The sequence below is a fragment of the Trachypithecus francoisi genome, unplaced genomic scaffold, assembly GCF_009764315.1.
Source record: "Trachypithecus francoisi isolate TF-2019V2 unplaced genomic scaffold, Tfra_2.0 Lachesis_group10, whole genome shotgun sequence".
NCBI lineage: Eukaryota > Metazoa > Chordata > Mammalia > Primates > Cercopithecidae > Trachypithecus > Trachypithecus francoisi.
The window spans coordinates 11,114,119-11,185,681 of NW_022681455.1; the positions used below are offsets into that span (position 1 = coordinate 11,114,119).

The 71,563-nt window shown below is 43.2% G+C and overlaps 2 protein-coding genes and 1 non-coding gene across 3 annotated transcripts; 2 read left to right on the forward strand and 1 right to left on the reverse strand.

Moving 5' to 3' along the window:
* Positions 1–1,992: 1,992 nt before the first annotated feature.
* LOC117088910 lies at positions 1,993–2,096 on the forward strand. The gene has a single exon (XR_004439422.1). It is a non-coding gene; the product is annotated as a small nucleolar RNA U13 (small nucleolar RNA).
* A 13,088-nt stretch (positions 2,097–15,184) lies between these two features.
* SMIM13 (small integral membrane protein 13) lies at positions 15,185–58,206 on the forward strand. Its single transcript, XM_033216218.1, has 2 exons — positions 15,185–16,165; positions 53,915–58,206. The coding sequence occupies exons 1-2, from the start codon at positions 16,090–16,092 to the stop codon at positions 54,112–54,114; spliced, it is 276 nt and encodes a 91-aa protein (XP_033072109.1). The 5' UTR covers positions 15,185–16,089; the 3' UTR covers positions 54,115–58,206.
* ERVFRD-1 (endogenous retrovirus group FRD member 1, envelope) lies at positions 22,943–30,746 on the reverse strand. Its single transcript, XM_033216214.1, has 2 exons — positions 30,697–30,746; positions 22,943–26,089 (listed from the first exon to the last, which is right to left on the reverse strand). Exon 2 carries the CDS (start codon positions 25,767–25,769, stop codon positions 24,156–24,158), a length of 1,614 nt encoding a protein of 537 aa, XP_033072105.1. The 5' UTR covers positions 25,770–26,089; positions 30,697–30,746; the 3' UTR covers positions 22,943–24,155.
* Positions 58,207–71,563: the final 13,357 nt, after the last annotated feature.

Sequence of the window (71,563 nt, forward strand, 5' to 3'; positions counted from 1 at the left end):
TTTATGTTAAAAGATAAGAAATTAAGCTTTCTTAATATTTGCTATAAAGATAGACACTGGGTCCTCAATTTGTCTCTTATGCTTGATGATCACGTGTCAAATAGAAGACTGGGAAGGACCCTGAGGGCATGGTAGGAGTCCCGCTGCCAGTGTATCACTCTGTATGGCTGTTTCCTTGCGATGAGTTGTTTTCAATGGGCCTGATTTTGTAAAAGCAAGATTTTAAAATAACAGGCCATGGCCTGGCGCAGTGGCTCACACCTGTAATCCCAGCACTTTGGAAGTCCGAGGCGGGTGGATCACGAGGTCAGGAGATTGAGACCATCCTGGCTAACACGGTGAAACCCCGTCTCTACTAAAAATAAATAAATAAATAAATAAATAAATAGCCGGGCATGGTGGCGGGTGCCTGTAGTCCCAGCTACTCCAGAGGCTGAGGCAGGAGAATGGCATGAACCCAGGAGGCGGAGCTTGCAGTGAGTCAAGATTCCGCCACTGCGCTCCAGCCTGGGCGACAGCGGGAGACTCCATCTCAAAAAATAATAATAATAAAATAATAAATAAATAAATAAAATAAATTAACAGGCCATCACTAAAATGGCCAGGCAAACCTTTTCTTACCACCAGGAGTTTTCTGACTTTTTTCTTGGCAAAGTACTTAAAGATAAGTTACACATATTTTTTATTTCTTTTAGATGAAAGTGTCATAAGTTAGATTCCTGGGAAGAAAATTCTGAGACACATTCTGCAGAAGGATTATTAGGGCTCATCCTTGGTTTCAACACCCATAGAAGGAAGGGGGAAGAAGGAATCGAACAGAGGAGAGACAGAAGTCGAGATGTATTTCAGGCCAGGACTCTTGACTGAACCCACAGGAGCTTTGGAGCTAGAATGGCCGTTCAGAGTAGTCCTGAGTTGGGCTGAGATGGCCAGTTCTTTATATTCTTGCGTGGGATAGTCACTGGATGTCCACCCCAGGAAGCAGTGTGGCCAAGACAGTCCCTGAAATGCCTGCCAGCACTCCCTATACCTGGAGCAACAAGACCAACATCACAGGGGGATATACTGGGTGATGGATCACAGCATTCATCCCAGAAGATGAGGATACAGAATTGGCTGACTGCTACATTCTAAATGTCAGTGTTCCCCACAATTCATATGTTGAAACTTAATTCCCCAATGTGATGGCATTAGGAAAGGGGGCCTTTGGGAGGGGCTATAGGTCATGAGTGGGATTAGTGTCCAGAGAGCTGCCTTGCCCTTCCACCATGTGAGGACATAGTGAGAAGGTACCATCTGTGAACGAGGAAGTGGGCAGACACCCACTCTTCTGGCAACTTAATCTTGAATTTCCCAGCATCCAGAACTCTGCGAAATCAGTTTCTGTTGATTATAAGCTACGCAGTCTATAGCATTTTGTTAAAGCAGCTGAAACTAAACTAAGACAGTGACGTTTTCTGCAACAAAAAGATAGAGTGAGTCTCTATAGCATACCATGTAACAAATGTTTTTGGAAAAATAACCCCATTTCATATGTTTCCTCAAGCTAAAAAGAATATCATCACAACAAATGAGAAAATAGTTGGTTTAGAAATATTGCACCCTATGGAGAGAGTATTTTGGATTTGGTTTTTTGTTTTGTTTTTAACTTTTGTTTTAGGTTTGGGGGCACATATGCAGGCCGGTTATATAGGTAAACTCATGTCACAGGGATTTGTTGTACAGATAATTTCATCACCCAGGTACTAAGCCTAGTACCCAATAGTTGCTCTTTTTCCTCCTCTCCCTCCTCCCACCCTCCACCCTCCAATAGGCCCCAGTTTGTGTTGTTCCCTTCATTATGTTCATGAAGTTGAGAGAGTGTTTTGAAAAAGAATGTTGGAAAGCATTTCCACTGTTAGATGATTTTAAGTCAAAAAGTTATATAACAGTGTCACCTATCTGCACACAAGCATGGGCACAGAATTGTTTCATATGTTTAAAACTTTTCTGATCCTTTTGTGGTTCATAAGCTTGATGATTGAGTTTTCACGTCCACATGTGAGATGTGCCTCCCTTGAGCCTTGTTACAACATTGGCACATTCCCTGCCTGATGTGAACAATAGAAATAAAAAATAAAAACTTGCTAAACAGAGTTTCTGTGGATTTCTAACTTATTTATAAAAACAATAAAAATGTAACATATTCCATTTAGTGTTCAAGAACAACTAAGTAACAGTAAAGATGGAAATTTGCTAGCTGAATTTCTTTTTTTTTTTTTTTTTTTTTTGAGACGGAGTCTTGCTCTGCCACCCGGGCTGGAGTGCAGTGGCCGGATCTCAGCTCACTGCAAGCTCCGCCTCCTGGGTTTACGCCATTCTCCTGCCTCAGCCTCCCGAGTAGCTGGGACTACAGGCGCCCGCCTCGTCGCCCGGCTAGTTTTTTGTATTTTTAAGTAGAGACAGGGTTTCACCGTATTAGCCAGGATGGTCTCGATCTCCTGACCTCGTGATCCGCCCGTCTCGGCCTCCCAAAGTGCTGGGATTACAGGCTTGAGCCACCGCGCCCGGCCCGCTAGCTGAATTTCAAGAAAAATATTTGTATAGTAAGTAGATGAAATAGAAAAAAATGTGTGTCATAATTCAAAAGTCAGTCAGAAGCCTGGGTAACATAGTGAGACTCTGTCTCCACAAAAATTAAAAATTAAAAAAATTAGCCAGGACTACAGACGTGGGAGGTTGAGGCGGGAGGATCGCCTGAGTCCAGGAGTTTGGGGCCACAGTGAGCCATGATCACACCACTGCACTCCAGTCTGGGCAACAGAGTGAGACTCTGTCTAAAAAAAGAAAAAAACAAAAGTCAGTCAGAGGGGCAGTGTTTTCATTTGGAATTCTTCATTTTTTTGAGGTATTAAAGAAAAATGATTTCTTACCACACTGCTGACACAAATGTGGGCGTGTGTGTCACAAGAACCAATTCTCTAACCCTCTATACAACAACTGAGTGTCCTACAATTCATTTCCTTTTGTTTTTTTTTTTCCTTTTGAGATGGAGTCTCAATCTGTGGCCCAGGCTGGAGTGCAGTGGCACGATCTCAGTTCACTGCAACCTCTGCCTCCCAGGTTCAGGTGATTCCCCTGCCTCAGCCTCCCGAGTAGCTGGGATTACAGGCGCCCACCATCATGCCCACCATGCCCAGTTAATTTTGTGTTTTTAGTAGAGACAGGGTTTTTCTACGTTGGCCAGGCTGGTCTCGAATTCCTGACCTCAGGTGATTCTCCTGCCTTGGCCTCCCAAAGTGCTGGGATTACAGGTGTGAGCCACCGCGCCCAGCCCTGCGATTCATTTCTGACACTAACCACCCAGAGTTAGTGCAGCCCCCACGGGTTGTGGGTCCATTCCACACGACTGCCCCACTTTGGATTCCAGGGCCAGATCTGGGCCTACTGTATGTGTGAGCAATCAGCTATAAATCTGTACATCTGGGCTGTCCACCATCCTCTCCTCACACTCCATATGTTGTTAGAACTGCTCACAGAACTCAGGGAAACATGTTACCTTCATTGACTGGTTTATTATAAAGAATATGATGGAGGGTACAAATGAACAGCCAGATGAAGAGGTCCATAGAGCGAGGTCCCCAGCACAGGAGCTTCTGTCCCCATAAAGTTGAGATCTGCCAACCTCCCAGCACGTGGTTGTACTCACCAACCCAGAAGCTTTCTGAACCTAGTAGTTTAGGGATTTAGTGGAGGCTTCTTCATGGAAGCATGACTGATGATTAACTCAGTCGCTAGTCCCTCCCTCTTCCCCAGAGGATGCCGGGTGGAGCTGAACGTTCCAAGCTTCTAATCATGGCTTGGTCTTTCTGGTGACCAGCTCCATTCAGAAGCCCACCAAGAGTTGCCTGGCTAGGACAAAATACATTCCCATCACCTTTTGGACATCCCAATAATTTCCAAAGGATGTGGGATCTCTGTCTCAGGAACCAGAGCATATTAGTCCATTCTCACATTGCTATAAAGAAATACCTGAGACTGGGTAATTTAGAAAGGAGGTTTAGTTGGCTCACAGTTCTGCAGGCTGTACAGGAAGTATAGAGGCTTCTGCTCTTGGGGAGGCCTCAGGAAGCTTCCAATTATTGTGGAAGACAAAGGGGTAGTAAGACATCTGCATGCCTGGAGCAGAAGCAAGAGAGTGGGGAGATGCCACACACTTTTAAACAACCAGATCTTGAGAAGACTTACTATTGTGAGAACAGGACTAAGAGGATGGTGCTAAACCATTCATGAGAAACCTACCCCCATGATCCAGTCACCTCCCACCAGGCCCCACCCCAAACACTAGGGATTACAATTCCCCATGAGATTTGGGTGGGGACACATCCAAACCATATCACAGAGTTGAAGACCAAATATTAAAATAAAAGATGCTCCTAGTACTCCTATTGCTTGGGAAACTACAAGAGTTTCAGGGGCTCTGTGTCAAGAACTAGAGACAGAGACCAAATATATATTTCTTATTATGTCATAGATTTTTTAAAATCATGACAAATATCAAAATTAAGTATTATAAAGTGAATATAGGTCATTGAACTGCTAAACCTCAAAGTATTAATCATTTTCAAAAGATTTTTTTAAGTAATGAAGACTATTTGATGATTGTTACTGATTGAATTATGTCTCACAAAAAGTTAAGTTGAAATCCTTATCCTCAGTTCCTATTTGGAAATAGGGTCATTGCAGATATAATTAGTTAAATTAAGATGAAGTCATAAGGGTTTTTTTTTTTTTTTTTTCTTTTTTGAGACAGTTTTGCTCCTGTTTCCCAGGGTGGAGTGCAATGGCGTGATCTCAGCTCACTCTCACCCTCCGCCTCCCCGATTCAAGCAATACTCCTGCCTCAGCCTCCCAAGTAGCAGGAATTACAAGCAGCCACCAACACGCCCGGCTAATTTTTGTATTTTTGGCAGAGACGGCGTTTCACCACGTTGGCCAGGCTGGTCTTGAACTCCTGACCTCAGGTGATCCATTCCCCTCGGCCTCCCAAAGTGCTGGGACTACAGGTGTGAGCTACTGTGCCCGGCTGGTAGGCCCTTATATGGCTGGTGTCCCTACAACAAGAGGAGAGAGCAGTTACACATAGAGGAGAGGACCAGGTAAGGAGGAGCCAAAGACTACATTTATGTTGCCACTAGCCAGGGAACACGTGGGGCTATCCAGTGTTGGTGGAGGCAAGGAAGGATCCTCTCCTAGAGCCTTCAGAGGGTCCATGGCCCTCCTAGAAGCTTGATTTTGGACTTCTAGCCTCCACAAGAGTGACAGAAAAACTCCTGTTGTTTTAAGCTACCCAGTTTGTGGTTCTTTGTACTTTGTGGTTCCAGCAAACTAACACAGTGATATTAAAAATTTTCTCTACTATTAAAAATAAAGTTTTAGGTGGGGGAGATATCTCCTTCACCAAATGCAGCGCATTTTTGTGTTTTTAACGTTCAGAGAATTCTACCTTTTGAGGTTCTTGAGATGACTTGCAAATTAACTAAAGTTTTAAAGTAAACTGTTTTTTCCATTGTAAATATTTCTAAAAATACTACCCATTGGAAATTAGAAAAGTAGAGTACTTTTCTGAATCCAGTCCTACTTTTATTTTACACAGTATTTCACAGCTGTGATCTCTGGAGCAAAAGCCAACAGGAAAAAATAGTTTGTACGAGTATCATGAAGTATGTCTTTGGGCTTTCGTAAATAATTTTAACTCAAAACTGCTTCTTGCAATACAAAAATAAAATTTGAAAAACTTAAATATTTTATTCATATTCATCTCATCCTCTAGCATTTCTTTTTCTGTACATTCCATAATATAAAGTAACAAATGTGATAATTTGTAAACAAATGTGTATTAAACGTGTGTGCTCAAAATTTTTGTTTTAACTTAAGAATGGCATACAATAAAAAAATACTTGAGTATGTGCTGGAAATTGTGATTGAAAAGGTGTTTGCAGAAATCATTTGAGGTCTAGGACGATGAGCTTCTTTCTTTGTTTCTGCCAGGTCTTAAGGCTATACTAATCCAGGATTCCCCTAATCCAATTTCAGAAATTGAACTTTTCTGGGTCAGCCCGATCAGTCAAAGCCAACCAGGCTTCAGGTTTATTTTCAGTCGCCCCTTTATTCCTGTGGTGAGGCCCTCTGGGGTCTGAGCCCTCTGTGCCTGGGATTCTCTAGAGCCCCAGTCCCACAACTCCAGCTGTGCCCTTGTCAACCCAGAGTTGTGGAAAGCGCTGCTCAGCCTTCTCTTAGGACCTTTGAATGCCCTCCCTGGGTAAAAGAACCTCCAAATGCCTGGTTCTTGTTAAAGATTTTCTATTTCTATCTTCTCCCCAACCTTGGCCCACTTATTTCTCATTGTCTCATTAGCTATTTGATTTTTTTTTTTTTTTTTTTTTTTTTTTTTTTTTTGAGATGGAGTTTCACTCTTGTTGCCCAGGCTGGAGTGCAATGGTACGATCTCGCCTCACTACAAATTCCGCCTCCCGCGTTCAAGCAATTCTCCAGCCTCAGCCTCCCGAGTAGCTGGGATTACAGACACCTGCCACCACGCCTGGCTAATTTTTTGTATTTTTAGTAGAGATGGGGTTTCTCCATGTTTGCTAGGCTGGTCTGAAACTCCCGGCCTCAGGTGATCCACCTGCATCAGCCTCCCAAAATGCTGGGATTACAGGCGTAAGCCACCACGCCCAGCCGATGTTTGTAAAAAGATTTTTGTTTTAATTCCGACTTTTTAGTTAGATTCAGCTAGAGGATTGGCCCAATTTATTTAGTCTATGATTACCAAAAGCATAATCAAAAACACTTAGAGACCACTGTCTTAGACTATGTCAGCAATCTCTTAATGAATCTGCAATCTTTTCTTACCCCTGATCTCTCCTCCACTTTGCTGCCAGATCAGTATTTTTAAAACAATGTTCCCATCAAGTCTTTTTGACTTGACAGTCATCAGTGACTCTCACTGTGTAGTGACCATGTATTATAACAATTTGGTGAAACTGGAATTTCCCAGTATTTACTTTCCTTTATGTTTCTGGATCAGCGTTGGCCAATAAAGACATATTGGATGATATTTGAGAGGTTGAAATGAAGCAGCTGCCATTTTTTTTAATGCTGTAGTGACTGGTGAAGGGCAGGCATATTGTCACTGCTCTGCAGCTAGCTCACCTCATAGGCATGAGAAGGCACCCCAAACCACAGTTCCCCTATGTACTGTGTTGAGCAGTGTTGTCCTGTCAAAATTCACATTGACCAGTAATGTCAGAATGTGACCTTATTTGGTAACAGGGTCTTTGCAACTGCAATTAGTTTTATTAAGATTAGGTCCTATTGGATTACGGTAGGCCCTAAATCCCATGACTAGTGTCCTTATAAGAAGGCCATGTGAAGACACAGCAACACAGACACGCAGGGAAGAATGCTGTGTGATGGTAGAGGCAGAGATTGGAGTGATGCAGCTTGGCCAAGGAAGGCCAAGGATTGCCACAGCCAAGAGAAGCTGGAAAGGACTCTCCCTTAGAGCCCTCAGAGGGAGCATGGCCCGGCCAATACCTTGCTTTTGGAGTCCCAGCCTTATGAACTGTGAGAGACTAACTTTCTGTGGTCGAAGCCACCGCATCTCTCTGGTACTTTGCTATGGCAGCCCTAGGAAACGAATAGACTCCAGCTCCTGCCAGACCTCTCCCATCAGTTTCTTCAACTCCTGGACTGAGTGCGTGCTCAGTTCCATAGTGAAGGGCACAAGCTTCTTCTACACATTATCTACGGCATCAAGGTTGGAAGTGGGGAGAGGAGGGTGTTGGTTCCAGTTAGTCTTTGCAGGGTCTGATTGTCTTCGCTGGTCCTAGTTTGCCCTTGCAGTTTCCAGTTCACCCTTGCCCTTGTTGACATCCAACTTTCCTTCCCAACTGCTGTTTTAGCAACTGTAGGCTCAACGGTAGACATGGAAACAACAGCCTGTTTGGGCTGTCCTGTCAGCTCCCACAAATGCCTGAGACTTAACTCCTACAATAAATCCTGTATTCCATGCCCCTTTCAGTGGTTCTGGCTTTCTGATCAATTCTGACAGACTCTTTTCCAAATCAAGTAAAAATGAATTTAATGAAACCAGTCCTGCTACCCAGTTCCTTCCCTTATATTAAAATAAATTAGGGCCCGGTGTGGTGATTCACACCTGTAATCCCAGCACTTTGGGAAGCTGAGGCGGACGGGTCACTTGAGGTCAGAAGTTCGAGATCAGCCTAACTAGCATGGTGAAACCACATCTCTATGAAAACATACAAAAATTAGCTGGGTGTGATGGTGTGCACCTGTAGTCCCAGTTACCTGGCAGTCTGAGGCAGGAGAATCTTGAACCTGGGAGGCAGAGGTTGCAGTGAGCCAAGATCGCACCACTATACTCCAGCCTAGGTGACAGAGCGAGACTCTGTCTCAAAAAAATAGTAAAAATATATAAATTAGGTTATTAAGCTATTAATGGCATTTATTGATGGCATCCTAAGTGCAGGGTGGCACTGTGCTAGGTAAGCTCTTTCTATGTAGTATCTCATTACATTCTCAAAATGATTCCATGGAGACGGCACTACAGTTCCCCCTTGAACAACGCAGGGTGGGGGTAGGGATGCTAAACCCCCCCAGGCAGTCAAAAACGTGTATATAACTTTTGACTTCCCAAAAACTTAACTACTAATATTGTCTATGAATGACTAGAAGCCTTACAAATAACATATACAGTCAATTAACATGTATTTTGTATGTTATTTGTATTATATGCTATTATGTTATTTACACAAAAAAGTAAGCTAGAGAAAAGAAAATGTTACTAAGAAAATCATGCTGGGCGCGGTGGCTCTCGCCTGTAATCCCAGCACTTTGGGAGGCTGAGGCAGATAGATCATGAGGTCAGGAGACCGAGACCATCCTGGCCAACATGGTGAAACCCCGTCTCTACTAAAAATACAAAAATTAGTTAGGTGTGGTGGTGCGTGCCTGTAATCCCAGCTACTTGGGAGACTGAGGCAGGAGAATCACTTGAACTTGGGAGTTGGAGGTTGCAGTGAGCCGGCCGAGATCGTACCACTGCACTCCAGCCTGGGTGACAGAGTGAGACTCTGTCTCAAAAAAAAATAAAAATAAAAATAATCAAATCATAAGGACTAGAAAATATATTTACTATTCATTAAGTGGAAGTGGATCATCATAAAGGTCTTCATCCTTGCAGTCCATACATTGAACAGGCTGAGGAGGAGGAAGAGGAGGGGTTGGTTCTGCTGTCTTAGCAATGATAGAGGTAGAAGAAAACCCTTATGTAAGTGAAATTGTGCAGTTCAAACCTATGTTGTTTGAAGGTCAACTGTATTATTATTAGTAATAATAAATTTATTGTTACTGTATTAAACATTAGTAAGAGGCTTAGACAGATGAAGTGATTCAAGTAAGTTAGTTAGAATTCAAAGCCAGAGCTGAATTGCAGAGCAGGAGCTTAACCACCATAGTCTCCCTCTACTCCAAATTTTTCAGAACTGAAAGGAACTGTTATCTTTTCCACGGAATCTTAGGCATCCTAACCATCCTGCTCACAAATGCACTCATGACCTCAAGAATCTGCTCATGGTTTTTCCCTCAGTCTTTCCTTTTCCCCAGATCTTTTCCTGTCTGTGGTACAATGGAAACAAAATTTTAAGTCATACTGACCTGGGTTTGGCTGTCAGTTCAATTCATTACCTACTACAAATTTTTTTAGAGTTACTAAGCCTCAATCACATCTGAAAAATCCTGTATTATACATGTAAAGTAATATTTAAAATAGTTGGCCAGGCATGGTGGCTCACACCTGAAATCCCAGCTCTTTGGGAGGCCGAGGCAGGTGGATCACCTGAGGTCAGGAGTTCAAGACCAGCCTGGCTAACATAGCGAAACCCCGTCTCTACTAAAAATACAAAAATTAGCTGGGCTTGGTGGCACACGCCTATAGTCCCAGCTACTTGGGAGGCTGAGGCAGGAGAATCGCTTGAACCTGGGAGGCAGAGGTTGCAGTGAGCCGAGATCGTGCCACTGTACTCCAGCCTGGGTGACAGAGTGAGACTCCATCTAAAAAAAAAAAAAGAAAAAAAAAAGTCATATATATACATGTCTGGTTCCCTCTTACTAGACTGGATTTTTCATCTTTTTATAAACTATAACCCATAGTAAGAATATATTTTGCATTGCAACTCAGTTCACACACACACTCCACTAATACACACACCCACATACATAAATAACTGAAATAAAAGTTCCATGAATAGTATTTGCACTTACTACTTGTGATATACATTTATGGCTTCTATTCTAGTCCTTAAAGTACTGGTCATGACGCTCACTGAATTAATTTCACGATACACAGATGGGTCAACATTGAAAAATAGTGAGCCTGGCTGGGCTATTTTATATCAGGGACCATATTTATTTTTGTACTGTTACTAGCAAACACAGTGCGTGGCACAAAGTAGGTGTAGGTGTTTGGTAAATACTTGGTGTAGGACTGGCTTTTCCATGAGAGCAGGAATCTTGTCTTACCTTGTATTCACCCCGCATTTAGCATATTCTTCCCACAATATTTACTGATCAAATGGCTAAAATTTGCGAGGCTTTAGAGATCAAACATTTGGATCAAAATCTGACAAGCACCTACTATGTGATAACACATAAATGCTGAGTCCATAGCTCCTCTCTCTCTGTTTTAATAACAATCTAATGAGACATGGCTCCTTCTCTTAATTATCTTAAAATAAGTATAGGATTGCTGAGAGAAAACAATACTGCTGCTCAACTGAGAAATTAAAACAAGAAGTAAGACATTTGGAGGCGAAAATATTACCTTTAGTAATAAGGTTACGTCAGAGAACAAAAAATAACATGCAAGCCAGTCAGACCTGTTGACTGGACCTAAGTTGAAACAACTAGTGTGGACCTCCCTTTGCTGCTGGCCTATGTGGATATAAGGCATAAGCAGCTCAGATTCAAGAGGAATGTGGGAGAAGTTGAGCTCTGCAAACCCAGTTTTTCCTAAAGGCACCAGTTAAGTAAATCACTCCTCCCCTGACCAGGGACAGAGGGGATAAAAGAGCACAGAGAGACCAGACATATTGTAATTACAACACCTAAGCTGCCTCCCTCATGGAAGGAAATAGCAGAGGAGGAGAGGTAAGTGTTCCCCCACGAAGAATCAGATATGGGAAAGAAGACATATGTACATATTTATATTTACATGTGTGTATTTATACTGCTATGGTTTGAATGTTGGTGTCCCCCCAAAATTCTTATGTTGGAACCCAATGCCTAATGTGATACTATTAAGAAGTTTTAATAACAATCTAATGAGACATGGCTCCTTCTCTTAATTATCTTAAAATAAGTATAGGATTGCTGAGAGAAAACAATACTGCTGCTCAACTGAGAAATTAAAACAAGAAGTAAGACATTTGGAGGCGAAAATATTACCTTTAGTAATAAGGTTACGTCAGAGAACAAAAAATAACATGCAAGCCAGTCAGACCTGTTGACTGGACCTAAGTTGAAACAACTAGTGTGGACCTCCCTTTGCTGCTGGCCTATGTGGATAGGATTGTGGGAAATGATTAGGTCATGAGGGCTCCACCCTCTTGAATGAGATTAGTGCCCTTGTAAAAGAAGCTCAAGGACTGGGTGTGGTGGCTCACACCTATAATCCTACGCTTCGGGAGGTTGACACCGGCGGATCACTTGAGCCTGGGAGTTTGAGGCCAGCCTAGGCAACATGGTGGAACCCCATCTCTACAAAAAATACAAAAAAATTAGCCAGGAGAGTGGTGGCACATGCCTATAGACCCAGCTACTCTAAAGGCTGAGGTGGGAGGATCAGCTGAGCCCAGGGATGTCGAGGCTGCAGTGAGCCATGATCGTGCCACTGCACTCTAGCCTGGGCGGCAGAGTGATACCTTGTCTCAGAAAAAAATGAAAACAAAAACAAAAAAGCAAACCCGAAAAGCTTGAGTGAACTCCCTTGCCTCTTCCACCTTGTAGGGACACAGCAAGAGGTGCCATCTATGAAGCAGCGAGCCCTCACCAGACATTGAATCTGCTGGCACTTTGATCTTGGACTTCTTAGCCTCCAAAACTGTACGCAATAAATTTCTGTTGTATATAAACTACCCAATCTAAGGTATTTTGTTATAGCAGCCTGAAGTAAGACATAGATAAACATATGTATATATATTTGAATTGCTAAATATGAAGCAATGCAAGAGCTATCACAAGGTGGGCACACAATTGCTAAATGTAATTTACACTGGTGTTTCTCAAGTCTGTTCATCAAAACATGGAGAACATTAAAAAAATGACAGCTCCTCTATACCTCCTTCCCTGCCTTCAGTATTCCTGGTATGAAACTTAGGAAATTTTTTTTTTTTTTTTTTTTTGAGACCGAGTCTCACTCTGTCTCCCAGGCTGGAGTGCCGTGGCATGATCTTGGCTCCCTGCAACCTCCATCTGCCGGGTTCCACAAATTCTCCCTCCTCAGCCTCCCAAATAGCTGGGATTACAGGCACATGCCACCACATCTGGCTGAATTTTTTTGCATTTTCAGTAGAGATGAGGTTTCACCTTGTGGTCCAGGCTGGTCTCAAACTCCTGACCTCAAGTGATCCTTCTGCCTTGGCCTCCCAAAGTGCTGGGATTACAGGCGTGAGCCACCGCGCCCGGCCCAAAACCTAGGAATATTTTTAAAGCTCCCTGGGTAATTCCAATGTATAAACAAGACTGATAACTAGGTGTGGTGGCTCATGCCTGTAATTCCATCAGTTTGGGAGGCCAACGTGGGCAGATTACTTGAGCACAGGAGTTCGTGACCAGCCTAGGTAATATGGCAAAAACCTATCTCTGCAAAACATAAAATTAGCAGGGCATAGTGATGCATGCCTGTGGTCCCAGCTACTCAGGAGGCTGAGGTGGGAGGATCACTTGAGCCCAGGAGGTGGAGGCTGCAGTAAGCCATTGGCTTAGAGGAGTTAGACAGACAAGTGAACAGGAGTCAGGAAGATCTTATTGAGGAGGAATGTGGACAGATATTGCAGAAATAGGAGTGAGGCTGTCAGAAAGGAGGGAGCAGAGCGTTTTTTATAGGGATGAGAATAGTAAACGGACTCTGGAAATAGCTGGGCCTATTTTTTTAATTTTATTTTTATTAAAACTGAGTCTCACTCTGTCACCCAGGCTGGAGTGCAGTGGTGTGATCTCAGCTCACTGCAACCTCTGCCTCCTGGGCTCAAGCGATTCTCCTGCCTCAGCCTCCTGAGTAGCTGGGATTACAGGCATCTGCCACCACACCCAGCTATTTTTTGTATTTTTAGTAGAGATGGGGTTTCACCATGTTGGTCAGGCTGGTCTTGAACTCCTGACCTCAAGTGATCTGCCCACCTCGGCCCCCCAAAGTGCTGGGATTACAGATGTGAGCCACCGCACCCAACCAGCTGTGGCAGACAGAGAGAGACTGTCTCAAAAACAAAAATAAAAAACAACCATGATTAGGCCCTACTCCCAGAGATTCTGTTCATTTGGTATGGGGATGAGGTCTAGCTATTCGTAATTTATAAATCTCCCTAGGTGATTTGAAATGTGCATCCAGAGTTGAGAAACATTGACAAGGCTTAGAGCAATGGCCAAGTTTATTTGCTTCTTGTGGCTTTTGCACTAGCTGTTCCCTTTACCTGGTGTGTTCTTCTCTAGGTCTTTCCATGAATCCTTCTTGTCATTCAGGACTCAAATTAAATGTTACTTCCTCAGGAAGACCTTCCCTGATCCCCCACAACAAGCTAAAATAACACACCTACATTTATCACACTGTCTTGCTTATTTTCATGACTGAATTATTAATAGCAGTCCCTGAGATTTCTCTATTTATGCTTATTGTCTGTTTTTCTCCAACCATCATATAAGCATCTTGAGTAAAGGCACTTTGTCTTATTCACTGCTGTATCCACAGCACTTAGAACAGTGCCTGGCCTCTATAGGTATTCCAATATATGTGAATCAATGATAAAAAGGTCCTTTAAAATAAATTGTTTTAGTTCTTCTGATGGCGTTTTTTTTTTTTTTTTTTTTGATACGGAGTCTCTCTGTCGCCCAAGCTGGAGTGCAGTGGCGCGATCTCGGTACACTGCAACCTCGGCCTCCGGAGTTCAAGCGATTCTCCTGCGTCAGCCTCCCGAGTAGATGAAATTACAGGCGCCCACCACTACCCCTGGCTAATTTTTGTATTTTTAGTAGAGACCAGGGTTTCACCAGTTGGCCAGGCTGGTCTCGATCTCCTGACCTCAGGTCATCTGCCCACCTCGGCCTCCCAAAGTGCTGGGATTACAGGCGTGAGCCACCTCGCCTAGCCCTGACGGCTATTTTCAACTGGTTTTTAATAAAATGTGCTTTACTTATGCAAAATAATTGAACCATCCATGAAAAAAGCACAAACTGATTTTTTGGTAAATATATCTTAATTTCACTGGGTCCATTCTCTTCACAGGAATCTATATTAAATCTGTTGCAAAGCAAGTAATTATCCTTTAATGTATTTTTACATATGGTATCTGTTCCTAATGTTGCTTCTTAGGGAATACAGTTCACATAGTAGGGCAGCTGGGTATGGCAGGATACATTTATTAAATCAAGAGATTGCTGCTTAGAACTTTCGTGTTTGTTTTTGGAGACAGAAGACAGGGAACTGTAATTTCTAGAAGAGTAGAAAGATATCTCAGGAAGCAAGAGAGTCACAGGAAAACGCGAAGACTCTGATTCCTTCTGAAAGAGGGACACATTTACCCTCTATTCTTCTCGGGGCACCTCTTTAACAAGTGAATGTAATCGGGCGGAAGTGGGGAGTTTTAATTTTAGGTGGAGACAGAATAGTTGAGATTATGAAAGTGTCTTGTTTCGTAGAGGTTGCTCCAAGCTGTGGGTCAGCTGTCGTTTGGTCTCAAGGAAGCAGCTGTCTAACTTACAACTCAGGCAGGCGATTTGAGGGCAGTGCTGCTGTCCTTAAGTCACCCGCGGGCCATTTCTGAAATGCTTTACCTACGAAAAGACAGAAGGTAACATCTGTTGCAAGGGAAAAATGAGGGACCTGAGTGTTTCCTCCAAGTCCCAAATATCCAACCTTCGCCCCCGGCAACAGGGCTAGGTGCACGAGCAACCAGTTTTTCAGGTAGCCGCCTCCTCTTTCCTCCCTCGGCGTACTTCATCGATCACCGCTAGAAACAAAACGACTTCGTATACCGAGTAATGGTTGAAATCTCACTGGCGCCTCAGCAGTGCAGGAAGGCAAATCCGCGGCTTCGGAGAAGGCCAGCCCACCTTCTTCCGACTGAGGCAACTTGAGCAAGACCAAAGGCAGAGCGGCCCCAGGATGGAAGCAGCGAAGCCAGATTGGGCGGTGCTTTCTGGGAGTTGTAGTCCCTGTGAGACAACGCCCTGCCGTCTCCACCAGGCTCTGCACTCCATCTCCCAGCCGCCCCCGCGCCGCGGAGGAGGCGAGCTCGGTGATGAGCTGCCGCAGCGGTAGGGGGCCTGGGGCGGAGAAGCCGCCGCAGCCGCGGCCGGGAGGCGCTGACATCTGGCTTCCCTGGGGTCTCAGAGACACTTGGGTGGACAGCGACGAAGGCTTTGTGGGCGCCGTGTGTCCCCGTGCTAACCCTCTGTCCTCCCCACAGGCGCGCGGTGTCCGCCATGGAAGCGCATCCGACCGCCGGGGTCTCTGGGTGCCGCGGCCTCGGCTTCCCGTGGCGATGAGGGACTAGAGGCGCCCTGCGGCCCGCCTGACTCCAGCGCTCTGGCCACCCGGGCGGGAAAGGGATCGGGCGGGCGGGCGGTCCCACAGTGCCCGCCTTTGCGCCGCCCCACCCCTTGAGGGCGCTGCCGAGGGGGCGCCAGCCGCCCATGCCGCCCCGGCGCCCAGCCGCGCCTGGCGCCCGCAGCTGAAGCGCAGGACGCGCGGCCGCCCTCGCTCACCGCCGTCCGCGCCCGCCGCCCCGAGCCGTCCGCCCTTCTGCCCCCAAGATGTGGCACAGCGTCGGGCTGACCCTGCTTGTGTTCGTGGCTACTCTGCTGATCGTCCTGCTGCTGATGGTGTGCGGTGAGTGGGGGCGGCAGCCGCGGGGCAGTTCCACACGCCGAGTCGCTGATCTGATGTTTTTTTGTTTTTGTTTTTGTTTGTTTGTTTATTTTAAAAAGGGCGTGGAGGACAAGTGTCTTAAAATCAACTGTTGTCCCTTAGCCTCTAGGGCTGAGCGCAGAGGTGGGCCCTTTACCCATGGCCGGCCCTCGGGCATCCTGGGGGAGGGAGAGGATAGGCTCCAGGGCTTCCTGACTCTGAGTGAAACTCTGTCTTGCTTCGCCGGCAGCGTCTGCTCTTGATTTCATTCTCACCACAGGCTGCTCAGATTGTAACCTTGGCCTGCATTCGAAGGTGAAGTGATTGGTTAGTCCTTTTTCATTTGCACAGATTCTTACCTTCATGATGAGAGGTGTCACCTTCGTTTCATCAGCGGGTGGGCTAGCGTTGGGTTTCCAGCACCCATTCAATTGTTTACTCAGAGTTCAGCCTTAAACTCAATTGCAAGCAGAGATGTCGAGACCAGGCAGAGCTTAAAAACACCGGCTATATTAAACTTCCAGGGTCAGGTAACCTAACTCTCAGTTCTATCATAATGGTGCTATTTTGAATGCTGTGCGTATTTTCCTTCTTGGAATGAGAGGACGTTCAGCTTTCTTCTTAAGATAATATTAGCCCAATTTTAGATCTTTTTGATTTCTTCGTACATATATAGTAGCTGATAACCACAGGTCTGTTAGCAAAGTGGCTGAGCAATTGTGAAAATCTAAAAAGTATATAGAACACATGTCAGTGAGTTTATACATATTTATGAAACTGAAGTATGGGTTCAGGTTGATGTAATAAGGGGTCAGAATTCATACAGATACTATAGGGCTTGTTCATTACACGATAAATGTCCAAATTATTAGTGACGCTATGGAAGACGTGTGCACTTGTGCATATGCGTATATATGTATTTATAAACTTGTAGGTTTATTTTATTTTATTTTTTGAGATGGAGTCTCGTTCTTGTCGCCCAGGCAGGAGTGCAATGGCCTGATCTTGGCCCACTGTAACCTCCGCCTCCTGGGTTTAAGTAATTTTGCTGCCTCAGCCTCTGGAGTAGCTGTAGCCGGGATTACAGGCGCCCACCACCATGACCAGCTAATTTTTGTATTTTTAGTAGAGATGGGGTTTAACCGCGTTGGCCAGGCTGGTCTTGAACTCTTGACCTCATGAGATCCACCCGCCTTGGCCTCCCAAAGTGCTGGGATTACAGGCATGAGCCACCGCGCCTGGCCTTTTATGTATGTTTAAAATTTGTTGTGCTTTACTATAACACCAGATTAAAGCTTCTAATTTACAGCTTTTCTTTTCTGATGAGATAAAGCAATTGAATAACTTTTCTTAATTTTTTGCTTGTGATGTCAACAAGCAGAAGAATATTAGAATATTGAACTAATTGTAGATGTTTAAGGTTCTTGAAGTAAGGAGAACAAAATCCTTGTGATATGTTTGGATGTGGGGAAGGAGGGAAAGCATTTATTACCCTTTCTAGTTTGAAAATGCAAGCTATCTGGACATGGGAATGTGACATGTAGACCCTACCATACCTTGGCTAGGATATTTGGCAAATTTACCTCTGTGACTTCAGAATTCCAAATTGTTCTCTCATCTCTAAACAGCTATTTGATGGTTTAATTATACAAATTTTTCTAAAACTGCTTTTAGTTTCAGAAACATTAAAGAATAAGAGAGATGAAGTGTGCTAGGACAGCAGTCCCCAACCTTTTTGGCACCAGGGACTCGTTTCGTGGAAAATAATTTTTCCACAGACGGAGCAGGGATGGTTTTGGGATAAAATCATTCTACCTCAGATCATCAGGCATTAGTTGGATTCTCATAAGCAGTGAGCAACCTAGATCCCTCCTATGCGCAGTTCACCATAGGTTCACAATAGGTGCTCCTATGAGAATCTAATGTGCCGCTGATCAGACAGGAGGCAGAGCTCAGATGGTACCGCTCGCCGCCTGTATGGGCCAGGGACCTGTGTGCTAGAGATGGGGACCCCTGTGCTAGGACACCTTAGTTGTTTGGAATGATCAAGAACTAAAAGCTCCATGATGAAGTAATCAATACTTTTTGTTGTTGTTGTTGGGAGAACTGATGATGGAGTAGCCTCATCTTTTGACTAGGATGGGGCGGGAACTTGGGGAGAAGAGGCAAGGATCAGACCAGACTTGAGAGAGAAACTAGAGTGTGATATTAGTTTGCCAGGGCTGCCATGACAAAATACCAGAGACTGGTGGGTGGCTTAAGCAACACATTTCTTTTCTTTCTTATCGTTTTTTTTTTTTTTTTTTTGAGATGGTGTTTCACTCTTGTTGCCCAGGCTAGAGTGCAATGGCGCGATCTCGGCCCACTGCAACCTCTGCCACCCGGGTTCAAGCAATTCTCCTACCTCAGCCTCCTGAGTAGCTGGGATCACAGGCCTGTGCCAGTATGCCTGGCTAATTTTCTATTTTTAATAGAGATGGGCTTTCTCCGTGTTGGCCAGGCTGGTCTTGATCTCCCGACCTCAGATGATCCACCTACCTCGGCCTCCCAAAGTGCTGGGATTACAGGCGTGAGCCACTGCGCCTGGCCCAATGTCTGGCTAGTTTTGTATTTTTAGTAGAGACGGGGTTTCTCCATGTTGGTCAGTCAGGCGGGGGTTGAGCTCAGGTGATCTGCCCACCTCGACCTCCCAAAGTGCTGGGATTACAGGTGTGAGCCACCCATGCCTGGCCGAACACATTTCTTTTCTTTTTTTTTTCTTTTATTTTTTTGATCTGGAGTCTCGCTCTGTTGCCCAGGCTGGAGTACAATGGCACAATCTCGGCTCACTGCAACCTCCGTCTCCCGAGTTCAAGCGATTCTCCTGCCTCAGCCTCCCAAGTAGCTGGGATTATAGGCGCCACCAGTACACCTGGCTAATTTTTGTATTTTTAGTAGAGATGGGCTTTCACCATGTTAGTCAGGGTGGTCTTGAACTCCTGACCTCAGGCGATCCGCCCGCCTGAACACATTTGTTTTCTTACATCTCTGGAAATGTCAGAGATCAGCAGGATTGATTTTCTCCTGAGGCTACTCCCCTTAGCTTGTAGATGGTGGTCTTCTCCTTGTGTCTTCACATAGTCTCTTCTTTGTGTGTTCTAATCTCTTTATAAGTCACTGGATTATGCTCCCTCACCCTATGACTTTATTTAACCTCAATTACCTCTTTAAAAACCTTATCTACAGGCCGGGCATGGCGGCTCACGCTTGTAATCCCAGCCCTTTGGAAGGCTGAGACAGGCAGATCACCTGAGGTCAGGAGTTCGAGACCAGTCTGGCCAACATGGCAAATCCTCATCTCTACTAAAAAAAAAAAAATACCAAAAATTTGCCGGGCATGATGGCACATGTCTGTAATCCCAGCTGCTCGGGAGGCTGAGGCAGGAGAACTGCTTGAACCCAGTAGGCGGAGGATGCAGTGAGCCGACATCGCACCATAGCACTCCAGCCTGGGTGACAAGAGTAAAACTCCGTCTTGAAAAAAAAAAATTCAGAAGTATATTGTCTTCTCCGTGCCCCCCACCACCTTGATCTTCAGCCTGCATTAGTCTCCTAACTAGTCTTTTTTCCAACCCATCTTAAATCACTTTTCACATACTAGCCACACTGTTTTATGAAGAATATTTTATCACCAGTCTAGTTTCAAAAGTCAATAGTACTTATGAAGAACTGGTTCCTTTCAACTCTGTTTCACTATTTTCCTGGTTATTTTCTTTCATATTTCTAAATAACATTCATTACTGTCTCTTGATTTTGCATTTTTAGACATTATTAACCATGGTAGATGCTCCATCCATTTCTTTCTCTCCTTGCCATTGAAATACATTTAGTTGACTTAATAGTGTGGATTTATATTTTGACTCTATAAACATTATTCTCTGCTGGTTAAATAGTGTAATATGACCACACTTTCATTCTTACATGATTCTTCATTTTTTTTTTTTTTTGAGACGGAGGCTGGCTCTGTCGCCCAGGCTGGGGTGCAGTGGCCAGATCTCAGCTCACTGCAAGCTCCACCTCCCGGGTTTACGCCATTCTCCTGCCTCAGCCTCCCTAGTAGCTGGAACTACAGGCGCCCGCCACCTCGTCCGACTAGTTTTTTTTGTATTTTTTAGTAGAGATGGGGTTTCACCGTGTTAGCCAGGATGGTCTCGATCTCCTGACCTCATGATCCACCCGTCTCGGCCTCCCAAAGTGCTGGGATTACAGGTTTGAGCCACCGCACCCGGCCGATTCTTCATTTTTTTGAAGTTAATACATAATTGCCTTTTTAGCTTACCTACTGTTGCTTTGGTACATTGTTGTTTTTTTTTTTTGTTTTGTTTTCTGAGAGGGAGTCTCACTCTGTTGCCCAGACTGGAGTCCAGTGGCGCGATCTCGGCTCACTGCAACCTTCACCTCCTGGGTTCGAGTGATTCTCCTGCCTCAGCCTTCTGAGTAGCTGGGACTACAGGTGCCCGCCACCATGCCCAGCTAATTTTTGGTATTTTTAGTGGAGGCGAGGTTTCACCACGTTAGCCAGGATGGTCTTGATCTCCTGACCTCGTGATCCACCCACCTCGGCCTTCCAAAGTACTGGGATTACAGGTGTGAGCCACCATGCCTGGCCTGCTTTGGTACATTGTTATGTGCCCCCTACCAGATGTTCCACAATCTCTTACACTCATCAGTAGTATTTCCCGCATGTTCAAATGGAATGCTTTTCCCCTCCTTCCCCCGCCCACTCCAGAACCTTCCTTCTTTCTCAACAGCTGTCATTCTGCAGAAAGTTGTACTTTCTCTGTCCTGTTCTGTACCCTGTTTTCTGGGTCTCATGTCATTATCTTTTTCAGTTTCCATTCTTTTTTTGTTGGAGCACATTTTCTAGTAGCTTTTTAGGAAAGAATGCATGAAAAATAATTTTTTGAGCTAATGCATACCTGGAAATGTCTCTATTTGTTTATATTCTACCTTTATACTTGATTGATAATTTGAATAGGTTTTGGGGTTGCAAATGATTTTCACCCAAAATTTGAGAATGGTTACCCCATTGATTTCTTGCTTCCAGGTCTGGTATTGAAAAATTTAATGCCTTCTGTTTCCTTGTCGTTATACATGACTTGGTTTCTCTTTCAAGATGCTTTTTGGATAGCCTTTTGGTCATTGTATACTGAAAAGTCATAATGATGTGCCTTTGTATGTGTCTCTTTCATTTTTCTAGGTCCCTTCACTTCAGATTTTTTCCTCGTTTCTGGGGAAATTTTCTACTAGATTTGTGATCGTTTTCTCCTCTCCATTTTCTTTTTTTTTTTTTTTCTTTTCTCTCTGAAACTTCTGGTAGTTGTATGCTGGACCTCTTGGATTGATTCTTTAATTTTATCTTTTTATCTCCTAATTCCCTCCTCCCCCTTTCTTCTGGAGGATGTTTGGGGCTTTATCTTCTGTCTCTTAAAATGAATTTTTAGTTGTAGCTGTCCAGTTTTTAATTTCAGAACTTTGTTGTTATATGATCAGCGTTGGACCTAGGCTGATCTGTGACTGTCTGATCAAGTCACACAGCTGGCATTGCCGCTTACTAGCTGTGTGGCTTGAGCAATGCACTCAACCTCTCTTATTTCAGCTGGTAGGTAAATTCACAAATAATTCAGGAATCCTGAGGTTCAACTGTGTTTCTGCTTATTTATCTTACATTGAGGTACTGTGACTGTAACAGAGCTGTTTCTTGCAATACCGGGTTGCAGTGAAGAGGTTTTATGGTAGGGCTTCTGAAGGAGGGGATGGAAGGAAACTCCAAATCCATCTTGGAGGGGTTTGGGGCTAGGGTTTAAGGGTTTGGAGTGGGCGGATTGATTGGTCAAAGGGCCCAGGGGTGAAGCTATGGGACAGGGAGATAAAGACACTGTTCTCGTGCTGATTTGATTCCTCTGTAGGGTGTCTTTAAACTGGTCGTAAACTGGTGACAGCTGTTTTACTCTAATTCCAGAACCTGAAAAATGTCTTAAGCAATTTTTTTTTTTTGAGACAGAGTCTCATCTGTGGCCCAGGCTGGAGTGGAGTGGCACAATCGCCGCTCACTGCAACCTCTGCCTCCTGGGTTCAAGTGATTCTCATGCCTCAACCTCCCAAGTAGCTGGATTACAGGCATGCACCTCCACGCCCGGCTAATTTTTTGTATTTTTAGTAGAGACAGGGTTTCACTATGTTGACCAGGCAGGCTGGTCTTGAACTCCTGATCTCGTGATCCGCCCGCCTCGGCCTCCCAAAGTGCTGGGATTACAGGCGTGAACCACTGCGCCTGGCCTCATCTTAAGCAATTCTTAAAAGCCTTATGATTCTAACTCAAAAATCTTATTTTTAGGCACCATGGAGATGCAAATGGACAGTATCTAGCGTATTGTGACTTTTGGTTACAAGAAAATGGGTCAAAGTGCAGCTTGATTAAACTACATTGCTGTCCAGAATTCTCATTAACCCTGTGAGGATGACTTTAGTACAGGTGAATATATATGAATTAATTGACTTTTGAAAAATCAATTTTTAAAGATTAAATTTGGTTTTTAGAAATTTAAACTATCCTTAGATTAATACAGTTTTACTTAGGATGATGTACATATTTCAAAGGTAGTAGACTGAGGTAAAACATGTTGATTACAGAAAAGTGTGAACAAATTTTGTAGGTTGTCTAGTTCGTTGGTTTTCGTACAATTTGCAAAGATGTGTTAAGAAATCAACTTAGGCACGTTAGCAGTTTAGAGAGTTTATTTGAGCAAAGGTAATTCATGAACAGGCAGTGCCAAACTGCAAGCAACTGGGTCTTTACTGCAGAGGTACAAGGGGAAAACTTTTATAAGGTACTCACAGAAGCAAGACAAAGAAAATACTTGGTTAAAGTAGAAAGGACCCAGTTAGAGGTTAGTTGGTGGTTTCTGATTGGTTAAGCTTAAGTTTTGTTTGGCTGTTTACACTGAGTTGAGTGTTAGTTTGCTTGGTGCTGGAACCTAAATTGTGGAACTGTTATCAGCAGCAAATCCAGTGGGTCTGCAGCAAACTCCATCCTTGCCCCCCGGAGGAGAGGAGGGAATTTGGCCGGGAGGCGTAAGGTAGCCTGACAGTCCCGGGCTCAAGTTTTAGAGCAGGAGTGAAAGTTGTAGAGCAAGAACAAAAGGAAGCAAAGTGCACTGGAAGAGAGCCAAGCGGGCTACTTGAGAGATCCAATTGCCCTGCTAGGCCCTTGACTTGGGGTTTTATACATTGGCGTGGTTCCAGGATTTCCATTTCTCCTCCTCTGGTTTTTTTTGGGGGTGGGCTGTCTGCATGCACAGTGCTCTGCCAGCACTTGGGAGGGGACGCATGTGCAGTGTGTTTACTGAAGTTGTGCACGTGTTCACTGGAGGGGTTTTTCCCTTGCCAGTCAAGCCTTCCTAAAGGAAGGTCGTATGCGACCTAAATGCCACTATTTTGCCTCTTAGGGTGCATGCTTGGGCCTATGCACCCAACTCCTGAGATTTTATCAGGAAGCTGCCGATGACCAGCTTCAGGTGTTTCCTATCTATTGGGAGCCCATCGTTCCCTGGCGCCAGCTGCCATTCATTATTATGTTAGCAACACAGCTTAACAACTGCTTGACCATCACCTGATGGTTGCTTGACATTCCTGGTGAGGGGGCCCTCCCGTGCCCTGCTCATGTCTGACTAGCTACCTGCTCCAACATTTCCCCCCGTCAAGAGTCCAAGACCCAATTATTTGGGAAAATGGACGAAGGTCAGTCTTCTTTAACTGCTTCCTGCTGACAGAGGGGCTGTTGTGGTTGTTCTTTGGGTCTTGGCCTCTTGCTAGCTGTCAGGGCAGGATGGCTCTGTGGATTGACAAAAGCCGTATCCAGCCAGATCCACAGGAGACGGGGCAGGATTTTGCCTCTGTCGTGTCCCACTAGTGAGCAGTCTAGGGGCCCTCTTTAGAAGGGTGACTCTTGAATATTGCGAGGACGGCATCTCGCACTGTTTGTCTGAAGCTTTATGGCCTGAAGGCGAGAGGAGACAAATTGAGTTATTAGATTTAGGAGACATGGACCAAAAAGGAGCAAAAGTAGGAGACTAACAAGTGGGCCTATAAAGGGAAGAACCCAAGAGAACCATTTCCAAGTTCCTTCCCAAATTAACCAACCCTGAGTGGCTCGTTCCCGTAAACTAGAGGCTTGATTTAAGAGTTGTCTGATGTTGTCTTGTACTTTTCCTGATTGATTTACCCAAAAGCAACATTTTTCATCTAAAGCCAAACAAATTCCTCCCTGTGCTGCCGTTAACATGTCTAGTCCTCGACGATTTTGGAGGACTACGGCTGCTAAAGAGTCGATTTGTTCTTGCAAAGTCGTTAAGGTTTTAGCCATGGTGTCAATGTTCTTGGCTATTTCCTTTGAGAGCTGGCTGTAGGTGAAGGAAGCTTTTGTGATTCCAGCAATTCCGGTTCCCGTACCGGCTAGAATGCCAAGTCCCGCGAGAAGGGGAATGAAATGGATTGCCCTCCTCACCCTGGGCAACTGGGAATTCCCATAGATTGGTATTGGAAGAGAGAGATTGCCAGGGGCTATGAAGATGTCCGGGGTTACATAGCCTATGGTACAAGTTCCAGTCCAGTTAGTGGGGAGGCACTGGTGAATCGACTGGCCACAAATATAAAAGGCTCCTTGAGTTTTAAGGCATGTAGAGATATGAAAATGAAATAAGGGGGTGAGGGAGGTTCCAAAAAATTCTGAGACTGCTGATATGCCCAGGTAGCTGGTGGCTATAGTCATGCCTGCTAAGACTTGGACGCAGGGTGTTTGGCTCTGGTTAGCTCCCTTGGTTTTATTTTCCCAAAAAAGAGAATTTCGAGTTTGGTCCAGTAGAACCCATTCTGCTGGAGAGCTGAGGTTGGGAATTTGCAGACATTGGTTGTAATCAGCAGGCCGAAACCAGAAATTTCGAGTTCTACATGAGCTTGGGCGTCCCTGGCAAAACTGGGTGGATTTATCTAGCAAAGTTCCCCGAGGAAAAGTAATATTTGGAGGTTTGGGGAATCTTGGTTGATGGCGGAATTGGTTGTGGGTGTATGTTTGATAAGTTTGTTGGTTAGGATCTACAGTGAAAGTAACATTACAGACTGTACTTGGAAGAGTGCCTACATTTGTTCCATTTTTCCTTTTGGCTGTAACACAAATAGGGGCTTTTCCCATTAAGTTGATATTTGTAAAGATGGGTCCGAAAATGGGAGGTTTCTGGCGGATATCAGGGAAATCTTGCTTTACCGTTGAAAGAAGGCTATTTGCAGGCGTCATCAATCCTTTCAGATTAGGGTCCCATTGATAGGAAATATGTAATTCCGCCTCTATGCTTGTCCATTCTCTGGGCGAGGCTGGATAAGCTGTCCCTGGCGTTTCAGTGGAAGAGCTAGTACATAACCAGCAACTGGTGGAGTAAGGGGATCCTGTACTTTGGAGCAGTTGCTGAGCTTTTTCCAATAACGGGAAATCAGGATGGCGGTAGGCTGCTAGTAAAGGCGTGAGAATGAGAACCAGCAGGAGCAGGCCCATGGTGACCTAAGAGAAACTGGTCACAAAACGAGCTGCCAATGGAACTCCTGGTAGTCTACAAGTTAGGGTTAAAATGGTGATAACAATCAGAGCAGTTGCCGATACAATTTCTAGTATTGGGATCACCTTACTTTGAGGCGAAAGGATGTTGGTGGGGCATTACTTATCTTTTTGTTTAAAGAGGAATTTTAGATCTTCCAGTGCCTCGCAAGTGTATTCTGGAGCTGAGGTTGCTGGTTCTGGCTCTGGTGTTTAAGGGCCTTTCCACGGCTTCACTTGAGTGTGATGGATCTAGCTGGCAGTCTCCAGTACTGTAATGGCTGTAGGGGTAGATAACAGAATGGTGAAGGGGCCCTTTCAGATAGGAGTTTGTTGGGAATTTGGGGTTCCATCCTTCCAGACATTAATGAGAAGTTGTGAGCCTACAGGATATAGAGGTGGGGATTTTTCCCCTTCAGATTTTGGGTTTGTTTGTAAACCATATTCCCAGAAAGCCTGCGAGAAGCCTGCTAAAGAAGAAACATAGTGGGTGACTTTGGCAGTTTCTTCAGCTAGTAATGTCAGAATATAGGAATGGCCTACCATATAAAGCCTTGAAGGGGCTTAATTGCAAGGGAGCCTTAGGGGCAACAAATCAGAAGGAAGGCTAAAGCTAAGAGGTCCACCCATGGCTGTGCTGTTTCCTCGCAGAGTTTGTTGGGGATATGTTTGAGGGTTTGGTTCTTTCTTTCCACTTTTCCTGAAGATTACTGTCTCCTGGCAGAGTGAAGCTTTATGTCCAGGGCACTACTAACCTGTTGAGTTAATTGGGAAATGAAGGATGGACCTTTGTCACTCTGCAATGACCTGGGTTGCCTGAACTGAGGAATGCGTTCTTTTAGGAGGAATTTAGCTACCTCCTGTGCCTTTTCAGTCCTCGTGAGGCAGGCTTCTACCCATCCTGTGAAGGTGTCTACACAGACCAAGAGGTACTTACACCTGCGGTGTGCAGGAAGCTGAGTGAAGTCCATCTGTCGGTCCTCTGCAGGGTATGTACCTCTCCTTTTACTGATGGAGAGGGCTTCCCCGTATGGGGATTATTTGTAGTGCACAAAGTGCAGGCTTGACAAACCTGTTGGATAGTTTTATTTACTCCTGAACACCCATTTACAAATTTGCCCTAGACTGTCTTTTCTAAAGTGGCAGGAGTCCTGTAAACTCTTGATGATTTCCATTGGGAGGTTTTAGGTAGATGGAGAAGTTCTCCCAAGCTATACCATCCATTGGTTTCTTTTCAGTACCCATGTTGGGTGGCCCAATCTGTTTCTTCCTTAGTGTATTGGAGAGAGGGCAGCTGCATTGGAGAGAGAGGAGCAAGGCCCCCATGAAGGTATCTTTAGAGATGCCTGTCTCTTTAGCTGTTTAGTCAGCTACCCTGTTTCCCCATGTCATTTCATCAGAGCCCCTTTGGTGTCCTTTACTGTGCACTGTTGCCAGTTCCTGGGGCAAATGAACAGCCTCCAATAGCTCTAAGATTTGAGGCCCATACTTAATTTGAGTATCTGGAGCTGTTAGGTACACCCTCTCCTTCCAGAGAGCCGTGTGGGTGTGAAGCACCAGAAATGTGTATTTGGAATCTGTATATACTCTTTTTCTTTCCCCTAGTTTAGGACTTTGGTCAGCGCAGTGAGTTTAGCTAGTTGCACAGAGATCCCCAGGGACAGAGCTTTAGTCTTCCTGGCTGGCATAAATTTGGTTAAGTATCTCACAACACAAATGTGGTGTCGTGGTCTCCTGGTAGTGGCAGTAAGGAAACTGGGTTAAGGGTGGAACACTGCTCAACCATTACCTATGGGTTTTCTAACACCAGGACTTGGTACTTTAGGAGTCTGTTTTCAGACACCGTGTATCCTCTGGCTGCAAGGATATTTAGTGTTTGGACTAGATGTTGGATTCCCAGCTCTCTTGTTGGGGAGCAGATTAACAGGTCGTCCATCTATTGTAGGAGACACTCTCTCCTCTCAAGACTTAGGTCCTGCAAATCTCTAGCCAGGGCTTGCCCAGACCAGTGGGGAATGTCTCTGAAACCTTGGGGAAGCACTGTCCAGGTGAGCTGTTGACTCCTTCCTTTTCATTCTCCCACTCAAATGCAAATAGAAATTAAGAGGGTGGGTCGAGGGGGAGATACAAAAGAATGAGTCTTTAAGGTCTAAGACTGGAAACCACTGAGCATCTGGAGGTTGGAGAAGAATTATGTAAGATTGGGAAGCATTGGGTGTAGTGGGACTATTTATGATTCGCAGGTCCTGGACTAGCCTGTATTCTTCATTGCTCTTTTTAACAGGTAAGATGGGGTGTTACAGGGTATTAATAATCCATGTTTTTGAAATTTTTCAGTGAGAAGCTGAAATCCCTCTTTGGCCTCCAGCTGAAGAGGAAACTGCCTTCTACAAGGATAGCTAGAAGGATTCTTGAGCTGAATTACTATAGGCATTGCTGTTATGGCCTTTCCTGTTATTCCTGAGGCCCAGACCTCTGGATGAATGGAAAGGTCTGTGAGCAGTTCATCCTTGTGTATGGTTTCCTTGAGGCATAAGATTGCATTTGAAAAAGGGGGTGTTGGCCCTGGAGGAAAGGTTAACGGAGCCCCTAGTCTGAACAAAATATCCCTACCCAAAAGGTGTGTAGGGTATTCTGGCATCACTAAAAATGAATGAGACAAGATGGTTTTCCCCCACGGGCAGCACAGAGGAGGAGTAAACCTCCAGGTTATGGGTACTTCCTATTCTCCCAGGAGGATAATTGCCTGGGAAAAGAGGTAAGCACTGAGCAGGCAGCCCTCATGTCCAAAAGAAAACTTACAGTCCATGAAGACCAGTACATAGGAGATTTCTGTCCATTTTCCCTGGTGGTAGCAAAACAAATCTAGTTGGTGGATCATATTTAAGTTCGTCTTCCGTTTTCTGGCCAAGATTCCTGGTCCTAGCGCTTTTATTCAAGCCAGGCTGTGTTACAGAAAAAAGCCTTTTCCTTTTTAGGGTTTGGGAGTCAAACTTTTCCCAGTTCTTGAAGATGTATCTGAGTAGTGTGTCCTGTGGTATGGAGACTCGATTACCCATCCACAAAGAGAGAATAGAGGAGAGAAGGGAAAAAGAATTTTCCCTCCAATTTCCCTACTGTCTTTTTCCTGAACTTACAGCATACCAGAGTGGGTAGGGCATTACCTCATTCATCCATTTTTCCTTTGCGTCTGGCAGTGTCCCCCATTCATCCTAGGGGTTCCAGAATGAACCGGTACTTACCAGGTACCCCTAACCTTGGTCCCATCTGGTTTTATGGAGGCACAATTACCCGTTTGCAAAGAAAGAGGCGAGAAGAGGGTGTCTCCCTTTGTTCTCTTAGTCCTGTGCCTATGGCAGATCACAGTGAACAGGGTGCCCCCCCGCAATTCATCCAAGGGGTTCTGGAATGAGCCAGTGTTAACTGGGTACCCCTACCCTGGTCCCATCCCATTTCTGGACCAGCCTTCATCTGTGTTGCAGTGGTAACCTGTTTTGTGTTTGTAGCCTGGAACTAGTCTTCATCTCTGTTCTATGGGTACTTTGGTCTCTTGCATCTGCCTCCTTGGGCCGTCCTATATCCATGTCTCCATGACCTTATAGTGACTCTTGTTCAGAGCATTCTAGCAACAAAATGATTGTCTCTTTTCTCAGATTCACATTTCCCATGTTCTTTAATTAGACGAGAAGCCTGTTTTTCTGCCAGTTGCTGCAAGGGGGCTGGCCTTCCCTCCCTTCAAATATAACTTTGAAGGTCCTGATACATACTGAGAAGGGCATGGAGGTGATTAGAGGATTGGAGGAAAATTTGTATTTGGGATTCTTCATCCTCCCAGGGTAACATGCAGAACAAATGCTTAAATAGATAGAACAATCCTTCTGCTACAGGAGGAAGCGGGAGGAAGCAAGAGGAATACTCATGGAAAGCATTCATATGCTCGCGGAAACAGCAGCCCTTGGATTTGAGAGCGCAATGTTTATTTGCCCTCTTGACGTAAAGGAGGAACCTCTGGAGGACTTGGTGTTTGGGATAAGGGCCTGCAAATGGCAGAGAAAGAATATTCCGTCCTCCCAAAGGGGTGCTAACTCAACAAAAAAGCAAGTGGGTGGGGTCCTTAAGGGCCACAGAGTGAGGTCCTATGCAAGCAAGCAAACCACTTCAAAAGCCAGTGAAAAACATGGCCCTGGAGCATCACAGGGGTGAAAAGCATATGGTAAGTCAAGGAGCTGGCAGAGCTGAGGTTCTGGTTGGTGTCTGTCCCAGCAGTGAGCCAACAGACAGGGAAAGGGTTGAAGGTCATCCGAACTGGTAGGGTAACAAGTATAAATATCAAGGGACATCCATAAGGGAGCCCATCTCTTGGCTAACACAGCAAGAGCTGCAGGTGTTTGAGTAAGAAACAGGGAGTGTGGGTTTAAGGCAGAGAAGAAAGTTGCAGGGCATGCAAAGTAAGAACGGAGAAAAGGCAGACTTACCCCCAAGGCAGTTGGTCCAATGGGTGTGCAAGGTCATTTTGGAATACATACAGAGAAAGGAGAATAGGTGGTGCTGGGTTTTTGGGAAAGAGCTGATTTTAGTTGAAAAAGCAGAGGAAACCCCAGATACTACATGGTGGTAGGTTTTAGCCCTACCACTCTCATCAGCCTCCTGTCCAGGGGGGTCATTAGTGTCTCAGGTCTACTCAGTGCAGACTCCAAGGTCCTTCCCACCCCTGCAAGCCATCCTTCAGGGTGAGCAGAGAGAGCAGCCGGGGGAGCAGAGCCACTGTGGCTGAGAGGAATCGTTCTAGGGGTTGGTTAGTAAGCAGGAGAGTGCAAGAGAAGAAGGAAACCACATATGAGGGTTGAACGCCTCCAGCCAAAGAAGGCAAGGCGTAGAGATGTCTTACCATTAGAGAGGGTATGCGAGTCACTGCACCACTTGAGAGATCCAACTGCCCTGTTCAGCCCTTGACTTGGGGTTTTATACATCAGCATGGTTCCGGGGTTTCCGTTTCTGCTCCTTGGATTTTTGTCTTGGGATGGGCTGTCTGCATGTGCAGTGGCCTGTCAACACTTGGGAGGAGCCACATGTGCATGTGTTTACTGAAGTTGTGTGCATGCTTTCTTGAGACATTTTTCCCTTATCAGTCAAGTGTTCCTAGAGGAAGGTCATATACTGGTTAAACTCTGACATTTTGCTTCTTAGTGCGCATGCTTGAGCCCACTTGCCCAGCTTCGGAGATCTTATCAGGAAGTTGCTGATCACCAGCTTCCGGTGTTTTCCTCTCTTTTTGGGAGACTGTCTTTCCCTTGTACTGGCCTCGACCCATTATTATTATTTTAGAGAAACAGCGTAACAACCGCCTGATCATCACCTGATGATCACCTGACATTCCTGAGGTGGGGGCCCTCTCTTGCCCTGCTCATGTCTGCTTGACTACCTACTCTAACAGAACCAGCTTAACCTAATGGCCTCCTGATTGAACTGCTTTCTTTTTTTTTTTTTTTTTTTTTTTGGAAACATTCTCACTCTGTCTCCCAGGCTGGAGTGCAGTGGTGCAATCTTGACTCACTGCAACCTCCACCTCCCGGGTTCAAGTGATTCTTGTGCCTCAGACCCCTGAATAGCTGGAATTATAGGTGTGCACCACCATGCCCAGCTAATTATTGTATTTTTAGTAGAGACCAGAGTTCACCATGGTGGCCAGGCTGATCTTGAACTCCTGACCTCAAGTGATCTGCTGTCCTTGGCCTCCCAAAATGCTGGGATTACAGGCATGAGCCACTGCACCTGGCCCAAACTGCTTTCCATAAACATAAATTTACCTTTCTAATGTAAATTGAATCATACAACATGCTTTTTATGTTTGACTTCTTTCTTACATGCTTTTTATGTTTGACTTCTTTCTTCCAGCATAATGCTTTTGAAATCTATTTGTGTTGTGTATATCAGTAATACATTCTTTTTTATTGCTGAAAGAGTATTCTGTTGTGTAGATATACCACAATTTGTTTATCCATTTACTCATTGATGGACATTAAAGTGGTTTCCAGTTTTTGGCTGTTATTATTATTATTGTTGTTGTTATTTTATTTATTTATTTATTTTGAGACGGAGTCTTGCTCTGTTGCCCAAGCTGGAGTGCAGTGGTATAATCTTGGCTCACTGCAACTTTTGCCTCCCGGATTCAAGCCATTCTCCTGCCTCAGCCTCCCAAGTAGCTGGTATTATAGGCGCCTGCCACCATGCCTATTTTTTTTTTTTTTTTCAGTAGAGACAGGGTTTCACCATGTTGGCCAGGCTGGTCTCGAACTCCTGACCTCAAGTAATCCACCCGCCTAGGCCTCCCAAAGTGCTGGGATTACAGGCATGAGCCTGTAGTAATATTAGTAGTAGTTAGTAGTATTATTAACATTCAATTGCAAATCTTGGTGTAGACATATGTTTTCATTTCTCTTGAGTAGCTTTATAAGAAACTGCCAAACATTTGCATTGCCAACAGTCGTGTGAGAATTCGTTACTCCGCATCCATCACCAATGTTTGATGCTATTGTCTGTTTTTAATTTAGCCATTCTAGAGGATGGGTATTATACTTTTGATTTTTGTTTCCTTAATGACTAATTATTTTGAGCATCTTTTATATGTTTTTTTTTTTTTTTTTTTTTTGAGACGGCGTCTCACTCTGTCGCCCAGGCTGGAGCGCAGTGGCCGGATCTCAGCTCACTGCAAGCTCCGCCTCCCGGGTTTACGCCATTCTCCTGCCTCAGCCTCCCGAGTAGCTGGGACTACAGGCGCCCGTCACCTCGCCCGGCTAGTTTTTTGTATTTTTTAGTAGAGACGGGGTTTCACCGTATTAGCCAGGATGGTCTCGATCTCCTGACCTCGTGATCCGCCCGTCTCGGCCTCCCAAAGTGCTGGGATTACAGGCTTGAGCCACCGCGCCCGGCCGGCATCTTTTATATGTTATTTGCCATTCTTTCTACCTTCTGTGTAAATCATCTGTACAAGTTTTTTCTACTCATTTAAAAAATTGTGTTACTTGTCTTTTATCAAGTTGTAAACAATTCTTTATTCTGGATACAAGTTTGTTTTGTTTGTTTTGTTTTTATTCTATCTGTCTTGCAAGTATTTTCTTTTATTCTGTAGCTTGTCTTTTTATTTTTATTTTTTTGAGACGGAGTCTTGCTTTGTTGCCCAGGCTGGAGTGCAGTGGCACAATCTTGGCTTACTGCACCCCCCACCTCCCAGGTTCAAACGATTGCCCTGTTTCAGTCTCCCCAGTAGCTGGGAATTACAGGCATGTGCCACTGTGCCTGGCTAATTTTTGTATTTTTAGTAGAGGCAGGGTTTCACCATGGTGGTCAGGCTGGTCCTTGAACTTCTGATCTCAGGTGGTCCACCCGCCTTGGCCTCCCAAAGTGCTGGGATTACAGGTGTGAGCCACTGCACCCGGCTGCCTTTTTATTTTTAAATGTCATTTGTTTTGTGTTGTTATTGTTTGGTAAGTGCTGCTTATCAAGTTTTTAAGGTATGACATATAAAGTTATTCTTTTTTCTTTTTTTTTTGAGACAGAGTCTCACTCTGTCGCCCAGGCTGGAGTGCAATGACGCGATCTTGGCTCACTGCAACCTCTGCCTCCTGGATTCAAGTGATTCTCCTGCCTCAGCCTCCCAAGTAGCTGGGATTACAGGTGCGCACCACCACGCCTGGCTAATTTTTGTATTTTTAGTAGAGATGGGATTTCACCATGTCAGCCAGGCTCATCTCCAACTCCTTATCTCAAGTGATCTACCTGCCTTAGCCTCCCAAAGTGTTGGGATTACAGGCAGTTGAAGGTAGTTTTACCTTTTCTTCCCAGTGTGTACATTTGTCTTTTAGCTTTTGCCTCATTGTGCTGGCTAGGGCCTTACAATGTTGCAAGAAAGGAGTGAGAGCAGACCTTACCCCTGATCTTTTGGAGTAAAACATTTAGCTTTTTACCATTAAATGAGTTATTAGCTGTAGGATTTTAATAGATATCTTTTTTTTTTTTTTTTTTTTTTTTTTTGAAGCGGAGTCTCGCTCTGTCGCCCGGACTGGAGTGCAGTGGCCGATCTCAGCTCACTGCAAGCTCCGCCTCCCGGGTTTACGCCATTCTCCTGCCTCAGCCTCCCGAGTAGCTGGGACTACAGGCGCCCGCCACCTCGCCCGGCTAGTTTTTGTATTTTTAGTAGAGACGGGGTTTCACTGTGTTAGCCAGGATGGTCTCAATCTCCTGACCTCGTGATCCGCCCGTCTCGGCCTCCCAAAGTGCTGGGATTACAGGCTTGAGCCACCGCGCCCGGCCAATAGATATTCTTTATCAAGTTTAGGAAGAAAACTTCCCCTCTGTTTCTACTTTGTGGAGATTTTTCTGTTTTTAAAAAATCAGGAGTGGATATTGGATTTTTTTTTTTTAATGATTTTTCTGTATTGAGATGGTCATGTACTTTTTCTCTTTTCCTTTTCTTTTGTGACGGAGTCTTGCTCTGTGGCCCAGGCTGGAATGCGGTGGTATGATCTCGGCTCACTGCAACCTCCTCCTCCCAGGCTCAAGTCATTCTCATGCCTTAGCCTCCTAAGTAGCTGGGATTACAGGCGTGTACCACCACACCCAGCTAATTTTTGTATTTTTAGTAGAGACGGAGTTTCACCGTGTTGATCAGGCTTGTCTTGAACTCCTGACCTCAAGCGATCTACCCACCTCGGCCTCCCAAAGTGTTGGCATTGCAGGCATGAGCTACCACGCCCGGCTGTATTTTTTCTCTTTTAAGTCTGTTAATATGATGGATTATGTTGCATTTCGAATGTGAAAGAACCCATTCCTCAGATAAACCTGCTTTGGTCATGACATGTTATCCGTTTTCTATACTGTAGGAATTAATTTAATAAGCATTTAAGATTTTTCTGTTTATATTCATGAGAAATACTTGTGGTTTTCTTAAACACCCTTGTCTGGTTTTGTCATAGTGTTAATGCAGACCTTATTACATGAGTTGGGCACTGTTCCTTTCTTTTTGGATTTTTGGAAGCATTTACATACAATTGGCATATTGGTTTTCTATTGCTACATAACAAATTCCCACAAATTTAGCAGCTTAAGACAACACAGTTATTAGGTATCAGTTTCTATGGATCAGGAGTCTCCACCTGGCTTAGCTGGGTCCTCTGCTCCTAAGGCTGCAGTCAGGGCCTGACTACGTTCCTTTCTGGAGCTTGGGTTCCTCCTTCAAGCTTATGTGGTTGTTGGCAGGATTTGGTTCCTTGTGACTGAGGACTCAAGTTGGCTTACCTCTTCATGCCAGTTGAATCTCTGACTCCAGGGAGGGTCCCAATCCCTCTTTAAGGTTTTTACCTAATTGAGTCAGGCCCACCCAAGGTAATTTCACTTTTGAATAACTAAAAAATCAACTGATTGAGACCTTAATTGTAGTTTCAGAATCCCTTTGTCTTTACCAAATAACATAACCTAATAAAGGGAGTAACTATCCCATTACCTTTGCCATGTTCTGTCTTGTCTTGTCTTTTCTTTTTTTTTTGACAGAATTTCACTTTTGTTGCCCAGGCTGGAGTGCAATGGCTCGATCTTGGCTCACTGCAACCTCCGCCTCCTGGGTTCAAGCGATTCTCCTGCCTCAGCCTCCTGAGTAGCTGGGATTACAAGCATGGGCCACCATGCCTGGCTAATTTTCTCGTATTTTTAGTGGAGATGGGGTTTCTCCATGTTGGTCAGGCTGGTCTCAAACTCCCGACCTCAGGTGATCTGCCTGCCTCGGCCTCCTAAAGTGCTGAGATTACAGGCGTGAGCCACCATGGCCAGCCTCCCTCCCTCCCTCCCTTCCTTCCCTTTTTTCTTTTTTTGGACAGAGTATCACTCTGTCACCCGGGCTGGAGTACAGTGGTGTGATCTCTGCCCACTGCAACCTCTGCCTCCCAGGTTCAAGCGATTCTCGTGTCTCAGCCTCCCAAGTAGCTGCTACAGGCATGCACTACCACGCCCAGCTAATTTTTTATTTTATTTTATTTTATTTTGCTAGAGATGGGGTTTCGTCATGTTGGCCAGGCTGGTCTCAAACTCTGGGCCTCAGGTGATCCGCCCGCGTCAGCTTCTCAAAGTACTGGGATTATAGGCATGAGCCACTGCTCCTGGCCAGCTTTGCCATGTTCTGTTGGTTAGAAGCGGATCAGTTTCTACCCACTCTGAAGAGGAGGAATCATATAAAGATTACACAAAGGATTGACTCATTGGGATTACTAGAGTGTGTCTGTCACATTTGACATAATTACTTTTGTAAATGTTTGGTAGAATTCATCTGGGCTGGGACTTTTCTTTTTGGAAAGATTTTCAACTACGAATTGAGTTTCTTTATTAGATATTTGGCTATTCCACTTACCTGTTTCTTCTTGAATGAACTTTCATAGTTAGTGTTTTTCAGGCACCGTGTCTATTTACTCTGAATTGTATAATTTACAGGGATAAAGTTTATAATATTTCTTAATTAGCCTTTTAACACCTGTAGGATCTGATATTGGTTATTTGTGTCCTTTCTTGTTTGTAATTGGCCTGACTAGTGGTTTATAAATTTTATTGATCTTTTTCCAAGAACCACCTTTGGTTTGATATTTTTCTCCCTATTGCTTGTCCATATGCTGTTTCTTTGGTTTATACATATATCTACATATCTTTCCTTTTGCTTATTTTGAGTTTAATTTGTACTTCTTTTTCAAGTTTCTTATGTGGAAAGCTTGGGTTATTGATTTTAGACTTTTCTTATTTTTAAGAAAGTAGATACTTAATGATAATTGTTTCTTTTTCTTTTTTTTGAGACGTAATCTTGCTCTGTCGCCAGGCTGGAGTGCAGTGGCGCGATCTCGGCTCACTGCAACCTCCGCCTCCCGGGTTCAAGCGATTTTCCTGCCTCGGTCTCCTGAGTAGCTGGGACTGCAGATGCCTGTCACCACGTCCAGCTAATTTTTGTATTTTTAGTAGAGATGGGGTTTCACCATGTGGCCAGGATGGTATCGATCTCTTGACCTCATGGTCCGCCTGCCTTGGTCTCCCAAGGTGTTGGGATTTCAGGCGTGAGCCACCGTGCCTGGCTGACATTTAATAATTGTTTCTAAGTATTGATTTTTGACTTTTAAATTTTTATTCAATTCAAGATATTTTCTAATTTCACTTGTGATTTCTCCCTGGAACCATGGCTTATTTAGAAGTATGTTGTTAAATTTTGAATATTTGTTCTTTTCCATATATTTTGTTTTCAGTTTCTAACTTGACTTTTTTATGGTCACACAATGTATTTTGTATGATAAAATTTCGGAGGGTTTACTTTTACATTTAATGGGACTTATTTTATGATATAGAATATGGTTTATCTTTTTTTTTTCTTTTTTTCTTTTTAAGACAGGGTCTCTCTCTGTCACCCAGCTGGAGTGCAGTCACAAGATCTCCACTCACTGCAATCTCCGCCTCCCAGGTTCAAGCGATTCTTGTGCCTCAGCCTCGCAAGTGACTGGGACTGCACACCCAGCAAATTTTTGTGTTTTTAATAGAGATGGAGTTTCACCATGTTGGCCAGGCTGGTCTCGAATTCCTGACCTCAGGTTATCTGCCCACCTCAGCCCTCTAAAGTGGTGGGATTACAGGCATGAACCACCACCCCTGGCCAGTATATGGTTTGTCTTTGTGAACATCCCATATATAATTGAAAAGAATGTTTTTTCTGCTATTGATTGAAATGTTCTATATATCTCAGATCAGTTTGGTTGAGGGTTGTTTGGTACTTTTGTGAAAGGGCACCAGCAGCTTTTGCCATACAATAGCTACTATATTATATGGTAGGACTCTTCAGGGCAAACATTGAACTCTGTAATGGATCAATTGGTCAAATTAATTAAATCTTGATAGTTTTGGGGGTAGGGTTGGGACAGGGAGAATAAAAGTTGATTTGTTTTGAGTATCTGCTTTGTGCCAGGTGCTGTTTTAAGGCATAGTGAACACACTGGAAAACTGATTAAAGCATACATTTCCTTTCCTTAAGAAACTTGTGTCTCATAGGGAAGGTGATCAGTAGTATGGAGGATGGAAGTGAGCATGAGGTGCTAAAGCAATTACCCAAAATAGGTTATATTGAAGTAATAGTATTGTAGAATGATCTAAAAATTATATATTAGTAATGCTTAAATTTCTCAGTTACAGCGGTAGTAGTCTCATGTCTGTATTGTTTGCCTTAGAGGGGAGGAGGTTGGAGCCTATGAGATAGTAACAGTGCTAATATTTGATGAGTATTATGTTTTAGGCATTCATTTTATCTTGTTACATGTATTCACTTTTAATTACCGCATACCCTTTGAGAATGGGTACTGTTACTCACATTTTATAGAACAGAAAACGGAAGCACGTAGAGGTTAACTTGCCAAAGTCAGAAATAAGTCATTGAGTTTTAGGATTCATGGAAGAACATTGTGGTCTAACATGCCTCTGAGATATAAGAAATTATGGTGACAATCTAGTTGATAGATACAAGGATGTGATCTAGGATAGAGAATGGCACTAGGAATGTAGAGAAGGAAACAGATAGGGTTCATTAAAATAAAATCTGCAGCACTGGGATAAGATAAAGTGGGAACAAAATGCTGAAGAGGAACTCTTTTCTGCCATAGAGATGGGGAGAGAATATAGTTCCCCCAGAGAGCTGTTGGATGGAGACAGACAGCAGACACGTGTGCGTGTGCTGTCTCTCTCTCTCTCAGCCTCTCTCAATCTCTCACTCACTTGCTGTTTTTGAGATGTCTTCAAACTAGCCAGGTAGAAATTCCCTCTTGAGGTTCAGGAAAGGTGGAAAGTGTGGATGAAAATTTGGTTTCATCGTCTGTAATAACGATGATATTTGGATCCATGGCAGTGTTGTGATCACCAGAAGAAGAGAACAGAAAGAGAGAAGAGATTTTTAAAGGCAACTTGAAATGTCTTATGATTATTGGATAGAAAGGCTTTGGATTTATAGGTACTATGGCTCAAATTTGTGTTGATTTGTAGTGGCAACTCCAGGGGCTTAACTTCTAGCATTGCCTAGTGTGTCATTGAGAAAGGGGTGTGCAGTAGAGGGAGAATTTTAAGAATTAGAAAAGCTCGGCTTACTTGGTTTAGTCTGCGTTTAGGACTTGGACATACTGTCTCACAGATGAGCCTTTGCTGCCTTCAGAGTAAAATGAAAATAAGGTAATAAGATTGAAAATGGAAAAGAGCTTTTTATAAATGTGAAATCGGTATTGAGCCAGTCATCTAGCTACTTAAATGCCATCATTAAGGTGAGATTATATAACTCCATTGGAATGATTCCACAATTTACAAATATAGGAATTTGTGGTGATACTTACTGCACCTGGGCTTTTGGACTGAAAATGCCTTGGGTAATGTGTCTTAGTCTGTTTGGGCTGCTGTAACAAAAATGTCATAGACTGGGTGGCTTATAAACAACGAAACTTTATTTCTCATGGTTCTAGAGGGCTGGGAAATCCAAGGTCAAGGTACTGGCAGATTTAGGGTCTGGTGAGGGCCTGCTTCCTGATTCATGGATGTCTGTCTTCTCACTGTGTCCAAACATGGCAGAAGGGGAAGCAGTGAGGGAGCTCTCTGGGGTGTTATTTTAATAAATGCATTAATCCCATTCATGAGTCTCCACCCTATGCACCTCCCAGAGGCTTCACCTGCAAATACTATCACATTGGGGATTAAATTTCAATATATGAATTTTTGGGGCACACAAACATTCAGACTATAGCAAGTAGCAAAATGGTATTCTCGTTCTCTAGATAGTGCTTTGTGTTTTAGTCATAGTGTCACCATGAAAATCTGAGAAGTTTGATACACTGTTAAGATTCATTGCTGTCTTACGTAGCTGGCTGTCTTCAAATGTCATGAGTCACCTGTGTGCCTTTATTTTCTTATTTAGAAAATGGGAATAGTGATTGCTGGTCTCATTCAGATGGATTGTGTACGAGCACAATGATTGAATGTAAAAGCACTTTGTGAACTGATAACTGTATGATTGAAGGTGAAATTACACTTCTCCCCTAGGTTTGTGGTGTGTTGATGGTGATGGTTCATCACTCAAGTTCATCTATCACAACCCTTCTGCTGCCAGCATGTCTATCTTACATACAAAACAATTTACAGTGTGTTTCATGAAATTCATCATTTGAACAAATGCTTAGTTATTGGCACACAGAAGTGAGTACTCTTTTGCTTATCTCAGAATACACACCCTCTATTGATTACTAGTTATTCTGGCATACAATGCCAGACCGAAGCAAGACATAAACTTCCTTTTTAAGCTGAAAAACTGCAAAGCTCATTTTAACAGTCAGTGTATTATAGACTGTCCTTTGCCCCTCACCTCTCCTTTCTTCTCACTCTCTACTGTTTCTGTCTTACTAAATCCCAGGACATGGTTCTAGACCCATGCCCATAGAATAAGAGTTAAGAAGTTTCTGATATGTGCCTTTTGGGTCTGGGTGGGAGGAATTGTATAAGCTATACTTCTGTAAGAAGTCCGCTGTAGGCATACAGGGTGCAACTGGTAAGTCTTTTTCAGAAAAAGGCTGCCTGGGTTTTAGTGGTTTTGCTTCCTTCATTCCCTTCTCCCCCAAAATACATGTGCACACCTGGGAGAAGTTAGTCACTAGGGCCCCGAGTCCAGATTAGGTTGGTCTATATTTATGGTTATACAGGTGCCTCTCCCCCTCCCAACACACACACCTGCATACACACCCCTCTCCTGGTATTTGGTGCTCTCTTACCAATATCATGTAAAGAGTGATGCTTTATTTTCTATTACATAACTTTTCACTTGTCTTCTCTTCCACTCATTGTTTACAAGAGAATGAGTTCTGAATTTGTAAGTGCTGTATTAAACCATTCTATTAACTAGACATAATACAGTTCTACTTGGAGCAAGATACAGTCATTCTTTATGTCCACTACTGACTATCCCTTATGTCGGTCATCATATCCATGGTCCTCCTGCAGCATTGCTCCACTTATCAGCAATGTCTGGCCAGTTTCTTTGTTGCTCCCCTTACATACATACCTACACTGTCTCACTAGTAAATACTGATTTTGCATTAAGCTGTGTTTTCTGAAGTCGAGTCTTCTCAGGTTCTCTGGTCAACTGTTGTTCTGTCTATCCCCCATGGACACCCCACTGCTAATCTTTTTCTTCTTTTTCTTGGCCAGTCTCCACAATTGATTGGCAGCAGCACTCATGCTTCTTTTTCACTTCTTTTTGTCTTTTCCAAGGCTGCATGTGCATCAGAATCATCTAGGGAGCTTAAAAACATGAATAAGCACAATCCCTGGAGACTGATGTTGGGATATCTGGGATGAGCTCTTGGCAATCTGCATTTTCTAAAAACTCCTCAGCAGATTTCGAAGTCTGAATGACCCCTCTTGTGAAGGGTGCAGTGTGGTAATCACATACCTTCAACTCGAATCATTGCACTGGATAATAATTTTGAATTCGCCTTACTTTTATAGGTGTTCTTTTCCCTAAAATGGAAAATACGATTCCTGTCCTCTTGTGACCCTACCTTGCCCCGACTCTGAGTAGTTCCTCTGCCCTATAGATGGAGGGCTTTTTGCAGTGTGGACCAAAGGTCAGGCCTGTGACCTTTTTGCAGTATGGACCAAAGGTTAGGCCTATCCTCTTGTGAGCCCACCTTCCCCTGAGTAAGTAGTTCCTCTGCTCTAGAGGTGGAGGACTTTTTGCTGTGTGGACCTTTATCAAAGGTCAGGCCTGTGCTTTAAAGGAATCGGGGCAGATTCCAAGAAGATTGAAGGTTTTGGTTAGACATTATCTAACAAAATATTACTGCCTGCTGGGGTTTCTGGTTTTTTTTTGTTTTGTTTTGTTTTTGAGACGAGGTGGCTCCCGTGATAGAGGCCATCCTCCAAGAGCCTATCGTCTAGTAAAGGTGGAGGAGATATCAAGATACCATTACTGAGCATCTTTTCCCGGGCTATTCCCTCCACTCCCCTTTAATCTCAAAAAACACCCATGTCAGCTGGGCGTGGCAACTCACACCTGTAATCCCAGCACTTTGAGAGGCCAAGGCGGGAGGATCACTTGAACCGGGAGTTTGAGACCAGCCTGGGCAACAAAGCAAGACCCTATCTCTACAATAAATAAAAATTAAAAACACCCATGTCCTCTCAGGGATGGGCCCTATATCCATGTTCACTGTACCTGCTCCTAGGGCTAACGCTTGAACTCAGAGATTCTACGTTGTGTTTTTTCTAGGTTTGTGTTTTAGAAAGCTGGGGGGAGGAGGAGCAATCTACAGAGAGAAGCATAGAGGAAAATGGAGCCAGTGTGCAGAGAGAACCAGATAATGCTGAGCAAATGACCTCAGTTCATGCGAACCTTCTCCTAGTTCTCGTCCCTCGTAAGGGCGCTTCCTCCCATGCTCTCTGAGACACCCACCTCTGTAGCTTTTAGTAAATTCCCCTTTTTTGTTTAAGCTGTCTTTGGGATTCTCTAACTTAAACTAAAAGCTGCTTTATTAAAATAACAAGAGATGAACTATGTATGTGACTTTCTATTTCGTGTTACATTTGTCATAAGATGATTACAAATACCATAGCTGAATAGATTTGAGCCCTATTAGCAGCAAGGAGTGTGGCATACCAGAAGTGTGTGACACAACAGTTTAGTTCAACTGAATAACAATTTGGCCATTAGATGATATGTGCAAAGCATTTTCTTACAGTTCTTGTCCCAGAGTTTTAAAAGTTAGCTATTATTATTTTTATTGTTACATAATAATTATACATATTTATGGAGTACATATATTTCAATACATAAATATAATGTACCATGATCAAAGCAAAGTATTTAGCATATCCATCAACTCAAACATTTACCATTTCTTTATGTTGGGAACATTTCAAATCTTCTAGCTATTTTGAAATATACAATAAATTATTGTATGTATTTTTTATTTTTGTGGGTACATAGTAGGTATATATAGGGAGTACATGAGATATTTTGATATGAGCATGCAATGCATAATAATCACATCAGGATAAATGCGGTATTCACTACTTCAAGCATGTATCCTTTGTGTTATAATTCTTTTATTTTTAGTTATTTTTATAAATGTACAGCAAGTTATTATTGACTGTGATCACCCCGATGTGCTGTCAAATAGTAGATCTTACTCATTCTATCCAAATATGTTTTTGTACCCATTAACCGTTCCCACTCCCTGCCCCTTCAATACCCTTCCCGGCCTCTGGGAACTATCATTCTACTTTCTATAAGTTCAGTTGTTTTAATTCTTAACTCCTACAAATAAGTGAGAACATACAAAGTTTGTCTTTCCGTGCTTGGCTTTTTTCATTTAACATCCTCCAGTTTCATCCATGTTATTGCAAGTGACAGGATCTCATTCTTTTCTATGGCTGAATAGTATTCCATTGTGTATATGTACCACGTTTTTAAAATCCATTTGTCTGTTGATGGACACCTAGGTTGCTTCCAAATCTTGACTATTGTGAATAGTACTGCAGTAAACATGGGAATGTAGGTATCTCCTCAGTATATTGATTTCCTTTTTTTAGGGGGGTAGGTGGGGAAATACCTAGCAGTGGGATTGCTGGATCATATGGTAGTTTTATTTTTAGATTTTTAAAGGAACCTCCAAATTGTTCTCCATAGTGGTGTTACTAACTTATGTCCACAATGTTTCCACCAGCATTGTACAAGGGTTCCTTTTTTCTCCACATTCTCACCCAGCATTTATTATTGTCTATCTTTTGGATAAAAGCCATTTTAACTAGGTGAGATGATATCTCATTGTAGTTTCGTTTTGCATTTCTCTGATGATCAGGGATGTTGAGCACCTTTTCATATACCTGTTTGCCATTTGCATGTCTTCTTCTGAGAAATGTCTATTCAGATCTTTTGCCCATTTTTAATTGAATTATTACACTTTTTTCCTGTAGAGTTGTTTGAGCTCTTTATATGTTGTAGTTATTAATCCTTTGTCAGATGGATAGTTTGCATATATTTTCTCCCATTCTGTCGGTTGTCTCTTCATCTTACTGGTTGTTTCCTTTGCTGCGCAGAAGCTTTTAAACTTGATGGGATCCCGTTTGCCCGTTTTTGCTTTGGTTGGTTGTGCTTTTGAGGTATCACTGAAGAAGTCTTTGCTTAGGCCAGTGTCCCAGAGAGTTTCCTCAGTGTTTTCTTATAGTTGTTTCATGATTTGAGGTCTTAAATATATAAGTCTTAAGCTGTTTTGATTTGATTTTTGTATATGGTGAGAGATAGGAGTCTAGTTTCATTCCTTTGCATATGGATATCCAGTTTCCCCAGCACTCATTCAAGAGACCATGTCCTCCTCTTTCAGGTTGAAGAACTCCCTTTAGCACTTCTTGTAGGATAGGTTTGGTGTTGACTAAATCCCCTAGCGGGAAAGTCTTAATTTCTCCTTCATGTTTGAAGGATATTTTTGCTTGATATACTGTTCTAGGATATTTTTTTTTTCCTTCAGCACTTTAAATATGTCATGCCATGGCCAGGCATGGTAGCTCACACCTGTAATCCCAGCATTTTGGGAGGCCGAGGCTGGTGGATCACCTGAGGTCAGTAGTTTCAAACCAGCCTGGCCAATGTGGCAAAACCCCATCTCTACTAAAAATACAAAAATCAGCTGGGCATGTTGGCGTGCACCTGTAATGCCAGCTACTTGGGAGGCTGAGGCAGGGGAATCACCTGAACCCGGGAGACAGAGGTTGCAGTGAGCCGAGATAGTGCTACTGCACTCCAGTCTGGGCAACAGAGTGAGACTCCATCTTAAAAAAAAAAAAAAAAAAAAAAGCCTGGTGTGGTGGCTCACGCCTGTAATTCCAGCACTTTGGGAGGCCAAGGCAGGTGGATCCCTTGAAGTAAGGAGTTTGAGACCAGCCTGGCCAACATGGTGAAACCCCGTGTCTACTAAAAATACAAAAATTTGCTGGGTGTGATAGTGCACACCTGTAATCTCAGCTACTCGGGAGGCTGAAGCAGAAGAATTGCTTGAACCTGGGAAGTAGAAGTTGCAGTGAGCTGAGATCATGCCATTGCACTCCAGACCAGCCGGGGTGACAGAGTGAGACCCTGTGTTAAAAAAAAAAAAAAAAAAAAAAAAAAAAAAAAGGCCATGCCACTTTCTCCTGACCTGTAAGGTTTCCACTGAGAGGTTGACTGCCAGACATGTTCAAGCTTCTGAGTATCTTATTTGTTTCTTTTCTCTTGCTGCCTTCATGATCCTTTCTTTGTCCTTTACCTTTGGGAGTTTGATTATTAAATGCCTTGAAGTAGTCTTCTTTGGGTTAAATCTGCTTGGTGTTCTGTAACTTTCTTGTACTTGAGTATTGATACCTTTCTCTAGGTTTGAGAAGTTCTCTGTTATCTCTTTAAATAAACTTTGTACCCTAATCTCTCTCTCTACCTCCCCTTTAAGGCCTATAATTCTTAGATTAGCCCTTCTGAGGTCATTCTCTAGATCTTGTAGATGTACTTCTTTTTTCTTTTGTCTCCTCTGACTGCATATTTTCATTTATTTTATTTATTCTGAGACGGAGTCTCGCTCTGTTGCCCCGGCTGGCGTGCAGTGGCACAATCTTGGCTCACCACAACCTCCGCCTCCCGTGTTCAAGTGATTCTCCTGCCTCAGCCTCCCGAGTAGCTGGAACTACAGGTGCATGCCACCATGCCCAGCTAATTTTTGTATTTTTAGTAGAGACGGGGTTTCACTATGTTGGCCAAGCTGGTCTCGAACTTCTGGCCTCGTGATCCGCCTGCCTCGGCCTCCCAAAGTGCTGAGATTATAGGCGCGAGCCATGGCGCCCAGCCCTGGCTGCATATTTTCAAATAGCCTGTCTTCAAGGTCACTAATTTTCTTCTGCTTGATCAGTTCTGCTGTTGAGAGGCTCTGATGCATTCTTCAATATTTCAGTTGAAGTTTTCAGCTCCAGATTTCTACTGGATTTTAAAAAATTATTTCAATCTTTTTGTTAAATTTATCTGATAGGATAAATATCCTATCAGATAAATTTGAATTTACAAGTCTGTAAGAGCCACAGCATAACTGGGCTTGGGATGCTTCCTAATGCAGACATGGCTACAGTGAACAAACACTTAGATCACAATGCCCAAGTCCCTTCAAATACTTGGAAAGCATTTCATTCTGTTATCTTTAATTTTGTTGAGCCTCCTCAAAACAGCTATTTTCCTCTCTCTGAAAGGTCACATATCTCTGGGAGTGGTCTCTGGTTCCTTAGTGAGTTCCTTTGGTGAGGTCATGTTTTCCTGGATGGTCTTGATGCTTCTGAATGTTTATTGGTGTCTGGTCATTGCAGAGTTAGGTGTTTATTGTAGTCTTCACAATCTGGGCTTCTTTGTACCTATCCTTCTTGGGAATGCTTTCCAAGTATTTGAAGGGACTTGGGCATTGTGATCTAAGTGTTTGTTCACTGTAGCCATGTCTGCATTAGGAAGCATCCCAAGCCCAGTTATGCTGTGGCTCTTACAGACTTGTAGAGGCACCACCTTAGTTGTCCTAGGTAAGATCCAGAAGAATTCTCTGGGTTAGCAAGCAGAAACTCTTATTCTCTTCCCTTACTTTTCCCAAAATAAATGGAATCTCTGTCTGTGCTGAGCTGCCTGGAGCTGGGGAAGGGGTAACATGGTCACCCCTGTGGCCACCACAGCTGGGACTTTGCTGAGTCACACTCGAAACTAGCATAACAGTGGGTCTTGATTGAGGCTTATGGTGACCACTGCCTGGCTGCCACTTATGTGTGCTCAAAACCCAAGGGCTCTACAGTCAGCAGGTGGTGAATCTGCCAGTCAGGCTTGTGTCCTTCCCATTAGGGTGGGGTGAGTTCTCCGCTAGCTGTCTGGGAGCCAGGGCCAGGAGTTGGGAAACTTACAGATTTACCTGGTGCTCTCTGTTCTACTGCAGCTAAGCTGGCACTGAAGCTGCAAGACAAAACCCCTCCCAGTCTTCCCTTTCCTCAGAGAACTGTTTCCTTGTGGCCACAACTGCCCTAGGCCCACAGGGACTACTGTCTTCCAGCCACCAGTGTTCACTCAAGGCTCAGTGTATTAGTCCGCTTTCATGCTGCTGATAAAGACGTAACCTGAGATTGGGCAATTTACAAAATAAAGAGGTTTAATTGGATTTACAGTTCCACATGGCTGGGGAAGCCTCACAATTATGGCGGAAGGCAAGGAGGAGCAAGTCTCATCTTACATGGATGGCAGCAGCCAAAGAGAGAATGAGGAAGACGCAAAAATGCAAACCCCTGATAAAACCGTCAGATCTCGTGAGACTTATTCACTACCAGGAGAACAGTATGGAGGAAACTGCCCCCTGTGATTCAGTTATCTCCCACTGGGTCCCTCCCACAACACGTGGCAATTACGGGAGCTACAATTCCAAAAGAGATTTGTGTGGGGACACAGCCAAACCATATCACTCAGTTAGCTTGTGGTGAGATTTGGGTGGGGACACAGCCAAACCATATCACTTAGTTAGCTTGTGGTGAATGCTGTCATGACTTAGTCTCTCCTTCAGGACAGTGGACTTCCCTCTGGCCCAGGGCAGGTCCAGAAATACCATCTAGGAGCCAAGACCTGGAACTGAGGACACCAGGAGGCTGCTTAGTGTTCTGTCCCACTGTAGCCGAGCTGGTACCCAAGCTGCAAGACAAAGTTCTCTTCACTCTTTTCTCTCCTTTCCTTGAGTAAGAGTTTCTCCTCATAGCCACCACAGCTCAGAATGTGCTGGGTCACATCTGAGGCCAACATGGCTCTGAGTCTCACTCAAGGCCCTCAGTAAGTACTGTTTGGCTGCCACTGTTGACTATTTAGGTTCCAGGGGCTGTGTACTAAGCAGGCAGTGAATCCTGCTAGGAGCAGGTCCTTCCATTCAAGGCAGCAGATTCCCATCTGGCCCAGGGTGTATCTGGAAATGTCAGCTGGGAGCTGGGGCCCAGAATGGCAATCTCATGTCTCTGCTTGGTACCCTGTTCTAGTATGGCTAAGCTGATAACCAAGTTGTAAGACCAAGTCCTCTTTACTCTCTCCTCTCCTCTCTCCTCAAACAGAGGGAAGAAGTCTCTCCCAGATCTGTGAGCTGTACTGCTTGTGGTTGAGGAGTGGTAATGCAAGCACTCCTTTGGTTGCCCCAGGTGGTGTCTCACTAGGTCGTGCGCTCCCTAAGTCCACTGGCTCCAAGCCCATCCCAGCACAGCACGAGGACTCGTCCAGGAATTTTAGTCCTTGTGACTTAGACTCCCTTTCAAGTTTACTGAGGTCCCCAGAGCACTTCAGCCCATGGTGGTAGGGCTTGCTGGAACTCAGGTTCCAGTTGCTGTGGTGGGCAATTCCCCTGTGGTTAGAACTGGTCTAACTGCTCCCTATGTGGGTGCAGACTGAGTTCTGTCCTGCCTTGCTTTCTCTTGTGACAGGACAGAGTCCCATAATCACTATGCTCTCCCTCCCCCAGGCATACAGATTCTCTTTCCATGCCGTGTGACTGCTGCTGACAGAGGAGGGAGGGTAGCGTAGGCATTTTGAGACTATCTTTCCTCTTCAGTACCTCTTTTATTAATATGATGTTAAAACCAGGTACTGTGATCATTCACCTGATTTTTTATTTTTATGAAGGTGCTTTTTTGTGTGGATGGTTGTTCAGTTTCGCATTGCTACAGGGGCGATGGTCACTAGAGGCTTCTGTTTGGCCATCTTGCTTTTCCTCCCTCCTCTCTAATTGTATTTTTGTACCCACTAATCAACCTCTCTTCATCCCCTCCCCACCTCAACACTTCCCAGACTCCAATAACCATCACTCTACTCTAGCTCTGTAAGATCAACTTTTTTAGCTGCCACATATGAGTGAGGTGATGTGATATTTGTCTTTCTGTGTCTGACTTATTTCACTTAACATAATAACCTCCAGCTCCATCCATGTTGCTGCAAATGACAGGACACATTCGTTATGGCGGAATAGTATTCTGTTGTGTATCTGTGCCACATTTTCTTTCTCCATTTATCCATTGCTGGCACTTAGGTTGATTTCATATTTTGCTATTGTGAATAGTTCTGCAATAAACATGAGCATGTATGGAAATATCTCTTGAATATACCGATTTCCTTTCTTTTGGCTATATAAACCAACAGGAGCATTGTTGGATCATATGGTAAATCTATTTTTAGTTTTTTGAGGAACTTGAATGTTCTTGGTGGGTGTGTCAAATCAGTTGGCTGTTAATACATGGATTTATTTCTGGATTCTCTATTCTGTTCCATTTGTCTGTGTGTCTCTTTTTATGTTAGTACCATGATGTGTTGGTTGCTATAGCTTTGTGGTATATTTTTAAGTCAGGTAGTGTGATTCCTCCTAGTTATTAGTATTGTCATGTCTAACATAGCAGTTGAATAGCTTATTGGCAGTTGTATCTGGCACGTAATACCTCTCTTAGTTTATTCTTTGCTCGGTCATACTTCTTCTGGTATATATTCATTGGGGCTTTAATAATGGTTTTTTTCCTCAAAACAGGTGTGTCATGTGTCGTTTTCCCATTCAAACTGCCCAGCATTTTTAGTCTCATCCTTTGTTCAGACTATGAACACTCTTTGATAAATAGCCTATGGTAGAAACATCAGATCTTCCTAATCCTAAGTATTATGATATGGAAACACCCCCCTTCCTGTCCTCCTCCTGTCTGTCCCCAGAATTACACCTCTGTAAGAACTTAGTCATTTTGCTTGGAGGACAACTTGTTGAACTTTCCTCAGTTTAGTGAATTGACTGCAGTTCTTATCTAAACTACAATTTATCTCTTTCCTTTGTACTCCCAACCTATCATTACAGTAGTCATTGTAAGAAAAACAAAACAACTGGGTATTTGTTCTTTTTGGCTGACCAATGGATGAACTCCATAGTTATATTAGGGGAATTCCATACCTCGCAGTGTTTTGTGAGAAACAGTGTCACTACTGCATGTTTCCCCCCAGCCCTCACACAGCCTGTACCCAGACAGAATTGGGTGAAACATGCATGCTGTTGAAGCTTGCCTCTCTCCAGATTTGAGGATAAAAATTACAGCAGTATGGAGCTGGGGTGGTTCGGCTGGCCAGGGTGGGGAGGGGTGGTGAGTGAGCTGGGGTGGTGCGGCTGGCCAGGGTGGGGAGGGGTGGTGAGTGAGCTGGGGTGGCTCGGCTGGCCAGGGTGGGGAGGGGTGCTGAGTGGACACAGTAGCCATAACCTGCTTCTCCAAACTCTGGAATTTTTCTCATTGACACCACATTCTGGTTCTGAATTTTTACTTGGGATTGAATCCCTTACATTGGTTGCTGACAGTGATTGCCAAAAAAATTTTTTTGATTCCTCTTACTAAAATTGGGGGAGAGTCTATGATCTAGCTGAATGCTCTTATATCCCAAGCCTCTGAAAGCTAGAGCGGTCCTCAGTTCCTTGTCTTGTAGATTTCCGTGCTGAGAGACTTACTCTTTCTTAACCATCCCAAGAGCACTGTAGTACTTTATGATGGTGGGAACCCCAATGGTGAGGCCCTTTATCATAGTCTTTCCAGGCAAAGGATTTCCTCTCTCTTCTTTATGGTCATTTTATACATTGTAGCCACTGTTGGAATCTTTGGCTTTAATAAAATCAAGAGCATCAGTTTTTAGCAAGATTATAATTCTCTGATAGTAAATTTACCACTGTAATATCTGTTTAGCACAAAAACCCTGATCAAGTGAGTTCTTTTAGCTTTTAGGTTATATTTTCGAGTCTAACCTGAGAGTTAAGAGAAGTTTTCCTTGATATCTGTTGAAGTCAACTGACCTTGTTAATTTAGGCCAATTAATGGCATTGAGGTATTTACAAAATATAAGTCTACAGAGTATTCATGATGTGCTTACCGGTTTCTTTCTCATTTATCCCAATTACCAAAGCCATGTGTGTTCATTGTGGAAAAATTTGGTAAGTACAGAGAAATTTATTTTTTTAAAAAAACAAGATAGGTCTCCAAATTGATCTACAGATTAAATGCAGTTCCTATCAAAATTCTTGGTGCCTTTTTAAAAAAAAAAACATATCGATAAAATTATTCTAAAATTCCCATGGAAATGACTCAGAATAGTCAAAAGTCTTGAAAAAGAACACTGATGGACTCAAATTTCCTGATTTTTAAACTTAATATAAAGCTACTGTAACCAACGTGGTATGGGACTAGAATAATGATAGGCATATGCAGGTTAATGGGATGGAATTGAGAGTCCAGAAATAAACTGTAACATTTATGACCAATTGCTTTTTGACAAAGGTGCTAATATAGTGTAATGGTGGAGGAAAATAATCTTCTCAACAAATGATCCTGGAACAGCTTGATTTCCGCATGCAAAAGGATGAATTTGACCCCTCTCTTACACCTAAATTAACAAAAGTGGATTAAAGACTTACATCTAAGAGCAAAACTATAAACTCTTAGAAGAACTACATAGTTGTAAATCTTCATGATGTAGGATTGGTCAGTGGTTTCCTAGATACGCCATCCAAAGTACAAGCAAACAAAGGGAAAAATGATGCATTAGGCTTCCTTAAAAACTTTTGTGCTTCAAAGGACTTTTTTAAGATAGTGAAAAGCCGGCCCACAGAATGGGAGAAAATATTTGCAAATCATACACCTGATAAGCATCGAATATCTAGAATATACTAAGAACTGTTACAACTCAATAATAAAAAGCAACTAAATTTAAAAACTGGGAATAAGAAATGAATAGATATTTCTCCAAAGAAGATAATAGATGACTAATAAGAACATGAAAAGATGTCAAAACATCATTAGTCATGAGGGAAATGCAAATCAAAGTTTCATGATATACTATCATGCCTGCTAGGAGTCCTGTAATAAAAAAGATGGACAATAAAGTGTTGGTGAGGATGTAGAGAAATTGGAACCTCATACATTGCAGGTGGGAATGTAAAGTGTTGTAGCTGCTTTGCAGTTTCCAAGTGTTTAAACACAGAGTTACCGTATGACCCAGCAATTCCCTTCTAGATAGATACACCCAAGATAAATGAGAACATAGGTCCATGGAGAAACGTGTACACAAATATTCATTGTAGTCAAAAAGTGGCAACTTTGTTTCCTATAATAGCCAAAAGTAGAAACTTCTAAATGTCTATCAATTGGTAAATCCTTAAACAGAATGTAATATGTACATAAAATGGAATATTATTCAACCATAAAAAGAAATGAAGTGCTGATGCTTACAACACAGTGGACACACGTTGGGAACATGGGCTGAGTTTGAAAAACCAGACACAGAGGCCACGTATTGTATGATTCCATTAAAATGACATGTTCAGAATAGGCAAATCCATAGAGACAGAAAGTAGATTAGTGGTTGCCAGGGGCTAGTAGGAGCAGGGATGGGGAGTGACCTTTAATGGGTATGAGGTTTCTGTTGGGGTTGATGAAAACATTTTGGACTTCAGTAGTGGTGATTGTTGTACAATCTTGGGGATATACTAAAAAACACTGAATTGTATACTTTAAAAGGATGAATTTTATGGTATGTGAATGACATCTCAATTTAAAAACCCAGCAGAAGTTACCTCAGATCCCACTGCCTAAGGACAACCAAATTGAGCATTTTAGAAAATGCCTAATGCCAGGCACCTCGGCCCTTTTGATACCTTCTCTTTCAACTCCTCACTATAGCTTTGTGAATCTTCTGTCAGGACTGGAACTCCTGACTCCTTCCTCAGTGTTCTTTCCACTAATTTGCTCTGCCTGTTTTACACAGAATTTTAGGTAAAGAGAGAAGATGCTAATTTGGAATATCATTAAAATAATATTTTACAAAGTTGGGTGCTTTACTCAAACACACAGTTGACCAGAAAATATTTATGGTTTGGTTCAGGTAACACTCAGCACCCAAGCTTAAAGCAAAAACTTGAGAAATGGATTAAATCTCTGAAGTTCGTCTTTAGTGTCAAGGGGTTTATAGTAATTTTTTTCCAGAGATTGTAAGAAAAAAACAAGTAAAATTAGAAACTCCCCTTACATATTCATTTATCTTGGCCTGGATTAACACTGGACAAGAAAAGCTGGTTGTATTTTGTTTTCACAAAATATGCTGTGTTTCATTTCTATTCTATGCAGCCAGAGTCTTTAAAGTAGACAGCATCAAGAAAACACATGAGCATGAAAAACTTTGTTAGGATGGTTAATTTAGTTTATTTTATGCTCTTAACATTTTAGAGCAACCAAGCATAGGTTCAGAGGTTTTCTCCTATGTGTTCCTTTATTGATTAATGTTTGTTCCTTATTAGTGAACATTTAAAAACCTTACTACTGCTTGCAAAAACAAGACTTGTTTTTTTTTGTTAAAAGAGAATTAGTCATACTTTCTAATGACATTGACATGAAAATATTGTATTTGTAAAATCTGTGTTTTAAACACCTTGAATCTAAGATATTGGTGCTGTGGCTTTAGTCTTTCATCATATAATTTAAGAAAACATATTTTCTTTGAAAATTATTTCCAGAAACTTATGGATAGCTTGGTCCTGACTGAGTAGTTTTCATCATAGTGCTGTTAAGTCCTGCTATTTAAGGCCATATAGATTCTGATTGAAACAAACTTGCTTTTAGTAAATAAATAGCACTGAGATATGGAAGTCCAAGTAAATGGCAAAGTGAATTTTCTTTCCCAGAAAAATGCTCTCAAAAATTTGATTTTAATATAAGTAACACTTTTACTTAGATATCATAAACTCATTTTGATTTTACTGTAGATGGACTCAGCCCGAATTCTAAATTCTATGAGGGTAGAGACTGTTTTTGCCATTACTGTAATCCCAGAGTTTATCCTTATTCCTCATACAAAAAATGTTTGTTATATCATTATATATTTGTAATTATGTATATTTGTATATATTATTTTGTAATATACCTCCCCATTAACTATAACGTTCTGAATTGATAACATTGTGTGTAATAACTTTTCTTAATGTTTTTGTCTTTCTCTATAGGTTGGTATTTTGTATGGCATCTTTTTTTATCAAAATTCAAGTTTCTCCGGGAACTGGTAGGAGACACAGGATCCCAAGAGGGAGATCATGAGCCTTCAGGGTCTGAAACTGAAGAAGACACTTCCTCCTCTCCACACAGAATCAGATCCGCTCGCCAAAGGAGGGCACCTGCTGATGAAGGCCACAGACCCCAGACATAGTCGTGTACTCGTGAAGGATGAAAAGGCAGTTGCTAGCTTCTGTCTTTTAGTGACTTGGCTTTGAAATTTACTGATGACTGAAGAACATTTGTATTGGATTTTAAGTCCAATTTGAAAAAAGATTTACATGTAAGCCATATAAAAATAAAGGGAATTAAAACCAAATTGGACTATTATACATTTCATCTTAAAGATAATCTTTTGTTTCACTAGCTTTCTACTTATACTTTTATTCCTTGGCTTTTGGGCTTATTTTCTTGCACTGCTGCAGATCTGGTAAACATTAAAGGCTTGAAAAACCATATTTTGTTCGCCCTAAAGTGTACATTTTTCTTCCCACTTTAACTTGTCTGAAATTGGGATGCATCTCATTACTGTCAACCAGGTGATAGTCATGTAATTCTCCTACTGTGTGCATGTGCGAATTTACAGCTTGTCATCGTGTCATTCCTTTAACCAACATGTGTTTTGTTGGTATCAAATGTGTCAGGTTTAACTGACATTTTAAAATGTCTTCAAAAAGATTACACTATGATTCAGCATTGAAACGAAAAGTTGTTGTGTATGCAGAAAAGCATGGAAACCGAGCAGCGGGGCGCACATTTGATATGAGTGAAGCAAATATCCGTCGCTGGAGAAATGATCGCAATTCCATATTTTCCTGCAAAGCGACAACAAAATGTTTTACGGGACCTAAGAAAGGTAGATACCCACAAGTAGACGAAGCTGTACTACATTTCGTCAGTGAGACACGTGCAAAAGGACTGCCTATCACACGCCAAGCAATGCAATTGAAGGCAGGAGAAATTGCCAAAACCCTGGGAATTGATGAAACAAAATTCAAAGCGACAAGAGGCTGGTGTGACCGATTCATGCGCCGAGCAGGACTGTCGTTAAGGCATCAAACATCGTTTTGTCCCAAGCTCCCCGCTGCCATTAAACAGAAGACAGTGTTGGAGCACTCTTTCAAGAAGTGCTGCGTAACCAGTACTCTTGACAACACCGGGAGAGATGTTACGTGGAAAAACGCAGACATCAATGACTGTGGTTTGAAAAGTGATTCAGAGGAGTTGGATTCAGAATATGAAGTTATAATTATAACTTAACCAATTTATTTCACACATTTTCTTTACATATGCACAAGAGTGATGTGATAAAAATCTGTTGAACTCAAAGTGCTGTTTCAATAAATACAAAATAAACGTTTTCTGTGATATGAAAGCATTGTGTCATAGTTTAATGGGCAGTGTTTTTTCTTAGCGATACATATGGTGCATCTTAACAATTGGTAGTATCTTAGGTTAAATTAAGAATGGTAGCTTGTAAATTTATTTTTCTTTTTAAGATAGCAGTTATTTATTGGGGAATTTGATTCTGACTCATAATGTTAAAGTTGTTATCGTGTGTGAAACACATTGCTGGGGGGCCAGGTAACCTATTCGATATTTTAGAGGAGTAACTTAGGAATCTAAGAACTATCTTCGACTTCAGGAAGAGTGGAATTAGTTACTCCCTTTGTATAGGAGGACTTTATGCTCAAGGAATGTGTTGTGGAGAAAAACACTTCTTCCCAAACAGCAATTCATTGACGAGACCTCAAAGGTAATGCGTATTGAGGAAAACAGTAGTGGGTGAAAATACCCGCTTAGCTGTAAAATGACTCTCTTGCCAGGTTTCCATGTTTGTCTTAACTGAACTCTGGACTGAGCGTTTACCAGGGAGGAGAGATGTGAATTAAACAACCTTCCTGTTTAGTGTTACCTGCTTTGTACAAGAATGAAATGCAAAGCCAACTTATTTTATTAACCCAAGTTCTTTTTATGTTTTTTTTTTAACCTTTATTAAGGACTAGTCATCACAAAATATTTAACCTCTATTTTATGATGGTGTGTTATGATGTTTGATACCTCATACTTCTTGCTTAGAGTTTTGTTTAACAGTTCACTGGCTCTGTCCCAATATTTGTGATGAACACCTCTTTGCTATATTGTAGCTCTTGGAGATACTAAAAGGGAATTCACAGAACATTACTTTAGTTTTATGTGTTTGCTAGGGGAAGATTTCCTAGCTGCTGAGAGCGAGGCACAGTCTTTCTGTCTTCATTTCTTTATTAGATACAATTTTCTATTTTTATGTGACTCTAGGGCATAGCAAAACAGTGACGGTTTCAAGCATTAATTTTAATGCTTCCTACTAGCTAAATATCATCTTAAAATGATTATCAGAAAAAAAGCCCCCAAAACTTTTCAGTACTGGGAGGATATTTAAATTAGATTTTTCATAGTCTAATGTTTTGAACCATGGATTCTGTTTTATGGTGAATACCTAAGGTTTAGATAATAGTTGCTGGAAAGCTTAAAGTAGCTGGTGAGCTTCCTGTTATGTCACTATTAAAGAATTGATGGCTGATGTAACTCTCCTGCCGAAATCTACAAGGGTCATGCCCAAATTCATACAGGTTAACTTTTGTAGAGGTATATATGTTGGCATTATTTATTGACATTTATGCTTTAAGCATGTCTTATTTTATGTAATTTTAAGAAATACTCTATTTAACTTGTGAAATACACCTAAAAGCATACTAGTTAGCTCTTAGCCTCTCACTTAGGGAGGGTAAAGAAACATCACTGAGGCCAATATGAAGATCTCTAAAATCCTTTGTTTAGAACTTTGTTCTCTTCGTGCACCTCACAACACAACTTACCATGGTACATATTTCTTAATGCCACTAAGGCAAGATAGTTAACACAATTATTTATGTGGTATAGTGTTTCTTTTCCTGTTTTAGTGCTTTTGTAGCGAAACTTATCAGAGCTGCATCACAACTGCATTTTCAGTCTCAGTGGGAGGTGGACTAGCCTGTGTTTAATTTTAGAGCTTAAAAGTATAAGCATTAAAAACACATACATGTATTAGAATCTTGTCTAATCCCTCACAAAGGATGATGGTGATCAGCATGCCATCTTTTGAAGATTAATTCTAAAATTGAGGACTCTGGTAGGTTGTTCTATTTCCTTCCCAATCAGCCATTCATTTCCAAATGTTTTGCTTTTGAAACTTTTTGTGAAAATTGCCTGTACCAATTGCATTGGTTGTGTTGCTCTGATTTAAATGCCAAAAATACTAAATATTTGTGTAGTGCTGTTAAATGAGGTTTTTGATATTTCCATCACTTGATGAATTTTGTAGTGATATTTTCGTAGTTGAAACAAGTATATTGCTCTGGTGGACAGCCACCTCACAGACATGCAGACCCATTTCTTTCGATATTAGGTTTAACACCCATTTTAATTTTATTTTGCTGAAGGTTTGGAATATATAAAGTAATGGATTCACAAAATAGGATATCTTAAAACGTGTTGAAAGATTTGAAAGTGGTACATTTTTACTTTTAAGAGCAACGATTTTTGAAATTAGTCAACGATGCAGTCTTTTTTAAAAGTCAGTTTTCTCAAGTAGTATGTTGTAATGTAAGATGTAACTGATATAACTAGATTTTGACTGGTAAACTTTAAGTGCTTTTACATTTGAGGTTGACTTTAAAAAGCCATTGAGCAGCCCTCAGAGGTTATGGACTTTCAAGCGACTAATGGAATAGTGTTCTGTTGTGAAGTCTAGAACTAAAGCACTTTGTATTGTCTGCTTCTAAAGTGTCCTATAGTTTTTAACTTAAAGTGTAAAGAGTAACATTTTATCTTATGGCAATTAAAGTTACATTTTTCATTTGTTGATGTACATGTGCTACCTGTTTTATGGGGAATGTTTAACATGATCCTCCAAGTTGGTTCTATGCGTAACCATTCACCAAATACTGCTGCTGTGGTTCCTTGAAGGAAATATTCTGTGCTCTGCTATGATGCATTGCCATCTTGCTGCTTGACAATAGGTTTATAAAGACTTAGAATTATGTGTTTTAATAGTACCTTTGTATATATAACAAGATGTAAAATGAAAGATGAGGAATGTATGTAAATGATCATTCACTGTTTTTGTTTTAAAACTGGTCAGTACTATAAAGCTTCTGTGGTTTGTATGATGTTTTAACTTTCACTTTAAACTGCATAGAATAAATTAAAATGAATACAACAAAAATTGTGTGTCTCTGATAAAGGATGCTAAGTGTGAAGGGTGCCGTGGACATAAAGGGATTTGAAAGCAGCCATTCTTACTAATGGTCAGCACTTCACCCCATTTTTCAAACTACAAATCTAGAAGAATAAGAGGATAGCAATAATATTTCTTAGTGCCATGAAAGTAAATGACTTAGGACATATATATAGCATTAAAGGACACATACACACACACACACACACATATATATAGTGTTAGAGCTACATTATTACATTTACCTTATTTAACGTTTTGTTTTCTTCCCATGCCGTATTCAACACCCTCAAGGTTGTTTTGTTAACTTGTTTGCCATAGATCATGTTTCACATTTTTGTTAGTATTAACCACCAGGAAGATTGAGGAAACTCATCAAAGCCAAGTAAAAAGATGGAGGAGTTTCTTTGAGAATGCAGTTGAGATAGAAAGCCATGAATTTCATTGGCTGGGGCAAGTTGTGACTTCTCCAGGACTGCTCAGCTGCCAAGAATGTAGGATGGGAAGAATTGGATTGTGCTAGGGTTGGATTTTGCAAGGCAGGTGTGTCTGAAGGGCAAGGTCATTAGAGATTGCTGGAGATTGGCCCTGGAATTTGGGCTGCGTCATGAGAGAAGTCGGATCAGTAAGGCACTGGTAAACTGGGTGAAAGGAAAGGGATAGGGGTTGAAGATAAAATGAATGTGACGTGTATGATAGGAAGTTTGGGATGGAGATGAGCTGAGGTAGTTCTGAGCAATGACACTAAATACAGCCATAGAAAAGGGGAATCTGAGAAGAGTGACTCATTTTATTGTGAACCTGAGAATGGCCACTAATATTTTCCACATGATGGCTACAGTTGGAATGGAGAAGATAAACTATGACTTGGGGGCCATGTTAGGGACTTGGAAGACTGATCTTAAGGTCTGTTATGTTTGGTGGCTCTTTAAAAGGAGGAAGGAGCTTCCTGAAAATGGAAGAGGAATGTTCTGGGGGACCTTTGAGAATGCTCTTTCCTCATCCTGGCCCCCACTCCCTGGGCATCTCTACAAGTGCATTAGTTTATCTTGTGTAAGTACTTCAGCTGAATTGTAAGAATGATGCTGTTTACAGAGAACTTTGTGGGAGTTAGAGGAGGAAGGAGGGAAGGACAGCAAAAGCTTCACTAAGAATCTTAAAGAAAGGAGTTGGAGTTTTCCAAGTAGAGGATGAGGATTCTAGATAAAATAATGTGCACAGGCAGTGTCACGGGAAGGTGCCTTGCTTGGAGAACTATAGAGAGTTGGTCATTCCTGAAATAGAGAATGCAAGTGTCAGGGGTTGGGGATGGGGGTCCACTGTTTTGACAATAGAGATGTACAGTCTAGGTCACAAAAAGACTTCATGTGCAGTGGCAAAGGCTTTGAAGTTCATGTCATACGGTACAGAGAGTACTAAAATGTTTTAAACAGCACTGATTTGCTTAATTAACACACGTTGAGTAGTCAACTAATCTTCAGGCACCTGCACTAGTTGCTCGTGCTCACTGCGAGGAGGAGGACTGGTTGGAGGCACAATGGAAACAGGATGTCTTAACTGGTCCAAGCAAGAAAACAAAACTAATGGCAGACTGGAAAGGAGCCATGACCATGGGAAATTTGAGGATAAGAAAAATCAGTAGGACTTGAGATTAGATTGTGAAGGAGGAGGAGAAATGAAGGATGATTTCAACATTTAGCAGTTGATAACATGGAGGGATACATACAGGAAGAGAAGTAGGTTTGGGATTGGGTATAGGGAGATGGAAGATAGGAGTCCAGTTTTGGGCATACCATATTTGAATTTAAGGTGTTTATAGGATATTAAGTAGACAGAAATAACTAACCAGTTGTACAAATAGTATGAGGGACATGGATTGAAAACACAGACTCAGTGTTACCACTATGTGTATGCATTTGAAGCTGTACGCAAAAACAGGATTCCCCAGGGCAGAGAGTGGAATAAGAAGAGACCCAAGGTGACACTGCTATGGTGTGAATGTTTTTTTTTCCCTCCAAAAATTCATGTGTTGGAAACTTAATGCAATAGGGTTGGGAGGTGGGGCCTAATGGGAGGTTTTCAGGTCATGAGGGCTCTGACCTCATGAATGGATTAATGTCACCATAAAAAGGGATGGGCTCCCTTTTTTTTTTTTTTTTTTTTTTTTTTTTGAGGTGGAGTCTCACTCTGTCTCCCAGGCTGGAGTGCAGTGGCACGATCTTGGCTCACTGCAACCTCTGCCTCCCAGGTTTAAGCGATTCTCCAGCCTCGGCCTTCCGAGCAACTGGGATTACAGGTGCCCTCCACCATGCCCAGCTAATTTTTGTATTTTTAGTAGAGACGGTTTCACCATGTTGGCCAGGCTGGTCTCGAACTCTTGACCTCAGGTGATCCACAGGTGTGGGCTCTCTTTTCTTCCATATGAGGACACAGTGTTCCTCCTTTCTGGAGGATATAGCAAGGAGATGCCATCTTGGAACCAGAGACCAAACCTGCTGGCACCTTGATCTTAGACTTCTCAGCCTCCAGAACTGTGAGAAATAAATTTCTGTCCTTTATAAATTACCCAGTCTCAGGTATTCTGTTACAGCAGCACAAAAAGAACTAAGGCTGTTACAGTGCGGATATTTGTCCCCACTGAACCTCATGTTGAAATTTGATTCCCAGTCTTGGTGGTGGGGCCTAGCAGGAAGTATTTGGATCACAGGGGGAAGATCCCTCATGAAAGGCTTGGTGCCATTCTCTCAGTAGTGAGTGAGTTCTTGCTCTATAAGTTCCCAAGAGAGCTGGTTGTTAAATAAAGCCTGGCAGCTCCTCCCCAACCCCTGCTTCCTCTTTGCCTTGCAATCCTGCACATGCAGACTCCGCTTCACCTTCTGCCATGAATGGAAGCAGCCTGAGTGCCTCACCAGATGTCCAGTCTTCCAGGCAGTTGAGTCACAAGCCAAATAAACCTTTTCTTTTTCTTTCTTTCTTTCTTTCTTTCTTTCTTTCTTTCTTTCTTTCTTTTTTTTTTTTTTAAAAAGAAGTCAGGGGCAGTGGCTCATGCCTGTAATCCCAGCACTTTGGGAAGCCAAGGCGGGCAGATCACGAGGTCAAGAGATGGAGACCATCCTGGCCAACATGGTGAAACCCCATCTCTACTAAAAATACAAAAATCAGCTGGGCGTGGTGGTGCACACCTGTAGTCCCAGCTACTCGGGGGGCTGAGGCAGGAGAATCGCTTGAACCCGGGAGGCAGAGATTGCAGTGAGCTGAGATTGCACCACTGCTCTCCAGCCTGGCTAGAAAGCGAGACTCCATCTCAAAAAAAAAAGAGATAAATAAATTACCCAGTCTCAGGTATTCCTTTATAGCAATGCAAAACAGCAATGCAAAAAAATTCAGGCCCCTAAAGAACATTGGTATTTCTCAAGGAGGTTGGTAAAAATTTCTTAAAGAGACTGGTGAAAGAAGAAGTTCAGTAAGGACTCTGAGAAGGACCAGTAAGAGAACTGGAATATGCATGAAGGATAGTAAGGTGCTAGAAGCAAAATAAAGAAAAAACGTGAAGAGCAAGTGTTCAACTGACATACATCGTAGAATGATGTTGCTTGGATCTGACTTTTGAAGAAATTGTGCCAACAGGAGTCCATTGTAGTGGTTTATGCAAAAGATGACACGAATCTGCAAGGCTGGTGGTAGTGGGGACAAATTGAAGAGATAGTGATGGGAGTCAATTTGACAGCTTTTGATGATTGGTTAGATACAGGAAGTGAGAGACAAGGATGAGTCAATGGTGAATCACTGCTGGACACTGGGGTGGAATGTATTTTAGGGGACAGTTTGGGCATAAGCCCAGGTGCGCGTAAGACCTGTGGAAATGGCCAATCTGGATCTTAGGATCTCAGTCAGAAGAACTGAGATCCCATCCAAATGCTATAACTTAAAGTGGGAAATTTATTTAACCTCCCTGTTTCCCAGTCTGCTAAATGGGAACGATAATATTTATCTCATAGGATTAATTTTTAAAATACCCATCAAGCATATTAATATATAGTAAGCAATCAGTAACTTCACTGTCCTCCCTCCCTTCTCCTTATTCATCTTTGTAAGTGTAGAAACCTCCTTCTCCTTCTCCTCCTCCTCCTCCTCCTCCTCCTCCTCCTTCTCCTCCTCCTCTTCTTTCTTCTTTCTTCTTGTTCTTCTTTTTTTTTTTTGAGACAGTCTCGCTCTGTCACCCAGGCTGGAATGTGGTGGCGTAATCTCAGCTGACTGCAACCTCCGCCTCCTGGGTTCAAGCGATTCTCCTGCCTCAGCCTCCCAAATAGATGGGACTACAGACATGTACCACCACACCCAGCTAAAAATATTTGTATTTTTAGTAGACATGGGATTTCACCATGTTGGCCAGGCTGATCTTGAACTTTTCACATCAAGCGATCCGCCTGCCTCGGCCTCCTAAAGTGCTGCGATTAAAGACATGAGCCACCGTACGTGGCCTAGAAACCTTCTTAATGACAACTTGGTCTGGGAGTTACTCATTTCGTCGAAACATCCAACTGAATCGTGCTACACTATTTCTAGGTAAGGCCAAGTCTTCTTTCACCGAATATAGATTCATTAGAGTTGCATCTCATTTTCTTTGCAAGTCAGACATAATTCTGTGAATTATAGTCTTGTTCTCTTAAAATGTAAACAAGAACAGAAGCTTGCAAATATTTAACTATATTTATCCATGGTACTATTTTATTTCCATTTTATGTTACTATTAATATAGTATAATTTTACTATGTTTTGTAGTATATACAGTCTGTATATTTTATAGTTGATACTGTGAAGGATATGTGTAGTTTACAGTTGTCTCCCTTGTAACTAGATGGACAGGATTTTTAGCATCTTTTATCGGGTTTCCTCAAAGCAGTTAACTATGTTATAGTAACAGCAACCCTCTTTTCACATTATTTCATTGTTATATTTAATTAGAGTATGTAAATACACTATCAGAGACAACCGGAATAAACAGATTTGGGAACAATTTTGGCTAAACAAAGAAGTGATTTGGCGAGAATAGAAATATGTGAGCATACAAAATACGAATCTTCTGTCCTTGACGGCACCGCACTCTGGCAGGGACTGGGCATCTTATTTTACAGAGCAAATCGACTGGAATCCACTTACCCCTGTCTGTATCTGTTCCCAGCCTCTGCTTTCCTCCTGCTGCCTTAGAGGACAGACCCTCCTGCCTGCCTGAAGCAAATCCCTTCTGTCCTTCAGATCCAATCTCCTCCTACCTTTTCAGCAAACTGACACTATCAATGATTTATTCTAATATATTCAGTCACATCCTGTCAACTGGCTCATTTCCTTAAACATTTAACTACATTCAATAAACCTATTCCATCTGGAAAGAATGGGGGGGGGGACCTGCTTCTTTTCATCCTCTAAGCTGCCAGCCACTGTTCCCTCTCCACTTGACACCAGATTCCCCTAAGTTGTTGTTGTTGTTGTGTTTTAGAGACAAGGTCTTGCTCTGTTGCCCAGGCTGGAGTGTGGTGGTGGGATCATGGCTCACTGCAGCAGCCTCAATCTCCCAGGCTCAAGCGATTCTCCCACCTCAGCCTCTCAAGTAGCTGGAACTACAGGCGTACCACCATGCCCAGCTAATTTGTTAACTTTATCATACAGACAGAGTCTCGCCATGTTGCCCAGGCTGGTTTCAAACTCCTGGCCTCAAGTGATCCTCCCGTCTTGGCCTCCCAAAGCACTGAGATTGCAGGCGAGCGCCACTGTATCTGGCTCCCCTAAGCAGTTATCTCTGTGACTTTGTTGACATAAAATCTGAAGGACATTCTCCAGCCCTCATCTTTGACCTCCGGCAGTGTTTGTTGTGGTTGCTTATCCCTTGCTTGAAACATTCTTTTCCTTGGCTTTTATGACACTAAATTGTCCTGATTTTATTCCTATCTGACTGGTCATACTTTCATCTCACTTATAGGAGTATCTTGCAAACAAATGTCAGAGTTACTCAGAGCTAAATTCTAGCCCTCTTTTTCTTACTCTCTACTGTCTCCTCAGGCAATTTTATTTGTGACTTCAACTACCATCTCTTCACCAGTGGGACACATATTTCTGTCTCTCTCCCTTTTTTTTTTTTTTTTGAGATGGATCTTGCTCTGTCACCCAGGCTGGAGTGCAGTGCCACAATCTCAGCTTACTGCAATCTCCACCTCCTGGGTTCAACCGATTCTCCTGCCTCAGCCTCCCCAGTAGCTGGGATTATAGGCATGTGTCACCACACCTTGCTAATTTTTGTATTTTTAGTAGAGACGGGGTTTCACCATGTTGACCAGGCTGGTCTTGAAATCCTGACCTCAGGTGATCTACCCGCCTCGGCCTCCCAAAGTGCTGGGATTACAGGCGGGAGCCACTGTGTCTGGCCCCATATTTCTATCTCTTGAGCCAGCTGTCTTCTCAGTCAAACACTGGTTAAACTCAGAATCTGCAAGGTCAAGCTTATGACCTTCTCTAAACCTGGTGTTCCTCCAGTGTCCCTATCCAGTGGCTTAAGTCGGCAGCCTGGGTATCATTCTTGATACTCTCTGGTGTCCTATATCCAACACATCAACAGGTCTTGTTGATTTTTCTTCAGAAGTAGCTCTTGAAACCATATACTTTCTTCCATTTTCTTATTACCGTCTATAGGCCAGGTAATGTAGTGGTCATAAAATTAGACATAAATTGTGGTCTGTGAAATTAGACTTCTGTGTGCCTCATTTTTCATCTGTAAAATGGGTATTAATAGTAGTACCTATCTCATAGGGCTTTTGTAAGGATTAAATGAGTCCATACACAAAGCATTTAGAAGTATGTCCAGCATATATCGGTTATTCCCTACCACGATAATGCTCACTTGGGCCACTGCAGTAGTGGCTGTTTCAAATCACTACAGCCCATCTTTAGTATTTTCTCTTATCCGTTACCGAGAATGAGCTTTTCACAACCCAAATTTGTCTTCCTGCTTACAACATGTGAATAGGTTCCCATCGCTCCTAGAAAAAAGGTAGAAAAGCTTCAACGTGCTGGTGACATGCTGCACGGCTGCATCTGCAGTCTCCCCAGCATCGTCTCATCCTCTTACTGTATATGCTCGTGGCCACAAGTCATCTTTCAGTTGCGCAAACATGCCGTCCTCACTCAGACATCCCCACCCTACTCACTGGATCCTTCCACTGGCCGTGCCCCTCACTCACACACTTGCCTTCTCTCTCCTTATCTTCCAGTCCTTCTTTCAATTTCAGCTCACAAATCACTTCCTCAGGGAAGCGTTCTTTGAACACAGCCCCCTTTCCAGACAAATTCTCACAGAGAAGGCTTCCTTTCCCTCAGTGGCCTCATCCCAGACAAGAACTGAACACTGGTTGCTGGATTTTTTTTTTAATTAAGTGTCACCATTCCCACTATGTTGAATTAATTAAACAATATTTTAATACAAAGTAGAACTTATATCAAAATAACATTTTAGCCTGCAGTCTTTTTATTGGAATCTGAGAGTTTAAAATATTATAAAAGATGCCTTATTCTTGCCTAATGAGCATCTCCTGAAAGTGGCGATTTTCTTTAATCAGCAAACACGAAAGTGTATGTTAATGAGATGCATCTTTTTCAAGCCCATAATTCTGCAACTTCTGTGTCCATTTCACTCCTTCATCTCTTCTGCAAAGGTCAAAGGATCCTGTCCGGTGCCGCCAGAAGAGCAGCTTGTGACCACGAGGTGGCGACAGTTTTCAAGAGTTGGCAGGTGAGGACGCCTTCTGTTCAGGTCTGGTCAGGGGTGTGCTCCTTTAAAAGGGTGTCGCTGGATGGAAGTTTGTTTGGTCATTATATGGCACCCTGTTTTATGTCATAGGCATTTTACCTAGCGTTCTTTACCTAAAGCAGCTGGAGCAAGCATTGAAGCTGTTGATCAAACTGGAGCACTTGAGAGTGAATGGGAGGAGAGTGGATTATACATTACTGGGCCAGGACAATAGATACAAAGACAGGATTGTTCCAGCCACACAGGGGCATCTTTTTTCTCCCTCTAAAGCCAAGTCAGGTGACAAATATTTACAGTCTCTCTGACACCTACTAATGAAGGCTTGAAGTTAGAGAGAAAAGGAGCGCTCCAAAATAGCATTTGAATTTTATCTCCCTGTGTAGGACTCCAGAAAGTAAATCATTTCAGAAAATCAGTAAGGAGAGGATGACTGGTCCAAAGGTTCACATATTTATTTGTTGGAGTCGGAGAAACTCTACCTTTGGTGAAATGTCTTGAAAATAATAAAGCTTTTTTTAAAAATTTTGTTTTGAGACGGAGTCTCATTCTGTACCTAGGCTGGAGTACAGTGGTGTGATCTCGGCTCGCTGCAAGCTCCACCTCCCAGGTTCAAGTGATTCTCCTGCCCCAGCCTCCGGAGTAGCTGGGATTACAGGCATGAGCCACCACTCCTGGCTGATTTTTGTATTTTTAGTAGAGATGAGGTTTCACCATATTGGCCAGGCTGGTCTCGAACTCCTGACCTCAGGTGATCCACCTGCCTTGGCCTTGCAAAGTGCTGAGATTACAGGTGTGAGCCACTGTGCCCAGCCTAAAATAGTAAAGTTTTGTGTTGAAGTACCTTTCATTTGCAAAATCCTTTCCATATACTGCCTTCATTGAGCTTCACAGCTTTGTGAGGGGTAAGGAAGGAAGGAAAAGTATTATCCTTCCTTTACAGGGAAAGAAATTGAAATGCACTTTCTCGGCCATGGATGTGGTAAGTGCAAACCCCGGGCTTCTGCCTTGTTGCTTAGAGAAGGGGAAATACTTAAAGCATTCAAATCGCTGTATGTCATTCAAACAAAGGAAAACAAACGCATATTCAAATGCAAACACAAGATGAAGCCCTAATTTATATGAGCATACCTGGCTGGATAAATGCATGGAGAGAGTTTTGGTGTAGCACTGGCTTTCCCTCACTCCATATGGACTCAACAGGTTTTGGCTCATTGGGGTTCTAGATCTGGATTGTCCAACAGGGAGGACTTGCAAAGGGTTTGGAGGAAAGGTGCATTTAACAAGAGCAAGTGGCCTGTGGGCAATGTGGTTGGATTCCCAGAGGTTAAGAGTAGAAACCTGCACCCCGTGTCCACATAGTCTGGCAGGTGGTAGGTCTCTAATGAGGATGGCTTGCAGATACTCGGGATCTGAATGCTAAGCTCTGGCTTTGGAAACTGTAGCCATGTTTTCTGTGGCCACCTTGGACCCAGGGAGCGATGCTGTGAGCAGTAAGATGGGCCCCATAGGGCTGGATGATGCACATCTCAGTGACAGCGCTGACGACCTGAAGGGCACAGGCTGTTGCTAAGTTTTCTGGATTGTGGCGGACCCTTTAGGCTCTTAGGGAGGGAGAGATATGTTGCCAATGATGACTAATATTGAATGTCTCACTAACCCTGGTAAGTAGACTCAGAGTCACATTTAATTTGATTGAGAAACAAAACAAACCCAAATACCTAACAGATCTTGCACTGAGTGTTGTCAGGTTAACTCATACTTGTTAGTGATTACATGTAGAAACAAGTCCTCTGCTCCTCTCCAGACCAAAAAACGAAACACAGAAAGAAGCCCAGGGTCCTGGCCTATTTTCCAGCCTGGTTCCTTCCTAGCCCACACCATCCATCCATCAGTCCTGCCCTGTGCTGCTGCAAATGCCAATCACCTTGCCTGATGTCCTCTCACCTTTAACTCAAGGGCCACCTCTTCCATGCAGCCTTCCCTGGACCCCCGTGATCCTGTGGCCTTCTGTTGGCACCTCCAGGAGATCTCTCACTTGTCCCTCCTTCTAGACAATTGTTCTCAGCATGCAGAATCACCTGCGTGCTTGCTAAGTGCAGCGTCTTGGCCCTTTGTTACTGAAATCCACTGAATCAGAATCTTGGGAGGTCTGGACTAAGAAGCTGTATTTTTAAGATGTGTCCCTGCAGGTGATTACTACCCTTTCTTTACCCCCTTGTGCTGGCTTGAGTAGTGTCCTTCCAAAATTCATGTCTACCTGGAACCTGTGACTGTGACCTTATTTGGAAATGGGGTCTTTGCAGATGTAATCACGTTAAGATGAGGTTATACTGAATTAGGGTGGGCCCTAATCCAATGATTAGTGTCCTTACAAGAACAGGGAAATTCAGAGCCCCAGAGCAGCACACCATATGAGGATGGAGACATTGACAAACTGAGGAAGGCCACAGACTGCCCATGCATGGATTTCAGACTTCTGGCCTCCAGATAGTGAAAGCATAAGATTCTGTTGTTGTTTTTTTTGACATGGAGTTTTGCTCTTGTTGCCCAGGCTGGAGTGCAATGGTGCAATCTCAGCTCACTGCAACCTCCGCCTCCCAAGGTCAAGAGATTCTCCTGCCTCAGCCTCCCAAGTAGCTGGGATTACAGGCATGTGCCACCACTCCAGGCTAATTTTTTTTTGCCTTTTTAGTAAAGACGGGTTTTCTGCATGTTAGTCAGGATGTTCTTGCACTCCCGACCTCAGGTGATCTGCCTGCCTTGGCCTCCCAAAGTGTTGGGACTACAAGCCTGAGCCACCGCACCCAGCCAAGATTCTGTTGTTCTAAGCTGCCAAGTGTGTGGTACATTGCTACTGCAGTCCTAGGTAACAAATACCACCCTGCACCTCTCTCTCTTCCTATCTTCTGTCTTAAGTTATCCTTATTTCACCTTCTTCCCTACAGGAAGTTAGATTTCTTATTTAAATTATTTTCATGTTATAGTGGACCTATGTCAATTTTGTGGGGTGGTTCAGTGGATGATTGCTTGAGGAAATGCATGTGTCTACCCCCCCATGTGTCTTGGGAGGCCAAGTCCATCTCTCTCAGTAAAAGAAAATTAGGCCAAGGGGGGTGGATCACAAGGTCAGGTGCTCAACACCAGCCTGACTAACACTGTGAAACCCCATCTCTACTGAAAATCAAAAAAAAAAAAAAAAAAAAAAAAAACTGGGCATTGTGGCACGCACCTGTAATCCCAGCTACTTGGAATTGCTTGAACCTGGGAGGTGGAGGTTGCAGTGAACCAAGATCGCGCCACTGCACTCCAGCCTGGGCAACAGAGCTAGACTCTGTCTCAAAAAACAAAAAAAGAAAAAGAAAAAAATAAAACTCCAGACCTTGGTTTCCCTCCCTGCACTGCAGCGATGGTGCAAGCACATCACCTCGTCCCTACAGCCATGTTCCCACCCACGGTTGAGAGAGTAGAAGCTCATAGCCCCAGGAGGAGGCTGCCTGACAGAAACGTTGCTCTGGATCTGCAGTGGCAGCTGCAATTGCCCACCCCGAGGTGCTCTAGGGTCACGTGTATGCTGACGTGGCATGAGCAGTGCAGGAGGCAAGGATTGTCCTGTCATCAACAGGCCAGCTCCGCGCACTGACCGTGGTATTGGTCCTACTGAGAGGTAACAAGGTGCTAGCAGCCCTGGCTTTCAGCGCCACCTCGGCCTTGGCGTCCACTGCGGCGATGCTTGAGGAGCCCTTCAGCCCAGCACCGCACTGTGAGAGCCCCTCTTTGAGCTGACGGAGGCCAGAGCCCGCTCCCTCTGCTTGCGAGGAGGTGTGGAGGCAGAGGTGCGGGTGGGAACTCGGGCCGCGAGCGGCGCTCACGGGTCAGCGCGAGTTCCCGCCGGGCACTGGCTTGCCGGACAGCACTCAGAGCGGCCAGCGCGGCTGGGCCAGGGCAGTGAGCGGTTTAGCACACGGGCCAGCAGCTGCGGCAGGTGCGCCGAGTCCTCAAGCACCGACAGCCCCCAACACCGCGCTCGAATTCTCCTTGGGCCTCAGCCGCCTCCCCGTGGGGCAGGACTCTGGTACCTGCAGCCCACAATGCCCAAGCCTGCCCAACCGGCGGTGGGCTCCCTCGCAGCCCGAGCATCCTCTACGGGCGCCGCCCCCTCCTCCCCGGTGCCTGCAGTCCCATCGACCCCTCAAGGGCTGAGAAGTACAGGAGCCGCGCACTGGTCGGGCGGGCAGATACGCCAACGGCCCTGCTAGGGTATCCACTAGGCAAAACTAGCTGCATTTCTGAGTCGGTGGGGGACTTGGAGAACCTTTATGTCTAGCTAAAGCATTGTAAATACACCAATCAGCACTCTGTGTCTAGCTCGAGGTTTGTACCAATCAGCACTCTGTGTCTAACTCAAAGTTTCTAAAGGCACCAATCAGTACTCTGTGTCTAGTTAATGTAGTGGGGACTTGGAGAACTTTTATATCTAGCTAGAGGATTGTAAATGCACCAATCAGCACTCTGTGTCTAGCTCAGGGATTGTAAATGCACCAATCAGCACCCTATCAAAATGGACCAATCAGCTCTCTGTAAAATGGACCAGTCAGCTCCCTGTAAAGTGGACCAATCAGCTCGCTGTAAAATGGACCAATCGCCTCCCTGTAAAATGGACCAATCAACTCTCTGTAAAATGGACCAATCAGCAGGATGTGGGTGGGGCCAGATAAGAGAATAAAAGCAGGCCGCCAGGGGTAGCTAAGACCAACTTATTTGGGTGGCTTGGTGAGGTTAGTGGTAATTTGTGTCTTTTATATGTAAGTTTTGGCACTGGTCGGTCTTGAAGGTTTGGGTTTGCTTTATCAGCTGTAACATTCGTGGAGAAAAACAAAGAATCATTCTTAAAGTTAGTGAGACAACTAATTCGCTGAGAGGTGTGCTGTCTTTGAAAGCTGTAAGACTCCTGGTTTAAAGGTTGAAAGTTTTACTGTGGAAGCTAGCAAATCTATCAAACTCACCAGGAGGGAAAGAGGAAAAACCCGCAGTCGTGTTGGATTTTAGCACTGTAGTAGTCACACCGGAAGGTTTGTAGGTTTATTCTTGAATCCGGTGTAGACTAAAGAAAGTTCCAGACATATACCATATTGAAGTAACTGTAACACTTACTGCAAGGGTGTGTGGTTTTATTCTTGAAATCAGCAAAACCTGAAAGTCCCCCAATTACGGACGCAGTGCTAGTGCTTGTCTTGGCTATATTCCTACCGATTCTGTGATACATATATATATATATATATATATATATTTTGAGACAAAGCCACTTCTAGTGCCGAGAGCAGTGGTGATTCCAGCTCACTGCCACCTCTGCCTCACACATTTGAATGATACTTCTATATACAGCTTTTCGGAGTAGGTAGGACTACAACAAGCACGTGCCACCCTGCGCAGGTAGTTTCTGTATTTTTAGTAGAGAGGGGTTTCACCATGTTTCCCAGGCTGGTCTGAAACGCCTAGTCTCGTGATCCAGCTACCTCAGCCTGCCAAAGTGCGGGTATCACAGGCATG

Excerpts from the sequence above, each read along its gene's own strand:
- ERVFRD-1 (XM_033216214.1), bottom strand. The coding sequence starts at position 25,769 with ATGGGCCTGCTCCTGCTGGTTCTCATTCTCACGCCTTTACTAGCAGCC.
- SMIM13 (XM_033216218.1), top strand. The coding sequence starts at position 16,090 with ATGTGGCACAGCGTCGGGCTGACCCTGCTTGTGTTCGTGGCTACTCTG. Across the intron at positions 16,166-53,914 it reads CCTGCTGCTGATGGTGTGCG|GTTGGTATTTTGTATGGCAT; the intron begins GTGAGTGGGGGC and ends CTTTCTCTATAG.